This window comes from Polypterus senegalus, chromosome 14, assembly GCF_016835505.1.
Source record: "Polypterus senegalus isolate Bchr_013 chromosome 14, ASM1683550v1, whole genome shotgun sequence".
Classification (NCBI taxonomy): Eukaryota; Metazoa; Chordata; class Cladistia; order Polypteriformes; family Polypteridae; genus Polypterus; species Polypterus senegalus.
This window is the reverse complement of record NC_053167.1, coordinates 133,258,047-133,320,158: the sequence shown is the minus strand read 5'-3', so window position 1 is coordinate 133,320,158 and position 62,112 is coordinate 133,258,047. Positions and strand designations below refer to the sequence as shown.

The window sequence follows — 62,112 nt, the reverse complement described above, 5'->3', positions numbered from 1 at the left end:
TGATGTTTGCACATATTGTTCTGAGAAACGCACATACTGTTGTGCAAACGTGACAAAAAAAATTGAGAAAAACTGTTATACTGTAGGGAAAGAAATGAAATTCACTCCTGGGCAGTTATACGTTGCATTGTCACGATGAAAGTCCAAACACAGAATCAAAATTCAATGCAATCTTGAAGAAAATTTCATTTAAAAATATTTATAATGAAGTTTTACAGTAAAAGTGTAAGTTTAAAAAATATTTGCATGTTAATTTCAAAACCAAACAGAACAAAATCATATTACACAACTAATAACTCTAATGCAACATGAAACATAATTTACTTATAAATTATTGCATTTTACTCTTTTTTAGTATGGTTAATTACTCGCTGTAATGTAAAATAGTTCTATTATGCGTAGGTACAAATTACCATGAAAATAAAAATCGATTTAAATTGTCCATCCGCATCTTCATACGCAAGCGGCAGAACCGCAAAAATGCTAGCACGTAGCGCAGGCATGTGGGTTGTCAAGCAAAGTGAGCAGGGGGCAAAGCCCCCTAGTATACAAGATGTATGTGCTACAGTATTGAAGGTCCATGGAATTCACCTCTGAACAATTGTAGAAAGCTGGTTGATCGCTGGTTCAGCTAATGCCTCATGATTAAAGGTTAGCAGTCACCTGAGACCAATTACTCAATACTGTTATAAATTTCAGATATGCCAAATACATAAATAAATATGCTAGAGAGATTATGACAGCTAATTCATAATTTTTTTACAGAATGACTAAAACAATGAAATAATGAGTAGATGTTTTGACTGGAAGAACTAATTAACAGAGAATGAGTATAACGAATTTTGACTGAGATGACAAAAGCAAATAAGAACGTAAAAAACAGCAGACAACTGTACACAATCAGTTGCTTGGCTGTGCAAAGCATTTGTTATTTGTTCAAAACAATGGGAATCTGCTGTTATGATGTGCACAACTAATAAGTAGATATGGAGTTTGAACAACTAGTTTTGAGAATTTCAATTTTGATTTGAGAAATGCACCAAAGCAATTGAGAAAAACTGTAATGTTATACTCCCTAGTAGTCCTTTTTTAACTCTTTATTAACCCACTGTAGAGTTTTGTTGTTTATTTAATTTTTTTTTTTTTACTTTTCTACTAATGGCAAATTTAAGTCTATACCTCTCCTGCATGTCAGTTGTGTTTTTGACACTTTGAATTCTGCATACATGCGGAGAACGAAAATAATTTACTGATCAGTAGAGTTTTGTGATAAATCCTGTATCAGCAGTTACCACCTCATCAAACATTTTTCCACTGATGTGTGGATGTCCAGGGCAAGTGAATGTCTGCATCATATGTGTTTCTGGTAGTTTGGCGTGAACAGAGATTCTTTAGTAAACAATATCAAAACACTAACATGGACGGAGACCATTTTCATTATTTAAATTAAGTTTTTAAATAAAAAGGTAGTAGTGTGGATGTTATATCCAGGATTCCTCCCCTGACTGGGGTTCAAATGCCATTTTTGTGTATTATTGGTCATCACACAAACATTTGGAAGTTTGTTTTTTTTTTTACACAGAGAACTACAGACACATGAAATAAGTGGCCAGGTAGTGTTGGAGTTTAGGGACCTTCAGAACTTGACTTGATGTTATTTTGGAAGAATTCAGTGGTTAGGACTGGCTAGCTTTGTTCGGTTAAATTGCTTGTTCTTGTCTACATTTTTTGAATGTTTTACTTTTTGTTTTTTGAACTTTGCTTTGTTGGTCATTTAGTTTCATTTGTTTTTTTTTTTTCCTTTACGTTGTCTCCAGCAGAGGGTGCTTGCTCCCTGGGATTGTGTTTTTATTGAATTCAGGACATACTGGAACCTTTAAATCTACCCCTTTAGTAACTATGGTGGAAAGAATCAGATGAGAGAAATACAAAAAGATATATACATACATACATATATTCTCTCCGGCCTGGATATGTATGTACAGTATATATGTCTATACTACATTGTACATTGGGAGTGAAAGCTACATTTTAAAGCAAGTTAAAGATACATATAGAGAAAAAGATACATATACATATAAATATACATATATAAATACATATATACGTGTGTATATATATATACACACACATACATACATATACAGTATCTCACAAAAGTGAGTACACCACTCACATTTTGTAAATATTTTATTTTATCTTTTCATGGGACAGCATTGAAGAAATGACACTGTGACACAATGTAAAGTAGTCCGTGTACAGCTTGTATTACAGTGTAGATTTGCTGTCCCCTCAAAATAATTCAACACTAAGCCATTAATGTCTAAACCGCTGGCAACAAAAATGAGTCCACCCCTAAGTGAAAGATGTCCAAATTGTGCCCAAAGTGTCAATATCTTGTGTGGCCACCATTATTTTCCAACACTGCCTTAACTCTCTTGGGCATGGAGTTCACACGAGCTTCACAGGTTGCCACCTGAATCCTCTTCCACTCCTCCATGACGTCATCACAGAGCTGGTGGATGTTAGAGACCTTGCTCTCCTCCACCTTCCTATTGAAGATGCCCCACAGATGCTCAATAGGGTTTAGGTCTGGAGACATGCTTGGCCAATCCAGCACCTTTACCCTTAGTTTCTTTAGCAAGGTAGTGGTCATCTTGGAGGTGTGTTTGGGGTCGTTATCGTGTTGGCATACTGCCCTGTGGCCCAGTTTCCGAAGGGAGGGGATCATGCTCTGCTTCAGTATGTCACAGTACATGTTGGCATTCATGGTTTCCTCAATGAATTGTAGCTCCCCAGTGCCGGCAGCACTCATGCAGCCCCAAACCATGGCACTCCCACCACCATGCTTGACTGTAGGCGAGACACACTTGTCTTTGTACTCCTCACCTGGTTGCCGCCACACACGCTTGACTCCATCTGAACCAAATAAGTTTATCTTGGTCTCATCATGTCCTTAGTCTGCTTGGCTTTCTTGCGCATCATCTTTAGAAGAGGCTTCCTTCTGGGACGACAGCCATGCAAACCAATTTGATGCCATGTGTGGCGGGTGTATGGTCTGAACACTGACAGGCTGACCCCCCACCCCTTCAACCTCTGCAGCAATGCTGGCAGCACTCATACGTCTACTTTCAAAAGACAACCTCTGGATATGACGCTGAGCTTGCGTACTCAACTTCTTTGGTCGACCATAGCAGGGCCTGTTCTGAGTGGAACCTGTCCTGTTAAACCTGTCTCTCTATGGTCTTGGCCGCCATGCTGCAGCTCAGTTTCAGGGTGTTGGCAACCTTCTTAGAGCCGAGGCCATCTTTATGTAGAGCAACAATTTTTTTTTTTAGATCCTCGGAGAGTACTTTGCCATGAGGTGCCATGTTGAACTTCCAGTGACCAGTATGAGAGAGTGTGAGAGTGAGAACAGCAAATTTAACACACCTGAGACTTTGTAACACTAACGAGTCACATGACACTGGGGAGGGAAATGGCTAATTGGGCACAGTTTGGACATTTCTCACTTAGGGGTGGACTCACTTTTGTTGCCAGTGGTTTAGACATTAATGGCTGTGTGTTGAGTTATTCTGAGGGGACAGCAAATTTACACTGTGATGCAAACTGTACACGAACTACTTTACATTGTGTCAAAGTGTCATATCTTCAGTGCTGTCCCATGAAAAATATAATAAAATATTTAGAAAAATGTGAGGGGTGTACTCTCTTTTATGAGATACTGTATATACATACAGTACATACCTAAATAAAATTTATTATTATTATTATTATTATTATTATTATTATTACATTTGTATATATATATATGTATATATATATATATATATATATATATATATATATATATATATATATATATATATATATAAACTGCTCAAAAAAATTAAAGGAACACTTTAAGAAACACATCAGATCTTAATAGGAAAAAGAAATCCTCCTGGATATCTATACTGATATAGACTGGGTAATGTGTTCGGAACGAAAGGATGCCACATCGTTTGATGGAAATGAAAATGATCAACCTACAGAGCCCTGAATTCAAAGACGCCCCAAAAATCAGAGTGAAAAAATTATGTGGCAGGCTAGTCCATTTTGCCAAAATTGAATTGCAGCAACTCCAAATTGTACGCAGCACTTTGTATGGCCCCTGTGTTCTTGTATACATGCCTGACAACATCGGTGCATGCTTCTAATGAGATGACAGATGGTGTTGTGGGGATCTCCTCCCAGATCTGGACCAGGGCATCACTGAGCTCCTGGACAGTCTGAGGTGCAACCTGGTGGCATTGGATGGACCAAAACATAATGTCCCAGAGGTGTTCTATTGGATTTAGGTCAGGAAAGTGTGGTGGCCAGTCAATGGTATCAATTCCTTCATCCTCCAGGAACTGCCTGCATACTCTCACCACATGAGGCCAGGAATTGTCGTGCACCAGGAGCCACTGTACCAGCATAGGATCTGACAATGGGTCCAAGGATTTCATCCTGATACCTAATTGCAGCCAAGGTGCCTTTGTCAAGCCTGTAGCGGTCTGTGTGACCCTCCATGGATATGCCTCCCCAGACAATCATTAACCCACCACCAAACTGCTCATGCTGAATGATGTTACAGGCAGCATAATGTTCTCCATGGCTTCTCCAGATCCTTTCACTTCTGTCACGTGCTCAGGGTGAACCTGCTCTCATCTGTAAAAAGCACAGGGCACCAGTGGTGCATCTGCCAATTCTGGTATTCTATGGCAAATGCCAATCGAGCTGCATGCTGCTGGGCAGTGAGCTCAGGGCCCATTAGAGGACATGGGGCCCTTGGGTCACCCTCATGAAGTCTTTCTGGTTGTTTGGTCAGAGACATTCACACCAGTGGCCTGCTGGAGGTCATTTTGTAGGGCTCTGGCAGTGCTCATCCTGTTCCTCCTTGCCCAAAGGAGCAGATACTGGTCCTGCTGATGGGTTATGGACCTTCTATGGCCCTCTCCAGCTCTCCTAGAGTAACTGCTTGTCTCCTAGAATCTCCTCCATGCCCTTGAGACTGTGCAGGAGACACAGCAAACCTTCTGGCAATGACACGTATTGATGTGCCATCCTGGAGAAGTTGGACTACCTGTGCAACCTCTGTAGGGTCCAGGTATCGCCTCATGCTACCAGTAGTGACACTGACTGTAGCCAAATGCAAAACTAGTGAAGAAACAGTCAGAAAAGATGAGGAGGGCAAAATGTCAGTGGCCTCCACCTGTTAAACCATTCCTGTTTTGGGGGTCATCTCATTGTTGCCCCTCTAGTGCATCTGTTGTTAATTTCATTAACACCACAGCAGCTGAAACTGATTAACAACCCCCTCTGCTACTTAACTGACCAGGTTAATATCCCATAAGTTTCATTGACTTTATGCTATACTCTGAAAAAAAGTGTTCCTTTAATTCTTTTGAGCAGTATATATATATATATATATATATATATATATATATATATATATATATATATATATATATATATATATATATATATATTTACGTGTATATATTTATGTATGTATATTTATATGTATACGTATCTTTTTTTCCTCTATATGTATTTTTAACTTGCTTTAAAATGCAGCTTTCGCTCCCAATATACAATGTAGTATAGATATATATACTGTACATACATAATCAGGCCAGAGAGAAGCCAGTTAGAACAGTACAGTCATCATCCAGTTCTTCAGTGGGGAATGCTGATGAATGTATCTCCAGTTCTGCAAGGTGGTATTTAGACGACTTCTAGCTTCTTCATGGTCCCTGCCATTAAAAAATGCTCACATCGTGCATATTCATGCATGTTTTTTTAGGAACCTTGTCAGGTATGAGCAACTGCCATCTGAGCTGTGCTCTTCTCATATGCACATAGCACCTTTTGCAGCTGCTCTAGTCACTCATGCCTTCTGCAGACAGTGTCCCTTGGCAAGATATATTGATCATCACCAAAAAGGACACATCAGCATTTTAAATAACCTGCCTGAATCGTCTTTCATGTGTGTTTGTACATCTTCCTGTCAAGTTCTCTCTGTCAGCTTATTTGCTTGGTTTCAGCTATAAAATAATGTGTTTGGAATAAACCTCACAGATCACAATGGTGCACTTTAAAACATTGGCTACGTATGTTCCTTTTGTTTTGAAGGTGGTTCACCAAGAAGCGAGCCACCTGCCCATCACCCTCATCAGATTGCCCTCAGCCCTATAAAAGTGAAGGCAATTTAGAATCCCTTGTTGTTCATTTCGTATGTGCTTGTGGTTTGGCAAGTTTCTCTTCAATTTATTCTTCAGCCTTTGTGAATTACTGAATTTTTGACCTTAAACTCAGTTTATTTACTGGATTTGTGATTTGGACTTGTTTATTTTGGATTACCTTTGCCTTTTCAGAACACGTCTTTGCCCTAGAGCTCCTCAGATTTTTATTTAGTTACAAAGCATTCTGTGTGGATTTATGTCTTTATCTATAAAGATTCTTCATTGAATGTTATGTGACCAACCAAGGTTTTTAATTTTATTCCCCCCTCTACTGGACATTATTGGAATTTGTCAGAACTTGGTGCTTAGGAACTCGAGAGTTCATAACATAGTCTGTGTGTGCACTTGACACATATGAGAGGAAAGATCAAGATGTGGTTGTTCTGGACATTTCAGTAAGAGGTTTAATAAACAAGGGGGCTTCTTACTTATTTTACAGAACCTCTGGTGTGGCTGGCTTTTAATGTAGTATGAACAGGGCATGAGACAGATTGAACAAATGATTATCACATTATTTATGATTTTGTGTTATTTTGGAGTTTTACTGTATTTGCAATTTTTTATTGAGTGCCACATTCCATGTGCACCAGCTCTTCAGGTATTCCCAATGCAAATTGTCGTTGTTGAAATTGTGTGGTAAGTGCTGTCTACCAAGCTAGACAAAATGAAGATGTTAGATTTTGTCTAACATCCATCAAATACAGTAAGTATTGGCATTTTAATGAATAATTTATTCCATGTGTATGCGGGTTGGTTCTTTCTGGTTGCATTGGTTTGGTTTGATATCTTGTCAGGCTCTGAGGCCCGTGGACTTGGGACGTGTCCCTGGAGTAGTGGTGAACTAAAATATACAGACAGTGAAATAGCAAATGCTCTAAACTTGTTCTCACATGTGATGAAGTTGATAACCTGCCAGCAGTAGCAGGGTCTACTAAAGAGGTGCTGAGTGACTGGGAAATTGTAGAGCGAGAAGAGCTGCTGAGATTAAATTAGGTAAAAGAAGATTAAGGGGTGACATGACTGAAGTGTTTAAAATTATGAAGGGAATTAGTACAGTGGGTCGAGACTATTATTTTAAAATGAGTTTATCAACAACACGTGGACACAGTTGGAAACTTGTTAAGGGTAAATTTCGCACAAACATTAGGACAGTTTTTCTTTACACAAAGAATGACAGACACTTGGACTAACTGACCAAGTAGTATGGTGGACTGAAGGACTTTAGGGACTTTCAAAACTCGACTTGATGTTTTTTGGAAGAAATAAGTGGATAGGACTGGTTTAGTTGGTCTTGTGTTGGCTCACTCACTTCACATTTCATTTCTGTTTGGGTGCCATTTAAGGAAAGAAATTAAGTAATTCAGAGGAAAGATGAAGAAATTCAGGGAACAAATCTTAAAAAAGCAATTCAATTAAAATTAATTCACAAGAAGTTAATTAGCAGCACAAACAGGATTCTCATTAAAAAAAAAAAAAAAAAGTGTTAGAATGAAAACCTGCATCCACGGTGGTCCTCCAGGACTGGACTTGGCAACCCCTGGACTAGACAGTGGATAGGATTGTGATCAGAATGAGCAATACATCTTTTATTCTGGGAATGGTACATCTGAAGAATTGAAATTTTTGGGAGATTCGATTATCTTATAAAGAGGCTAAATTGAGTGGATGTTATGGGATATTTTTGGGTCCATGATTTTATGATATTTTGTTAACTGTATATGTTGGGAGAGGAGAGGGTGGGCGGTTTCAGAATTGGCTTATGTCCAGGGAGTTTGAGGGATTGCTTATAAATCATTAATTACATTTTTTCTCTGCAGCTTTTCTCTGGGTCATTTCTGTAAAATACGCTTTTCTTCTTCTTCTTGTTCTTCTTCTTTCGGCTGCTCCCATTAGGGGTCGCCACAGCGGATCAAATTCTTCCATATCTTCCTGTCCTCATTATTTTGCTCTGTCACACCCATCACCTGCATGTCCTCTCTCACCACCTCCATAAACCTTCTCTTAGGCCTTCCTCTTGTCCTCTTCCCTGGCAGCTCTATCTTTAGCACCCTTTTCCCAGTATACCCAGCATCTCTCCTCTGTACATGTCCAAACCAATGCAATCTCACCTCTCTGACTTTGTCTCCCAACCATTCAACTTGAGCTGACCCTCTAATGTCCTCATTTCTAACCCTGTCCATCCTCTTCACACTCAATGCAAATCTTAGCATCTTTAACTCTGCCACCTCCAGCTCTGTCTCCTGCTTTCTGGTCAGTGCCACCGTCTCCAGCCCGTATACCATAGCTGGTCTCACTACCATCCTATAGACTTTCCCTTTCACTCTTGCTGATATCTGTCTGTCATAAATCACTCCTGTCACTCTTCTTTACCCATTTCACCCTGCTTGCACTCTCTCTTTCACCTCTCTTCCACAATCCCCATTACTCTGTAAAATACACTTTTATTAGTGGATGTAATTTTCAGCGCCATGGGAAGGGGTCTGAAGACAGTTTGGGGTTGACATGCAAACCGTAGTTAATTTTTCACTATAAACTTAGTAAAGCATAGCGGTTACAATCGCTACAAACTTTAATGTACATCTCATGAGAAGATCCTGGTGGTGAACAACGAACAGAAGTCATTAAGAAAACTAATAGGATGTTAGATGACATAGCGCCCTGAAGTGTGGAGTACAATTCAAAGGAGGTAATGTTTAAGCCATTTAATGCACTAGCGAGGTCTCATCTGGAGTACTGTGTTCAGCTTAGATTTCCATATTAGGAAAAAACATTGCAGCACAAGAAAAAGGCTGGTGAGAGGTCTGAGATATAAGGAGAGCTTGAAGGAGTTGAGCCTTTTAGTTTAAGCAAATGGAGATTAAGAGGAAGAGAAAGTATTTAAAGTTCTGAAAGGACTTAGATCTGTGGACCCTGGTTGCTTAAAATAAATTCTGTAAAAAGGACATGGGGACACCAATGAAAACTCATTAAGCACACATTTCACAAAAGGAGTCACAGACACATGGAGTAAGTGATCAAGCAGTATGGAGGACAGAAAGACTTTAGGGAACTTCAAAAACTCACTTAAACATTATTTTAGAGAAATTATTTGAATAGGACTGGAGAGCATGTTGTTCAACTGCTCAGCATAACCTGAAATTTTTTTTTTTGTAAAAACAGGAGAACAATTATAATAGCTAGACCAAAAACATGTACAGATACAGGTAGAACATACAACTCCTCCTGGACAGTATCCACACCATGATTCATTTTGCTGACAACCTTGAGTAATAACATAAGAATTTCAACCCTGATTGATCCAATTCAAAGTCTTTCAAGTCTGTCATGGCAGCATTAGGTGCTAGGCAGGAACCAACACTGGATGGACTGACGGACCTTAACCGAAAGTCTTAGTACAGTACTGACTAAATAATAAAATAGATAGATATGGAAGGCATTATATAACAGATAGATAGATATGAAAGGCACTATATAATAGATAGATAGCTTTATTTGCCCCCAGGGGGAATTTTGATAGCATGTAACTGTGTGAATTTCCCCTTGGAATTAATAAAGTATCTATCTATCTATCTATCTATCTATCTATCTATCTATCTATCTATCTATCTATCTATCTATCTATCTATCTAATGAAATACGTGTCGCCAACATGTCAGGCATTGTAAACGCAGCTTTGATGGTGGAATATTAAGACTTTCATGTGAATGCGGCCAATCCGATAGCTGCACTCACATACAGAACCTTTTGAAATGGTAATGATAATGCCATGGGTGAGAGGTTCTATACAAAATAAAGAATGATGAGCTGATGCCTCCTCATAACACTTGAGCTTCCAATCAAGGTTATTATAGTTAACGAAAACTAAAATCAAAACTGAAACTATTATTAAAAAAACGTTTTCATAAACTGAAATAAAATAATTAACAAAACCAAAATTAAAAACTAAAACTAAATAAAACTATTAAAGTAACTGGAAAGACTAACTGAAATAAAATAATAATTTACTAAAATATTTTTAGTTTTCATTTTTGAATGAATATTCTTGCCGTTAGTCTTTAACCTTTGTAAGTTTAACTCTAAAACAGAATTTGTGGTGACAGAGCAAGCTGAATACGGGTATGTAAAGCGTGTGAAATAGAAAGCAATTTACGTGCTGCCTTTTTTTGCGCTTGTTGTATATCAAGATGTAATTGAAACAGCTGAAATCAGAATGTGCTGGTCAACAAAACATTTACCATATGGAGAGAAAAATCACGTGAGTAACGTTTCAGTTTATTTCTCAGGTGACTGCTTTTTGTCGACAGCAATTCACCTGCCACTTCGCACAGGAGAAATCGTGTTTACTTTTTCATATACGAGGTATAGAGAAAGTATAATAAACATGAAAACATTTGACCTCGATATTTTGATGAATCTTGACGTTATAGACCTACCAGAGTCCAAAAATACCATTTTTTGAAATGGTATGTGTGTGTAAGTGTGTCTGTGTGTATATAAACACGATAACTCAAAAAGGCAACTAGATAGATGGATGAAATTCGCCATGTGGTTGTTACACTACAATTGTAAATGTGTATTTGGGCCAAATACATCACCCAGAAGTGGTACTTTACCTGAACACATTTTTTTTACTCATGCAGCTGCAGAGTCCGATTTATTCAACTTTAATTTTATAATAATTGTTCAATATATTATTAATTTGATTTGATTTGTTGTTGATGGTTCCTTAACGTACATAATATAAAAATATAATAATTTTCTTGTGGTTTACACCTCAAACATCCATCCCCATATCCAAGTATACAAGATAGTGTAAGGGAGACCACTCCTGGTTTTTGAAAATAAAATGGCACTGATTAAGACACTAACTAGGTCATCATACAAGATCAGCATATTGTTGCTGACGAATCACTTTTGCTTTAAAAACATTGTTTAACAATGAAGCGACGACACAAACATAGGTAGGTAGGTGAAGAGAGTCTGCCAAGTGATGAAAAACTAAACATACTATTGTTTTTTTTCTATTTATTCTATATTTATTCATTTATCTTTTTTGGTTCATATTCTCAACTCAAAATACCTGATACTGTGAAAGTAATCCATTAGCAGAATTATATTTTAAAATATTTGTCTCCCTTTTTTTTATGTTTCTCTCTCTCTGTCAATATAGATAGTTGAAATATCATATTCTTTTTGTTCTTATCATCAACCTCATTGCATACCGGGGATTTTTCCTGCCTTATATCCAAACCTGCTGCGGTAGGCTCCAGGTTTCCTGCAATCCTGCTCTGGATAAACAGGTTTAGATAATGTATATATTGTTCTTACTCTCAGATACTATCTCTGTCGTTTTATGCCTATCCGTACTCCTATTACCTGCTCTTGCTCTGCTCATTATGGGTTTACTGTCCTTTATGTTGAGCTATTCAAGTCTCACTGCCCCTAACCTTCACACTACATGTTTGTTGTTCTTTGTTTCCCTCAATACTGCTAGGGGGGGTCTGCACACTGATTCAAGTCTAAGAGTCCTGTTCTTCCTAAGCCCCCATGATTTTCATGAGAAAATATTTTAAAACTTAGAAAATTGTTCATATTTACTATCTAGTTTTAATTATACTTGTTTTTATCAGACAAAATCAAAACCAGATTGTAAACCATGTATTGCAGTAAGCTTCCACTAACATTAAACTCGTATCAAAACCTTAAGTGTACAGTTCTGTCTGATAGTGACACAAAACTAAACTCCGTAGGAGCTCCATGCCATAATTACTAAAACTAAAACTGAAACTAATAGATATAAAAATAAAATAGAAATGTCTTTGTGAAATGAAAACTAAACTAAAACAAAATACACGATGAAGGAAAACTAAAACTAAACTGAATTTCCAAGTAAGGTCAGAAAAAATATAGAAATAAAAACTAAAATAAAAAGGCAAAACTATAATAACCTTGCTTCCAATGGATTATTGTTCTGAATGCCCACTGCATGGCATGTGCAAGTCATCTCACCCGCCCTCTCCACTCTGCCGGTGTTGAATTCCTCTCCCAAAACACACCGCCAGACTGACTGGTGACTTGCCTGCCATTCATGAGGGTACTATGTGGTGGACTATCGAGCCCTGCTGGGTTGCTTCCTGTTATATCTCCATTGTTGACGCTGGGCTAAAACAACAGATGAATGAATGAATGATCAGTCTATATTCCATATAGTGCCCTTCATAGAGCATACTTTCCAAAACTGGAAACAAGACTGGGAGTTATTTAAAAATATTTAAAGAAAACAAAAAGCTCTTTGGGGAAAAAAGAACTCCATGGAGTAGAATCAAAGGGTGTATTATGGTTCGATTTTTGAGACTTAGTAAGTCCATTACTAAGTTGGTCTACTCCCACACCTTAAGATTCACATAGACACAGATACACACATGTTACTCCCCAGTCAGACAACGACTCGAGTGATGCCCAGTTTTGCCAGTCACCATATGATCTTGCACACAGGATTCCTTTCTCATGAGTAGTATGCCAAATGCCTGTCACTCTTAGTACTCTACATAGGAGTAAACATTCAGGTGTCCTGACATCACATAAAGTCTCACACATTTTTGGTTTTGTGCCACTTACCAGCCAAACAATGTCTTACTTCTACCTCACTTGTTCTTCATTTTGAGGTTTGACCTCTCAGACTTGATAGTCCTGTGGGCAAGAAAGCACAAATCTTCCCATAGCAGGTGCCCTAATATTTACTTCAATCACTCAGGAGATAAAGACAGTATAGAAATGTAAAATGAACATGGTATTTATTAAAGTATACTAAATAGAGGAAGATGTAATAGAAAATAGCAAAGTCTGGATGAATATAGTCTTAGAAAAGCTTACTGAAAAATTAGCAATGTCAGAAGTGGATAGTTTCCTGAACATCTTTTTGATTTACTAATTGGCGTCATGCGTAGGTCATATTCTCTGCTGTCTAGATCAGATGGTCTCGTGCCTCAAGCTTTGACGTTGCATCTTATGACATTGTGCTTTCGTCACCTCCTGTCGTCCCTTGGGCTAGCCATATTTATGTTAATACTTCTTTTGAGGCCTCAGGACATGTGACATTGCACACATTAGATTGGCTGGCTGTACTTACGATGAATGACTCTATTTAATGTCCTTGATCAATTTATACACCTCATACTGCTTTCCTTTCCCAAGCTATAGGCTACCTGAAGCAGCTTCCATCTTTCCATTCTCGAGTTATAAACTAACTGAAACAGAAGCATTAACATTATAAAATTACTGGGGCAATGCAGGAAGAACATATTGAATTCTTTGGGCAAAATTAAAACTTAATATAAGCAGACTGCAGTTTGAAAAAAATAAAGATTTTAGATTCCAGGAAAGAAGAAAAGAAGGAAATAACAGCCGCATAGGAACTTCCAAAGAGAATGGCAAGGAAGACACAACCCTGCCCTGGATTATTGGGTTAACAAAATGAATGGACTGTACACGATATTTTGAAAACAAACCAAACTTTAGCAAAAATACATGAGGTGAGAAGAGTAAAATTACCCAAAGACAATATCAAACTATGTAAAGAATTTGTTTGGTGAAACATATCATAGAAGGATAAAGGGCAACATGATGGCATACTGGTATCAAAAAAAAGGGTGTCCTGGCTAGATTGGCTCTTGAGGTGTTTGTGTATGAGTTTGCCGGTGTCATTGCCCAGGTGTTGTTCCTGTCTTAATCCCAGTGATTGCTGGGATAGGCCCAGCCAGTGTTTAGCAGAAGAAAATAAGTAAAGAGGGGCGGCATGGTAGCACAGTGGTAGCGCTGCTGCCTCGCAGTTAGGAGACCCGGGTTCGCTTCCCGGGTCCTCCCTGCGTGGAGTTTCCATGTTCTCCCCGTGTCTGCGTGGGTTTCCACTGGGTGCTCTGGTTTCCTCCCACAGTCCAAAGACAAGCAGGTTAGGTGGATTAATGATTCTACATTGGCCTTGGTGTATGTCCAGCGGTGGGTTGGCACCCTGCCCAGGATTGGTTCCTGCCTTGTGCCCTGTGTTGTACAGCAGACCCCCGTGACCCTGTGTTCGGATTCAGCGGGTTGGAAAATGGATGGAAATAAGTAAAGAAAATAAAGTGACATGAAATGTAAATACAAGGTAATAAAAAGACCAAAATGTGTAAATAATATAAAGGTCAACACGCTTGGTAAATGCTACCTTTTATAAAGTTAAACTAAAATCGGTTCTTCAAATAATTGATATGACAGAGAAGGAAAGAAACCTGAATGAGGTTAGGTAGACATTTTAGACTGTTATTATTCCAGAGAGAAATCTGTTTTCATCTGGGAAGTACAAAACATGAGTTATTGTTACAGAGATAAAGAAAAATAAGCCAAGAAACAATATACGCCTACTATTGTTACAATCACCACAATCACTCATAAGGTTTCAATGAAAGAGAATCATGAGCTCTACCAATGCACAAGAGGAATTCCACACTCAGCAGGTTCCACACAAGTACTGCAACTCAAAATGCTTTCAGCCCAGGGGATTAAAGAGACCTGAAATCTGTTACTTTAGACCCTTGGGAATGGAAATCTGCTGCCAGCTGCCAACACGTGAAACATACGAAATGAAAGATGGCGTCTGTCTGACAGAATCAAGACAGTTTTCTTTCTGACTTGTCTATGATGCAGCTCAGTAAAAGGAAAAGTTAATTAAAAAAAGAAAGAAAGAGAGGAAAACTAATGAGATTCAAAATTTATACTGTTAATCTCAGTAAGATCCTCTTCTCATTTGCTGCCATGTGTGCTTAAAACAATGAAATTCTTACTGCATGTCTCCTGAGAACAGCTGATAATTATAAAATAACAACAAAGACACAAAAACATATAAATAACATGTAAAATATATTGTATATATTATATAAAGATACATACTGTACATACATCTTGTGATGGAGAGACCGTGTGGTTGGGCACCCCGACCAGGACTGAACTGGAATCCTTACCTGGCTAGGTGGCCATTCTAATGGAAGGACAGGGGAAGGCAGCTTATTCTTGTTGGTTCCTTAACTCTTTCACGGCTGATGTCAACTTTTGTTGAAATTCAGGGGTAGAGGACAGTAATCGGCTGTAAACTGCGACAAAACCCGTCCTTCCATTTTAGTTTGACTCTCTTTGCTAGATGGAAAGTTAAGTAGCTTTGTTGATTTGACTGAGATTCCCTGCGTGACTGGCGAAGAGCAAACAATTTCTAAATTGGCATTGACATCTGGCGAGAGACTAAAGCAGATATGCAAATTAAAATACTCCATGGACGTTTTACTTATTATCGCTGAATCGAACTCTGACTTGTGGGATTTGAAATTTGATGCAAGTAATCAGGAGATGGAGAGCAAAAACGAAAGTGAGATACTGGCATCAGCCGATCAGTCCCCAGCTGATCTTGTGGTGTTGGACACGTTTCGGTAGCTGATGTGCCATGGCAGCATTCGCCTGGGCGGACCACCACTTATGATGACGAGAGGTACAAACTATATTGTGCCACACTGTGACTGCCACCACTGCCCACCTGCTGTGCAAAGGCAGCCAAGGCAGCCAGTCCACCGTGCATTCCTGCTGGCCATCAAGGTGCCCCCGTGCAGCTACAGAGATGCCAAACATGCGCCAACAGTGGCCACAGCATGTAGCAACAGGTGTTTTAGGTTGATTTATGTGAGAAACCATTGCTTTGTGTGCTTTGCAGAAAACTGAGTTTTTTGGAAAAAATATTGAGCCCTCAAAGAGTTAACCCAAAATACTGGATGGCAGCCAACTCAGGCTGGGATCCCCACATGGATACTCTCTGAGTATACTGGGTATTGTAGTCCTGGGGTACAACCCTGTTGGGTTCCATAGGGTCCAACAGGTGGAGATGCAGGGTTTAGGTGTCCCTATTCTTTAGGGCTTCAACCTCATCTAGAAATACTTCAGAGCCACAGCTTCATACCACTGGAAACACTCCCAGGATAGGATAAAAGGAGCCATCCTGCTTCAATCTGGAAACCAGAGTCAGGAGGAAAAGGAGGAGGACGACAAAGCTTGTTGGAGGAGTGGAGGAGAGGTCTGAGAAAGAACAAAGTAAAGCTTTGCTTTGTGTATTGTAATTTTGGTTGTGGTGTGAGAAACTCTCCGGAAAGAGTTTCACACCAAATAAAAAGCCTTGGTGTTGATGAACTTGTGCCTGAGCCTTTGTGTTGGATGTTTGGAGAGCTTGAGGGCCCCATACAGGCCACTATATATGAATTTATACCCCCATACACACACATATATAATTGTATACAATATATACAGTAGAGTCAGAAAGTACTCAAACCCCCTCACTTTCTGCACACTTTATTGTGTTGAAGATTTCATTTTAAGTAAATCAGTGTAGCATTTTTGCTCATTGATCTCCACTCAATAACCCATAATGACAAACTAAAAACATTTTTAGAGAAAGATTTGCAAATTTATTAAAAATCAAAACCTGAAACCTTTCACTCATTGAAGTATTCAGATAGTTCATTCAGTATTTTGTAGAAGCCCCTTTGGTAGTGTTCTCAGATAAGTCTGTATAAGTTTTGCCCACCTGGATTTGGGCAGTTGATTCCATTCTTCCTGGCAGATCCTCTCAGGCTTTTTTAGACTGGATGAGAAGCGTCTGTATATTGCCATCTTCAGTTCTCTCCACACATGGTCTGTGGGGTCTGGACTTTGGCAGGGTCTATTCAAGGACTCTCAGAGAGTTGTTCTGAAGTCACCCAGCATTCTTTTGGCTGTATACCTTAGGCCATTAAACTGTCACCCCCATCTGAGGTGGCATGCACTTTGGAGCAGGTTTTCTTCCAGGCCCTCTCTGTATTTGGCTCCATTTATCCTGCCGTCAATTCTGGCCAGTCTCCCTGTCTTTCCACCACCATAGCATAATGCTGCCACCACCATATATCACTGTAAGGAAGGCATTAGTCAGGTGATGAGCAGTGTCTGGTCCTTGCCAGACATACTGTAGTTGTTGTATAGTCGGGCAGCTAAAGCAGGACATAGGATTCCTTTTTAAAATGGTTTTATTCAAAACTCCAACATCAACAATCCAATGAACACATTACACACTAAGTTCTCTCTCTTCACTCTCTTTTACACAACCACCCCTTAATCTCCGTGCATACTGCAATCTACTGAACACAGCAGGAACATCACAAATTCCCTCAATAGTAAGTAAGGCTTGTACCAGTTATATTTTGTAAATTAACAAAACATGAACTGAGACATCCCAAATAGTATACATGATTTTAAAGGTGAGAAACATGAAAATACATTTGCAGTCATAATAAAACAAACTATTATTGTCATACTGTATGGTAATCATTCCCCACCCCCAGGTTGTTTTCTAAGTCTTTCACTCCGGCGGGCTCTGAATGGTCAAGATTGTTTTGCAGAATAGGAACAGGTAAACGTCCTTCATCATTTTCCTCTCCAGGATCTGAACAAACAGGAGCAAGATGAACAGCATTCCATAAACCTCAATCCGACAGCTTATATGTATGCTGTCCTTTCTTTCTCAATACTCTGGTTCAGTAAGCTTAGATTTTTCCTTCTTTTGTTTTTCTGGTTTTTCACTCTCACAATAGATCCGAGCTGAAAAATCAACTTGGCCCCTTGTTTCAGGTCTTTGTAAATTTTACTTTGTCCTGTTTTTCTTTTACTGCATCCATAATACATTCCTTCTGTGTCTCAGGCTTTAGATTTTCTTTAAGCACTGTGATATATAACTTTGTATGCCTCTGCTCACCATGAAGTAGTTCTGAAGGAGACATTTTACTGTAGTTGTTGCATAGCGAGTTTCCCGATAGTTAAGAATTCAGAAATGAAGGTTTTCCTTCAAGGATGGAGGTTAGTATTGCTTCTTCGAGACGTTTGTTGAATCCCTCAATTTCGCCATTTGCTTGAGGATAGTATAGTGATGATTTCCTGTGTGTTATATGCATCTCTCTCAGGAAGGTTTCAAATTCTGCAGAGACGAGCTGAGGTCCATTACCTGAAATTAGTTCCTTTGGGTATCCTTCTCTGCTGAAAACTGATGTGAGGAATGTAATCACAGTAGCAGAGGTTACTTGAGAGGTAAAAGCCACTTCTGGCCATGTGCTGTAATAATCTATCAGACTTATTGCAAAACAGCAGTCCGGGGCTCCATCACCAAATGGTCCTACAATATCTATGGCAAGCTTCTCCCATGCAAAGTCAGGAAAAAATACTGGCTAAAGCCGAGGAGTGTATACAATAGCTGTTTTGTCATGAGGCTGACATGTTACACATGAACAAATTGTTGCTTCCACCAGGGCATCCATTCCAGGCCACCAAAACAGATCTTACAGTTTCTGGTTTGTTCAGACGACTCTTTGATGACTCTCATGTGCAATATGTACAAATCTGTCCTGTAAGGCCTGTGGCACCAGCAAGTGAGGATATCGGCGAAAGATATAGCCATCCATTAAAGACACTTCATGCCTCAGACTGTAAAACATTCAAAGATTTCGATCTAGAGTTGTTTCAGATTTTGGCCATTTTTTTTTTGTAAAAGCTCTTTTAGGTTAATATGTTCTGGGTATTTAAGAGAGGAAATTTTAAATTCCTCTGTAGAAATAATGGAAGGAAATACCATTGTTAGTGCTACCACTTCAATGTCCTCATAAAGTATTATCACAAGAACGATCCAAGTGGAGCATATGATATTATTTTTCTTGACTTTCAGAAAGCATTTGATAAGGTGCCATATGAGAGGTTGGGCATCAAACTAAAAGAAGTGGCAGTTCAGGGTGATTTTTTAGATGGGTGCAGAATTGGCTCAGACACAGGAAGCAGAGGGTGATGGTGCGAGGAACCTCATCAGAATTGGGAGATGTTAAGAGTGGTGGCCAGCAGGGGTCAGTGCTGGGGCCGTTGTTATCTATACTAATAAAAGGCAAAGCCCTCACTCACTCACTCACTCTCTCACTCATCACTAATTCTCCAACTTCCCGTGTAGGTAGAAGGCTGAAATTTGGCAGGCTCATTCCTTATAGCTTACTTACAAAAGTTGGGCAGGTTTCATTTCGAAATTCTATGCGTAATGGTCATAACTGGAACCTAATTTTTCGTCCATATACTATAATAGACTTCTGCTCGATGCCCGTGGGAGGCGGAGTTACGTCTCCCACGTAATTTAGTGCCTGCCCATATAAGGCCGTCCGTCAGCGGCAATCCAATAAAAAAAAACAGGGTGGTGTTTGGCACAAACTCAGCGAAACTGAGAGAGAAACTTTTAAGTGCCGGGTCTTAGCTAACATTAAATACAGCCGTGGGGTGAAAAAGTCAATGTCCCACTAAAGGAAGACAGTGTAAAACAAAACCCAGGCATGCAGTGTGTCACGTCTCAGATAAAGAGGAAGACGAGCTGTTTATTGATGCAGTAAGAAATGAATCGATGAATGAAACCTGTCATCTTTACAACGATTGACAAACACGGAATGTAACTTGAACACAACACATCCTACAAATACAAACCTGATTGAAAGAAATAATGATAATCAAATCCTTGATGACAGCAACACTCATAACACTCACAAAACAATTACTGTATATTGACAATCATGTTACGTTATTTTTAAAATGTTCCCTTTTCTTTTTCATAACTTCTTTAACACACTACTTCTCCGCTGCGAAGCGCGGGTATATATATATATATATGTATATATATACCCCGATCTACATACTCTCAAATAGACAAACCACATGCCGTGGCGCAATGGTAGAGGCTACGCCTCTATGTATGTGTATATATGTAGATATATATATATATATATATATATATATATATATATATATACACACTCACTCACCTATTAGGACCACCATACTAATACGGTGTTTGACCCCCTTTCGCCTTCAGAACTGCCTTAATTCTACGTGGCATTGATTCAACAAGGTGCTGAAAGCATTCTTTAGAAATGTTGGCCCATATTGATAGGATAGCATATTGATAGGATAGCATCTTGCAGTTGATGGAGATTTGTGGGATGCACATCCAGGGCACGAAGCTCCCGTTCCACCACATCCCAAAGATGCTCTATTGGGTTGAGATCTGGTGACTGTGGGGGCCATTTTAGTACAGTAAACTCATTGTCATGTTCAAGAAACCAATTTGAAATGATTCGAGCGAGGGGGTGAGTTAGGAGGAAAGATTAATAGAGCTGAGCCTTTACAGTTTAAGCAAAAGAAGATTAAGAAGTGACATGATTGAAGTGTTTAAAATTATGAAGTGAATTGGTCCAGTGGATCGAGACTGTTATTTTAAAATGAGTTCATCAAGAACACGGGGACACAGTTGAAAACTTGTGAACGGTAAATTTCGCACAAACATTAGGAATTTTTTCTTTCCAAAACAGTCCAAAACAGAACTGTAGTACATAGTCCAAATGGTGACTTTAAAGGCCAGTGTAGGAAGTGATGTCATCGGTGCCAGAAGCAGAAGTGATGTCATCAAAGGCGCCAGAACCCTGTGGGATTTCCCAAGAATGGTCTTCAAGGGATTGAAAAAGACAGTTAGAGCACCCTGCCGCCCCCTGGTCGGACATGGAATTGCCATTATTCAGGCCCTTTAGTTGACTCCTACTCGCACGTGTGTGATAGTATACTATTTTTTGTAGGTAAAGGTAGCCATGATGAACACTCATCTGTATTATTCTCTGGTTTGGTGTTCCACAAGGCTCTATCCTGGTCCGCTGTTATTCTCAATCTACATGCTTCCTTTAGGTCAGATTATCTCAGGGCACTACGTGAGCTACCACAGCTATGCTGATGACACACAGCTGTACTTATCAATAGCACCTGATGACCCCGATTCTATTGATTCACTAACACAATGTCTGACTAGTATCTCAGAATGGATGAATAGTAATTTTCTCAAGTTAAATAAAGAGAAAACTGAAATTTTAGTGATCAGCAATAATGGATACAATGAGGCTATTAGAAATAAACTGGATACATTAGGATTAAAAGTCAAGACGGAGGTAAAAAGCTTAGGGGTGATTGTTGACTGTAATCTGAATTTTAAATCACATATTAATCAGATCATTAGGACAGCATTTTTTCACTTAAGAAACATAAGTAAAGTTAGACCTCTTATATCACTGAAAGATGCTGAGAAATTAGTTCACGCGTTTGTTTTCAGTCGACTAGATTACTGAAATGCACTCCTCTCAGGACTACCCAAAAAAGATATAAATCGTTTGCAACTAGTGCAGAATGCAGCTACTAGAATCCTAACTAGGAAAAGTAAATCAGAACACATCACACCAGTCTTAGCGTCACTACACTGGTTACCATTCAGAATTGACTTTAAAATTCTGCTTATGGTTTATAAAGCCTTAAATAATCTCGCCCCATCTTATATATCGGAATGTCTGACACGTTATATTCCAAATCGTAACCTCAGATCCTCAAATGAGTGTCTCCTTAGAATTCCAAGAACAAAACTTAAAAGAAGTGGTGAGGCGGCCTTCTGCTGTTATGCACCTAAAATCTGGAATAGCCTGCCAATAGGAATTCGCCAGGCTGATACAGTAGAGCACTTTAAAACACTGCTGAAAACACATTTCTTTAACATGGCCTTTTTATAACTTCATTTTAATCGTAATTTAACTTAATCCTGATACTCTGTATATTCAATTCATCATAATAACTATTCATGGTGGCTCTAAAATCGGTACTGACCCCAACTCTCTCTTCTGTTTCTTTTTCCGGCCTGCGCCACCACCACCTACTCAAAGCTTCATGATGCTCCAACAATGATGGACGGATTAAAAGGAAGAAGTCTACGTGACCATCATCATCATCAAGCCCTTCTGTGAGAATCCTAAATCCAAAGAGGACTGTTTCATTTATGTTAGGTAGAATGCCCAGAGGGGACTGGGCGGTCTCATGGTCTGGAATCCCTACAGATTTTATTTTTTCTCCAGCCATCTGGAGTTTTTTTGTTTTTTCTGTCCCCCCTGGCCATTGAACCTTACTCTTATTTGATGTTAATGTTGATTTATTTTTTATAATTATGTCTTTCATTTTTCTATTCTTTAATATGTAAAGCACTTTGAGCTACTGTTTGTATGAAAATGTGCTATATAAATAAATGTTGTTGTTGTTGTTGTTGTTGTTTGAACTGAATGGTATAATTGAAGTTTAGAAGTCTGGCTGACCATCTAGCTATGCGGATTCCTGCTCTTCATAGTCCTTTAGTTGTCAGTAATGTAGTCAGTGGGTTATGATCTGTCTTTAAAGTGAAGTGACGTCTACTATAGGTAAGTAATCCACTTTTTTGTAGCTGATACACATGCCAGATCCTCTTTCTCTACTGTTTGCTCCATTTCGCAGGGAGTTCTGCATGTGAATGATATAGTTCTCTCTTAGTTATTTAAAGAAATCTGTTGAAGGACTGCACCTAAACCACAGCCGGAAGCATCCATAGTGAGAACAGCAGGTAATGTAGGGTCAAACAGAGTTAGCACAGGGCAGTTTACATTTAATTGTTTTACAGAATTAAAACTGTTGGGCTGCATCTGACCATGTAAGAACTGTAATGTAATGCTGTCAGTGGTCCAAGCACTAATGCGTAATTAGGTATAAATTTAGTATACCAAGAAGTGAGACACAAAAGGAGCATACAGTAATGTCTGCAAATTAGAGGGTGCAGGAGCTTGCAGAACTGCTTTCACATGTTCAGGATCTGGCTTTAAGCCTTCTTGAGAAATTATATGACCTAAGAATGACAATTTGTTTTGTCTAAACTGACATTTTGAAAAATGTAGTTGTAATCCTGCTTCATTAATGTGGTGCAAGACAACTATAAGGGTTTTTTCATCAAGTTCAGGAGTTGACCAGGTTAGGTTGGGGGGCATGCACTGGAACAGCATGTTTCTGCACTCACCACACGACAAAACAGTTTGGGATCCTGGTTGGCAACCCCCCAGGCAGACACATGGTCCAGTCCCACCCTCCAGAAATTACCTTCTATCTGCCACAGCCAGGTGTTATGTTGGCATCCGCTTGGCCTAGTCTGACCACACGGGTCCTCAACAATGATGATCCTGCAAGCCAGATCACTCTCGGGGAATCGCGCCTCATGGCCATAGTGCCATAACTGACGCTCCCTCACAATGCAGGTAATGTGCCTCATTCGGGACTCCGTGAGCAACACAAAGGCAAACCAATGGTATCCAAGGGTTCTCCGGAGAGACACAGTACCAAAGGAGTCCAGTCTTCATCTCAGGTCACTGGATAGCGTTCATGTCTCGCAATCATATAGCAAGACAGGAAGCACCAGAACTCTAAAGACTTGGACCTTCATTCTTTTGCAAAGATATCGGGAGTTTCACACACCCCTTTCCAGTGACCTCATGACCTCCCCCCTGCTCCCCCAATCAGTCTGCTGACTTAGTAGGAAGAGTCACCAGAGACATGAATGTCACAGCCAAGGTAAGTAAACCTCTCGATGAGGTCGACACTCTCTCCACACACAGACCCCCTGCTGATGGCCACGCCCAAGAGGTCATTAAAGACCTGACTCTTTGTTTTTATCCAGGACACTCAGAACCCCAGACACTCAGACTCCTCACTCAGTCTCTCGAGAGCCCCAATCAGAGCCTCCATTGACTCCGCGAAGATCATAGCATTGTCACCAAAGTCAAGATCCGTGAATCTTTCTTCACCAACAGATGCCCCAGAGCCGCTGGGCCCCACGACCTTGGCCAACACCCAGTCCATAGAAGCATTGAACAGAGTAGAAGCAGAACACACCCCTGACGAACCCCAGAATCAACTTGGAAAAACGCAGAGGTCCTGCCTCCACTCTGCACAGCACTCACAGTACCAGTGTACAGGCAGCTCATGATATTCAGCAACCTTGACAGGATATCGCGAAGTCTCAGGATGTCCCATACACAACAATATCACCCAAATAACACTGTACTCCTTGCTGATTCCTTAAAATTTACACCATCATCCCTTGAAAACAACCAGGTGCCAAAGTAGGTCCATAAGGTACACGTTTGAAACGGAATAAATCTTCATGTGTGATAAATGCAGTGAGATCTCAGCTGTCTTCATGAAGTAGTACTTGATGAAAGGCACTTTGAAGGTAGAGTGTTGAAAATACCTTTGCACCTCTTAGTTCTGCAAACATCTCCTCCATATTTGGTAATATTTTGGTAATGGATAACTGTAAATTACAACTACTTTGTTAGGTTCACACAAATCAACACGATAACGAATCCCTCCGGTTTTCTTTATTGTTACAATTGGAGAAATCCATTCAGATGACTTCACTTTTTCAATTACATCTTGTTCTACCAGCTTCTTTAAATCTTCTGAAACAGCACCTCTGATGGAGAAAGGTAAACATCGCAATTTCTGTTACACTGGCTTCACATCTGCTTGTATTTTTATTTTATGCAGTAAATCTTTTGCACAACCCAGAACACTGTTGTTAGCCGATGGTATGATTGCAGATACCGGTTGTGCTGAAATAAAGGGCAATGTAGTAATGCAGCCATCCATTAATTGCATATTAAGTGCAATTAAAAGATCTCTACACAGTATATTTGTTCATTCCTTTACTATGTAAAGCCCAGCATACTGGTACAGTCATAGGCAAGCATCCCAGAACAGGAATTTGTTCTCTTAGAGCACCAAAACTGCTACTAGTTCGTTAACTAAGAGATTCCTTTGCGAAATGAGTAGAATAATCAGATTCAGGTAAAACTGAAACAGCCAAACCTGTATTAAGTATCAGGCTAATTGGAATTACTTCAGTATTTGTTACAGTAGTAACAGAAACAGTGCACATGATTTATTAATATTATTGCTTCCTAGATGCAACACCGTAACTTCAGGAGCAGCAAAGCATTATGTACATCTAAATATCTTGTACTGCAGCAAATCTTCACAAAATGATTACGCTTTTTACATTTACAGCACCGTTCATCTTTAGCAGGGCATCCCACATAATTTACCGTGCGTTGTGTTGATCCACACCTAAAACTTATCTTTTTCTGACCATCAGTTGTCTGTCTTGTTAGTTGTACTGCTGCTCTACGTCTTACTACGCTGTTCTTGTGTAGGGAATTTGTGTTGTGTTGTGTTGTATTGCTCAGTTGACTCATCAGCCCTTTGACCACACTGCCAAGACTTGTAACATTCAGTGACAACATTAACTTTCGGTACAAAAACGTTTCCGAGTATGGTTACAGCAGTATTGTATCTATTATCTTCTGTTGGCAATGCATAAAAAAATATGTTGCTGTTCTACTCTGAGACAGTGAATAAACAAGGCACGTTTTCTCTCATCAGGTAGCTGAACCTGATTAGCAGCTAGCATGCAGTTTTCAAAGACGCATAGCCAAGCAGTGGAAGTATTTATAGGCCGCCCCGGGTGTGGAAGGAAAGCTGCAGGCTACTGCGGGGATAGTAAAGATATCCTTGTCGCTAATATGTTGTAGACCGCAATATTAAAATGGCTTTCTTCAAAACTCCATCATTAACAATCTAACAGACACATTTCATGCTAAATTCTCTTTGTTCACCCCTTAACCTCCATGCATACTTCCATCTGCTGAACACAGCAGGAACACTCAGTGGTGTAGTGATGTCTGGAGAAGTGGGTATACTGTAAATCTAGCCCCCAAATTTTTTAGCGGCCTACACAGCAAAAGAAAAAAGTGCCCCGTTATTAATAATGACAGTCTTACATATTTAGTTCCCACTAGAAAGGGATAGTACTATTTACATCTGCTGCCTGACTTCATTCACTTCAAGGATCATTATGAGATTAACAAACCAGAGATGCAGATTTTGCAGATCTGTCAGGTTCATAGATTACAGAGTGATTCATCTGCATAATGCATACATTTTCTTTGTCCATGGGGAAAGTAGATTCTTTTGTAAACAGTGTCTTAGAATATCTAATCTGCAACAGATAGTGAAGGCCAGGGAGTGACACAATTATAAATGGCCATTTATTATTGGTGTCTACAAAAAAAGCAACATCAGTCATAAAATTATTGGCGTGAAAAAGGTTACAAACACACTAACACAGTTTCAATTTTAAAATCAGCATTTCTCAGGAAGAATAGCATACCTAGCTAGAAGTGCTTTAATGTCTGGGCCGTTTGGACACCGGCTAGTGCTTGGGGAAAACAGTGTAAGTGTAACATTCTAAACTCTCCCCAACACCTGTTAATCTGTCTATACTCAAAAATAAGCACTGATGTGAAAGTCAGGTTGAAATATCTGCATTTAAAAACTGCAACCAACCAGAATTTGTTGACAGCTAGCAGATTTGATGCAAATGAAAGTCAGGGAAGCTAACTTAACACTAACCACAGCATGAGCAAATTGGAACAACAAAAAATAAATGAAACTAAATTAAAAAGCTGCTAGTTAATGCTGTAGAAACGCTGTATTAACATAATTTACAAATCTTGCTATTATAAAGTACTCACCATGGTTGACGTGTTCTTTCATTGAATTTGTAACGTCGATCGGAGATTTAGCGTCTCCACCATCACCACCTCCTATGACTGGGATTGGGGACTGAGAGGCTGTGGGCATTGGGCTGTGGCTACCTGTCCGGCTGGATAGTAGCAATAATCTCGAGGTCGTTTGTTCTGAAAGCTAATTTTTGTTTGTATGGTTCACTTCATTTTCACTATGAACTTGGTTATATTAACTTTTCATGTGAGGACATTTTTTGGTCTGTAACAATGGACCGACAGGAAGGTGGCGGCAAAGGACATTTTTCCTGGTTTAGCAAAGGAATGGCATGTCCCGCCCTACTCTGCCTCTGATTAGCATAATCCGTTTGCCCTAACCAATCATTAGTTCTCCCAAAACGTAACCAAAACAGACAACAACAGCAGAAAAAAATCGACGTGCCTGCAGCACATAAATGCGTATCAGCGTGTCAGTGTAGATGTAGACTGTCACAGTGTGTGGACTGAAAAGCGCCGTATACCCGCATATAACCTGTATTACACTGCAGCGTATACCCATAACAGGGGGATTTAGAAGTGGGTATACGCTGTGATGACCTAATAAGAAGTGGGTATACGCTGTATACCTGCATATACCTTGGATTACATTACTGGGAACACTACAATAATGCTTGGTGTTCTGCCAAAAGTGTTCAATTTTTGTCTCATCAGACCACACAATCTTATTCTTCATGCTCTGAGTTTTTTAAATGCCATTAGCCAAACTCCACACAGGCATTCACATGTCTTTCGTTCAAGTGTGGCTTCCTTCTAATTGATGGAGTGCTGCTTCTCCCACCTTAGCAGAGCACTTCTGGAGCTCGGTTAAATTATCATGGGGCTCTTAACCACCTTCCTGACCAAGGCCCTTATTGCCCAAATGGAGTCCAGCTGCAGGCGAGACAGTCTGAAGCCTCAGACTAATTCAGCAACTTGAGACATTCTGAGGCCCATAAGATGACACCCCTGTCAACGACATCTCTTTGACACCGGTCGCTTTCCAGGAGCAACTCCCCATGTTGCGCCAGGGTACTTTTGCCTAAATTGATTTCCCATAATATTGATTTCAATTCCTTTTAGATCCCGCTTTCAAACCTGTGGAGTAGGTAGTGTTTTGTCTTGGTAGAGTAATATATTACTCTACTTTCCCCTTTTGTATTATTAATATATAGCCTTTGTCAGAATGCCTGAAATCTCACAGACTTACCACTGTTTCTAAGGTATTGTACCATGTAACTTCTCCCCACCTTCCCTTCTACATTTATAACCTCAGGTAATTAGGTGTAGTAAAAGACAAGCAGGAGTTAAATTACAATTTAAATACAGGTACAATTCTATTACAATGAATATCTTTACAACAAAATTTTCATTACAACAAAGTATTTTTGTGGTCCTGACAGTTTCCCTATATGACACGAGTCTATAGAAATCTCGTTACTACGAAATACATTCAGCAGATCCTTTCATTACAATGAAGTGCCCAAAAGACCTGGAAATGCCTGAATGAATCATCCACAGTTAGTTCTGTGGCCGCAGCTCAGTTGTGCACAACAATCCTCCAAACAGAAATATTGTATATTTTATTTTCTTTCTTCAAACTTTTTTTTTTTTTTTGCTGTTTATGTTTCCTGCGGTTTTCAGTGATACCTTTTGCTTATTGCTTGTCAACATCTGAAAAACATCCACTGGAATTTAACTCAATGTCACCCTTCTATAGAAATGGCAGACACAAAAAACAATAACAGTTCATATTAGAAAAGAAAAAAAACTTTTAATTTTTGGCAGCAAAAAGAAAAAAGACGTTACCAGTGAATTCAGAATTTCGATCTTGACACTGTCAACTTTCTTGAAAGGCCGAGCAAATAATGAATAAAAATCTCGGGTTGCGAACATATGCAAACTGCTGCATTTGAAGACGTTGAAAAAGTCATTTTTATGTGGTTCAGTGATGCTCATTCAAGAAACATTCCTATTAATGTGGCACTCATTCAAGAAAATAGGACCTCCCTCAACTCGACAACATGCGATCACTGCGTCTGTGGAAGACTGTTTATCTGTTTATATTACTGGGGCAACAGCAGTGTCACCACTCTGCTGCGGCTCACCACCTAAGCAAACAGAAAAGATCTCGATGAGTGATGCAAGAAACATTATAAATACGCAGGGCACAGTATTACTTGGCCACTAACCTGGCCACAACCCTGCCTGATTGTTGTGTCTTTGTATAGGAAAGTGGCAGATCACACTACAATAAATAACCGCGGTGTTCCTGTTTCAAGCTGAATAAAGCTGGTTTTGCTAAAGTACTGGGACTCAGCCTCATGTTTTGGGGTGTAAGACAGGGACTTATAGCGCGACCACGAACTTTTAGGATTTGCTTCTGTGGTGCCTCACCGCACCGCTGTGAGCCTGCTATTGCGCTGTCCTGGCAACGGACAAACAATCTTCCACAGACCCGAGAATCGCGCTTCGGGGTGCACTTCAGTATGTCATTCCCGTTGGGTGGGGGCTGGAGGGATCCCAAAAAAGTTCAGAAATCTCACAATATGAAGAAGAAGAAAAGGATGATTCGGCTTCTGATTGATAACTGTGCTGCCCACAACATGCTTCCACATTTAGATAATGTTCGTGTTGAATTCCTCCCACCCAGTTGCACAGCAGTGCTTCAGCCATTGGATTTGGGCATCATTCGCACCCTGAAAGTGTATTATCACAAGGAAATGCTGAGAAAAATTCTCGTCAGCATAACTTGTAGGAAGGAGGAGATTAAAAGTAATGCAAAAGAAGCTATTGAAATGATTGTAAATGCCTGGACGCAAGTTAAAGAAGCACTATAGTCACAAATATAGAATCTCGCTACAACGAAGTTTTCATTACAACAAAATATTTTTTAGGCTGTTCGTTGTAACGGAAGTTTACCTGTAATGTATTATTTATAATATTCATAAATAATAACAATAAGCAAAGTACAAGTGAACACTGGCAACCATACAACCTGATGAATGCTGATGTGTAGTTTCAGGCGGTACACAGACTTGTCTGTTAGTTATAATGTCTCTAATTAAGTCTTCGTTTTTTTCAGCTTTCTTCAAAACAGGCCGCATGCCTGTCTTAATATGGCCGCTGAGCTGTGCTCTTCATTGTGTTGTTCTTTTTAGTTCATGGTGTGTGAGAGGCTCTTTCATCAGATGTTTGTAAGAGAGAGAGAGAGGGAGGGGTAAAGCCAGCAAATTTATAAATTCTCTGTCCACACCCTACAGCCAATAGAGCATCGTGGTACTTAAAGGCTTCTGATACAAGCCAGTTGCAAACAGCCATACTTCAGACCAATGGGACACAGAATAACTTGACTGAGAGAGTCCTGCAGAGAATCACTGGCCAAACTTGTTTTGAGGCACTTCCCCTGACCCTGTCATGAAATTACAAAGACTCAGTCCTAAAAAGGGTTAGGGGTACTTAACCATTCAAATGAAGACATAGAAAATATTTATCAAATTATATGCAAAATTTCACACCACAACAGGTAGTTTGGAGGCCTGTGTATTGAGCATTTATTAAGTTTACTTTATTATTTAAACTAGGGGGCTCCGCCCCCTGCTCACTTCGCTCACCTACCCACGGGTTTGGTTAACTGGATATACAATTCAAAGAGATTGTTATTTTCATGGGAATTGTTACATACTCTTTTGATTCAATGTTGCATCGCTTCTCCGTGATCATAAACATTCACCTGACCGAATTGTGGTTTCTTTGAAATTAAATTTGTAGTATCTTTAATTGTTGCAGAAACACAGATAGTCATAGTGTATGGTCCATGATTGTTTAAATCTAAGTTTTGTGCATTGTATGATGCAAAAGCGAAAAGATTATTGTAGACTCAGATATTTTGCCTGTAGTATTTGTGGATTTCACTTTTACCAAACAATACATTTTTTAATTCTCGCAAATACGCCCTTTTCCCTGATGGCAACACAAATTAGCCGATCTACAAGTCTCCGACTCAAACTTTAAAACCTTACAATATCTACATACTTCTGACATATCACTTACATATATTCGATCTCTTTTTGCTGTTTCATTATTTCACTGTTTACTAATTTCCATTTGGCTGTGCTAATGCAATCTTTATTATCTTTTTTTGATACTTTCAAATTTTCCTACTTTCATAATCTCTATCCTGCTCTGCATGTATTTTGCGCCAATGATTTTGATCGTCTTTATGAAGTCTTTTATTTCTGACCTCGATTGGACCTATGAGCTTTTCAGGTCCAGGCTGAATATTATTTTCCTAATTTTATGAATTTTCACATAGATTATTATTGTTCTCTTGTGCATTCTTTTTTGCCTTCTTTTCTCTCCCTCGCTTTTGTGTCTCTTTTCGATGCGCTGCTCTTTCTTCTTTGCTTAATCATTGACGTGCCATCTAGAATATATAATATTTTTAAGAGCTGGGAGCACATGAAGTATGTCTGCCAAAAGCATTCCAGCAACTAAGAGGTTAGATGTCTGTGATCTTGTTTTAAATTGTTTGTAAGTAGGCCGTGACGTGCAAAAGTCACCGTCTCATGGGTCTTGCTTCCAAAGGTTGTAAAGTTAAAGTGTCTTTCCGAGAAGATCACGTCTCAACCCGAGATTTTTTTATTATAATAGAGAGATGTATTAAATTATTATTTATTAATATTATTTATTTGAATGCATTAAATGTATTAACTATTGAGGTCTCTCAGTTCTGCATCAGAAGCAAAACCATAAAATGGATATCCATCCATCTATTATCCAACCCTGCTGGAGCCAATCCCAGCCAAAACATGGCACAAGGCAGGAACAAACCCCAGGCAGGGTGCCCACCCACCACAGGGCACACACCCACACACCAAGCACACACTTGGGACAATTTAGTACCGCCAATGCACCTAACCTCCATGTCTTTGGACTGTGGGAGGAAACTGGGGGAGAACATGCAAACTCCACACAAGGAAGACCCTGGAAGCAAACCCGGGTTCAGAAAGGATATGTCTTTTGTTATTGGTTTTATATACATGGGAAGCAAAGGTGCATACACCTGATAAGTCCCAACTGGGGTGAAACACATATTGTGTACTCTTTGTATTATTTGGCAGACACTGTATCACATATCTGTGATCTGATTCTCACAACTGAGAGGATGGGGCAGATGTTTGCTGACTGGCCGACCAACCACATGTATTACCTGGTAGGTAACATCATCCAAATAATCAGATTTCAATCCAGAAGTAAGAATGTAATACTTTAATCTGATCTTCACCCTGTCAAACAAACAAGTTAACCAGCCGCCATGGCGTAAGGTCTGAGGCTTCATCTCAGGTGCTGACATCCGAGGTTCGATCCCCACATTGGGAAGTTAAGGTGTGCACTTAAGTCAACATAACTTTTTTTGTGTGAAAAAACTAAAAGAATCGATTTTCTAGGTAATGCAACACACCGCATTAAAAATGTCTGCTGAATCCTGTTAGTAAATTATTTCATTGTTCAGTTATACAAGAAGTAAAAACAAATGTCATATTTTTCATATGAATACAAAGAGGTCTCATGATGTCTGGAGTGCTCATATCTGTCTGAAGGCCTAAAACTGTCCTGACTGCAGCTGGATACTTCTCTATCACCCAATTACTCAGTTTGGACAGCTGACCCTGGTGTTTCCAAACCTCTTCCATTTCATAAGTCTTGAGGTCACTGTGCTCTTGGGAACACTCAACCTTTTACAAATGATTTTATCCTCTTGCTCTGATTTATGCCTCACCACAGTTTGATCATGGAGGTCTCCAGATAGTTCATTGGACTTCATGGCTTGGTTTTCATCCTGACATGCACTTTATTTAGAAGGGCTGTGACGAATGGCCGGGTACCTTGCCCAGCTGCCTCGATGCTGAAAGGACCAGGGGAGGAAGGGTGGCCAGAGCTTTATCTCCCCGGGAGGTGGCAGACCCTCTGGATTACAGTGGTGCCTCGGACTTCCACAGAGCTCAATGGGAGTAGGAGTTGGATACAGCCCTGTGTGGATCCGTGGGCGGCGCCAGGGGGTGCTGAGTCCTGGAGAGCAGCTCTTCCACCATACCTGGAAGTGCTGCCAGAAGTAGGTCAGCAAGCACCTGGAACACCTCTGGGTGCCTTATAAAAGGAACCAGAGTCAGGAGGAGGGAGATAAAGCTTACCTGGAGGAGTGGAGGAGAAAAAAGGGAGAAAAGGTAAACAATTGTGTATTGTGCTGTGCTTGGGATTGTGTTATACTTATGGGGTACAGGGAAGGAGTTTCCCAAAAGAAAAAAGAAAAATAAAAGCCCTGTGTGCTTTGAAGTTGTGCCTCTGAGTCTGTCTGTGCCGGGTTGGAGTGGCAATGCCCACCTTGGAGATCCATGGGGCAAATGTGTACCTGTGTATAAAAGGTCCGATAATTCAATGTCCAGTCAATTAAATTTTCTACAGTTGGACTCCAGTCAAGTTCTAGAAACATCTCAAGGAAAATAAAAGCAAACAAGAGGCACCAGAACACAATTTGGAGTGCCACAACAAAGGATTAAATTACTTCTAGGAATGAGAGATTTCAGTTTTTGTGCCTGTCCAGCCCCTGTGGCATCTACACACTGTATGTTCAAGTATTCATCATATGCACACAAAGACACTATTTGTAATCCTTCACACCATGAACTTTGTCTTGTGTATTTAATAAAAATCTGAAACACAACAGAATAATAATTACATTTTAAAATTTTTTTAGTCACTGAACACATAAGGTTCCAGGTAAGGTGTTTGTTCTACTCGCTCATCATGGTTCTGTTGAGTGGCGACCTGTTGCATGATGATTAGCATGTGCTAGTAAGAATTTCACTGGAAATGTATACATGAAAATAAGGACCCTGTAAACTTACGTGTGTATACACTCACTTAAGTTACAATATTTGTTACGAAGACTGGATGTTCAGTAACTTTACATACTGTGGATGCAAACTCCCTTTAAATCTACTAGCATAAGTGCCATTGGCCCTGTGCCATTTGCTCAACATCAGGTCAGGTTGTGGAGTATGCACTGGTAGGAAGTGTTGCCACACCCAACACATAACGAAACAGCTCAGGATCCTGGTTGGCAACTTGCCTGGTTGCCAGTCCCACCCTCCAGAAATGACCGTCTATATGCCGCAGCCAGGTGTTACATGGGCATCCCCTTGGCCTGGTCCAATGATCCACTGAGGTTCCATTGTCGGTAAAGTCAAGATCAGTAAATCTTTCTTAACCAACAGACGCCCCACAGCTCCAACACCCCACGACCCTGCCCAACACCCAGTCCATGCAAGCATCGGAAGGAGCCGATCAGCCACAGCAACAGCTACTCACTGAGTATGACAGCCATCAGAGTGACAAGAACAATAAAAGGTGTACCAGCCTACAGAGATCTGACCAGTCCCAGGTTTGAGCACCTCAGAGAGAGCCACTACTAAAATGCAGTTTACAAAGCTCCTCCGACAACAGAGTAAGATGATGATCATGCCAAAGAAACAAGACATTCCACGCACCTACCTTGACGGGCCACCTCAAATTGGGACCCGAGTACTGCTGTGCACCTCAGCACCACACCAGTTCCAATCCCCAACAAGCCTGACCCCATTAGCTTTCCAACAGTTTTGACCCTTTCTGGGATGAGGCTCCCAAGGGCTTTCCCCCATCCCCTTCATATTGTGAGCAGCCATAGCAGAGCTACTCCCACAGAGAGCAGAAAGGAGTACTGTGTGCCGTTTCGGAGATGCGTGAAGTTTTTTTTTTTATGGTGGCTGGGGTGCTAACCTTTCCAGCAACCCTCAAAATCTCCCACCAAGTTGAAGGACTGCTTGCAGGACCAGATGCAGTTTAACAATAATAATAATAATATTAATACATTTTATTTATTTGTAGGCGCCTTTCTAAACACTCAAGGACACCGAACAATAGATAAAAAAAACAGATTATAAAGAAAAGTAAAATACAAAAGTTAAAATCAGACAGAGCAATTGTAATCAAAGAGAAAAAGCAGTCTTGAACAAATGAGTTTTAAGTTTAGATATGAAAAGTGAAAATGATTCAATATTTCTAAGCTCAGATGGTAGCGAGTTCCAGAGCTGGAGAGCAGAGCAACTGAATACTCTGCTCCCCATAGTGGTAAGACGGACGAAGGGGACAGTCAAGTGGATGGAGGAAGAGGGTCTAAGGGTGCGGGAGGGAATGGCAACATGGAGGAGGTCAGACAGATATGGAGGGGAAATGCTGTGGAGAGCAATAAAAGTTAGCAGGAGAATTTTGAATTGAATTCAGAACTGAACTGGAAGCCAATGAAGCTGCTACAAAACAGGAGTGATATGGTGAATAGAGGGGGCTCTGGTAATGATGCGGGCAGCTGAATTCTGGACCAGCTGAAGCTTATAAAGAGATTTGCAAGAAAGACCAAAGAAAAGTGAATTGCAATAATCCAGACCAGAAGTGACAAGGCTATGAACGAGGATAGCAGTGGTGTGTGGAGTGAGGGAGAGAAGAATACGATTAATGTTACGCAGGTGGAAATATGCAGACCGGGAGATGTTATTGATGTCGGACTGAAAAGATAAAGTACTGTCAAAGATGACAGCCAGACTCTTAACTGTGGGGAAGGGGAGACAGAGGAATTATCAATAACAAATGAAAAGTGATCAGTTTTGGATCAGATGTTGATTTTGTACCAATGAGGTGAACCTCACTTTTGCCACTTGTTATTTAATTTAAGAAAATTTTAAGAAAACCAGGATTTTATTTCTGCTATGAAATCAATAAGGGAGGAGGGTGAAAATGAAGCAGTAGGTTTGCTAGTAAGGTAGAGCTGGGGGTCATCAGCATAACAGTGGAAGCTAATGTTATATTTACGAAAGATATTTCCAAGGGGAAGGGGGTAAATAATGAAAAGTAGAGTCCCCAGGACAGCGCCCACCTGAAGTAACAGTGGTGGGTTGAGATGTGAAAGTTTTAAGCTGAACAAACTGAGTGCGGCCTGAGAGGTAGGATCTGAACCCGTCTAGTGGTGTGTGGGTAACGCCAATCAAAGATAATCTACTGAGAAGAGTAGTGTGACAAATAGTGTCAAAGTCTGCACTCGGATCAAGGAGGATGAGAATAGGAATTAAACCAGAATCAGCTGCCATAAGGAGGTCATTAGTAATTTTTATAAGTGCCATGTCTGTACTGTGGAAGGAACGAAAATCAGACTGGAACTGTTCATACAGATTGTTTTGAGATAAATGAGAATGATGTTGAATAGCCACTATTTTTTCAAGAATTTTGGAAATGAAGGGTAGATTAGAAATAGGATGAAAAATACTGCAATTAGTAGGATCAGCACCAGGTTTCTTCAGTACTGGGGTTATTGCAGCAGGAAGGAACAGTACCAGTAGTGAGAGAAGAGTGGATTATAGCAGAAATAAGAAGGACCAGAGAGGAGAGGCAGGCTTTGACCAGATTTGTAGGGAGGGAGTCCTGTTGACAGGTGGATGGCTTAGATTTACAAACAAGATCTGAGAATTCTGAGAAAGTAGGAAGCTGAAAAGACGAAAATAAGTGAGTTGGTGGGTGAAATTCAAATGAAGTACTGGAGGAATCCGTACAGAGAGACTAATGAATCGTCTAGATTTTTTCATTAAAAAAGGACATAAGAGAATTGCAAAATTCAGTTAAGGTGAAAAGGTAAAGAATCCGGGGGTTGTGTGATATTGTTAAGTAGTGAAAACAATGACTTAACGTCACACCCTGATCAAATATGATGCTCAATATGAGAAAATAAAACTATTGACGACTTGATACAAACTTTAAAGAGAACAGTGAAGTAAATTGCAAACAATGCCAGCTGAAAATACCAGCTCTTCTGTGCTGGGGGTTTACTCATCTGGTATTCTCTTCTGCCAAGAACTGTTACAAGTGAAAAGGGCTTAAGGAGTCATATCATGTATTCTAATGTTTTAGTAATGGCGTTTTGGTAACACTACCAGAACAAGCACTAGGCAGCCCGGTGCTCTCAACGTTGTTTGACAGCCGTCTGGAGGTTTTTTTTTTTTTTTTTCTGTCCACCCTGGCCATAGGACCTTACTTATTCTATGTTAATTAATGTTGGCTTATTTTATTTTCTTACTGAGTCTTTTATTTTTCTATTCTTCATTTTGTAAAGCACTAATAGCTACATTTTTTGTATGAAAATGTACTATAAATGTTGTTGTTGTCCTCCTATTCAAGATCATTTCCTCACTAGCGTTGCTCCAATTCACTATTCTAAACTTATAGCTTTGTGGCCGCCTTTCCCGCTCCCACGATTCTGTTTGTATGTCTTTGTTCAGGGGAAAGTTTACACGCAGCTTTTTAGAGCGTATTAGCCCTCAATTGAAAGGATTAAAGTCCGACAGCGCATTGCGCTCACATAAAGCGTCTCGCACGCGACTTCTATAAACCGCTCAAAGTGGTGGGGGAGGTCTACAATAATAAGGAAAGCGGTGTCGCTGGATCCTTGTATTGTCTCTCTTCCGTCCACATTTGATTTTTTAAACGACATTCTTCCGCAAATGGAGGGGTTAGTGTTGTGCGGCCAGGCACCTGAATCGCGGAATGTGTGAGTGACTCCGTCTGCACTTATACTTCTGTTCCTTTGGCAGCTTCCAGGATCGCAGCAGAGTGAGCTCCTCTTCTGCGCGCTCTGTGAATCCATCATTTGTCCAGTGATATTTATACCCTGGGACTGTGGCAACGTATAGCTGCGACGGCGGACGGGATGCGGACGAAGTTTACAGGATAAAGAGTTTCCGCCGAAATCAATTCGAGACACAACAGAAGCGCCTCCTTCACTTAGCACTTGCTAAAGGCTGAGCGTCCGCAACCTGTCGAGAATAGCGACGAACTGGGTGACGCGTCTCCTCCGCAAAAGGTGAGTGCGTGCTCGGATCGCCGTGACCGTCATCCGAAACCGTTCCGTCCTCAGGTACTGGTTTAAGATTGCGGAACACTGGATCTTGCCAGGAGACAGCGGTGTTGAGTTATAGCGCAGCGATCTTTTGATCAGGTCAAAGCGACCACCGTTTCCTTACTTCTTTCCTTCTAACACACGAGTTCAAGATCCCTAGTAAACTGAAAACATGCGCAGTGACCCGTCTCGACGTTTAATTGGTGCCAGATAAGTCTAACTGGGATGTAGTGAGACAGGACCGCTCCTCGGCCGTCCATCAAAAACAATAAGAGAATGGGATCGCCATCTTCGGTTCATCCCACTCGTGACAGCGTAGCTTTTTCGTTCAAACAGTGAAACGAGTGCAGTAGCCGCCGCCGCTGATTGCATTGTCCCGCCGTGGCGCTCCCCAGTGCGCTCTTTTCTTAAAGAACAAAAGGAGGTGCCTGCGTTTGCTTATTAAAAAAGGTACGCGATTTGAAGCACTGAAGAACCAAAGAAAACTCCTGCACAGCACAATGTAATTCATGCACCTGAACGTCACAGGTGTGTTTTAGCTACACACAACCAAGCCCAAACAGTCTGGCAGACGACGGCAGAAGCAGCCAAGATGGGAGTCGGTAGCGTGAGGACTGCAGCGGCAAATATCTCTCCAGCTGAGCGAGCCTTGGGTGAAATGGAGAGACAGGGAAGGAGATGTGCTTGGCTGCTGTGGCCCCAATGACAGCTGCAGTTTTTTTAATTCTCATTTTTAGTCTGCTTTTAAACATTTGGATTTTTCAATGGTTTTTATGAATCATTTATTGGAACATTTTGGAGCGCTGGACACTGTTTTGTTTGGATTTGTTTTTAATAAAAGCACTTGCACCTTTTCCACCATCCCTTTTCTCAGTTTGATTTGTCACCATCAGACCAGCTCATCCTCTTACATTACCGATGGTGTTGGGTTCAAGAGGCTCTCAGAAGAGAGGTGGGAGCATGGAGCAGGACCCACAACATCACAATAACCTCCATTGATTTGTGCTTTATAACCTGACACCCTAATAACTCTTTGGTAGTTTCTGCACACTGTTGTAATCAGTCCACTGTAACCCTCAGGTCCTTCTCTTAAGGGGTTATTTTAAGTTTCAGACCTCCCATTGTGTATTCATTTCATACATTTGTATTTTAACTTGGAATACTTCACATTTACTTACTTTAGAACATAATACATTTGACAAAAGATAGAAGACCATTCAGTCTATCATGCTTGCTTGTTTAGCTAACAGCTAAGTTGCCCCCATATAGATAGATAGATAGATACTTTATTAATCCCAAGGGGAAATTCCCATACTCCAGCAGCAGCATACTGATAAAAAACAATATTAAATTAAAAAGTGATTAAAATGCAGGTATAACAGACAATAACTTTGTATAATGTTAACGTTTACCCCCCGGGTGGAATTGAAGAGTCGCATAGTGTGGGGTCTCCTCAGTCTGTCAGTGGAGCAGGATGGTGACAGCAGTCTGTCTCTGAAGCTGCTCCTCTGTCTGGAGATGATCCTGTTCAGTGGATTCTCCATGATTGGCAGCAGTCTGCTCAGCGCCTGTCGATCTGCCACCGATGTCAAACTGTTCAGCTCCGTGCCTACAATAGAGCCTGCCTTCCTCACCAATTTGTCCAGGCGTGAGGCGTCCCTCTTTATTATGCTGCCTCCCCAGCACACCACCGCGTAGAAGAGGACACTCACCACAACCGTCTGATTGAACATCTGCAGCATCTTAGTGCAGATGTTGAAAGATGCCAGCCTTCTAAGGAAGTATAGATGGCTCTGTCCTTTCTTACACAGAGCATCAGTATTGGCAGTCCAGTCCAATTTATCATCCAGCTGCACTCCCAGGTATTTATAGGTCTTCACCCTCTGCACAGTCACCTCCAATGATCACGGGGTCCATGAGGGACCTGGTCCTCCTAAAGTCCACCACCAGCTCCTTGGTTTTGCTGGTGTTCAGGTGTAAGTGGTTTGAGTCGCACCATTTAACAAAGTCCTTGATTAGGTTCCTATACTGCTCCTCCTGCCCACTCTTGGTGCAGCCCACGATAGCAGTGTCGTCAGCGAACTTTTGCACGTGGCAGGACTCCGAGTTATATTGGCAGTCTGATGTATGTTGGCTGAACAGGACCGGAGAAAGTCCAGTCCCCTGCAGTGCTCCTGTGTTGCTGACCACAATGTCAGACCTGCAGTTCCCGAGACGCACATACTGAGGTCTGTCTGTAAGATAGTCCACGATCCATGCCACCAGGTATGAATCTACTCCCATCTCTGTCAGCTTGTCCCTAAGGAGCAGAGGTTGGATGGTGTTGAAGGCGCTAGAGAAGTCCAGAAACATGATTCTTACAGCACCACTGCCTCTGTCCAAGTGGGAGATGGATTAGTGTAGCATATAGATGATGGCATCTTCCGCTCCCACCTTCTCCTGGTATGCAAACTGCAGAGGGTCGAGGGTGTGGCGGACCTGTGGCCTCAGGTGGTGAAGCAGCAGCTGCTCCATGGTCTTTATCACATGTGACATCAGAGCGACAGGCCGGAAGTCATTCAGCTCACTAGGACGTGATACCTTTGGGACTGGGGTGATGCAAGATGTTTTCCAAAGCATCAGGACTCTCCCCTGTTCCAGGCTCAGGTTGAAGATGCTGTAGAAGACTCTCCAGCTCCAGCGCACAGGCCAGCAGTCGTGGTGATACTCCATCTAGACCCACTGCTTTGCTGGCACAAAGTCTCCTCAGCTCTCTGCTTACCAGGGCTGCTGTAATTGTGGGTGGGGGAAACTCTGTCCTATGCTGGTATCAGCAGAAGGATGGGTGGAGGGTGCAGTACTCTGAGGTGAGAGTGGGTTAGGGTGGTCAAACCTGTTAAAGAAGTTGTTCATCTGGTTTGCTCTCTCCACGTCTTTCTTGATGGTGGCACCCCACTTTGAGCTGCAGCCAGTGATGATCTTCATCCCATCCCACACTTCCTTCATGCCGTTATTCTGCACCTTCTGCTCCAGCTTTCTCCTGTACTGCTCCTTCGCCGCCCTGAGCTGGACTCGAGTTCCTTCTGCATGCTTGAGCTCATGCCGATCACCGCCTTTAAAAGCCCTTTTCTTCTGGTTCAAAAGGCCCTTGATGTCACTTGTAATCCATGGCTTGTTGTTAGCATAGCAGCGTACTGTTCTTACTGGAACTACAATGTCCATACAGAAGTTGATGTAGTCAGTAGTGCAGTCAACAACCTCCTCAATGTTCTCACTATGTGATCCCTGCAGGATATCCCAGTCCGTAGTCCAAAAGCAGTTTCTCAGAGCCTGCTCTGCCTCAGGGGACCACTTCCTGAATGAGCGTGTGGTTGTAGGTAGCTCCCTCACTCTTGGTTTGTAGTGAGGCTGAAGCAGAACCAGGTAATGATCTGCTTTCCCAAGCGCAGGCAGCGAGGTGGCACTGTATGCGTCTTTAACGTTTGCATACAGTAAGTCAATAGTCCTATTTCCCCGGGTGTTACAATCCACATACTGGTAGAAGGCAGGTAATGTTTTGTCCAGCATCACATGGTTAAAATCTCCAGAGATTGGCACAAGCACCTCGGAGTGCTGTGTTTGTAATTTAGTAACAGCGGAATGGATGACGTCACCCGCTATTTCCACATTCCGCCCGAGTAGGGATGTAAACAATAACAATAATGACATGTCCAAACTCTCTGGGCAAGTAATATGGACGCAGACTTCCAGCCAACAGATCGATGTCCCTGCAACAAGTGTAGATTTTGATGTTTATGTGTCCAGAGTTGCAACACCTTGTATTCACATAGAGAGCGAGCCCTCCTTTTTGCTTCCCGCAGATGCTTGCGTCTCTGTCCGCTCTAACTATGTTAAACCCGGGTAGCTCCACGTTAGCATCTGGGATGTTAGTTGTTAGCCACGTTTCACAAAAACACAGCAAACTGCATTTTTTGTAGATCCTGACCCCATTTCCTCCAGAATGAGATAGTGACTTTTATGTGCCACAAATATGCCCAAGCCTGTATGCTGTCTAAATCCCTATGTAAGAATATAGTATTCTGCATTATTTGTATTCCCACCTAGTTTGACATTTAGGTAGTTAACATAACATAACATAAATACAGTTTATTGACTGTATTCTTGTATATATAATCAAGACATTGAGCTTTTTAGGGTTCCCCCTATTTTTCTCTCTCTAGCCTTAGAACAACCCTAACCCTTTATTGGATCATTTTATATGTAGGAAACGACACAGCAATAGGAGTAAAATCATTTTATCAGTTTTCCTAATTTAGGAATCTGCTCCTATGTTCACTAGGACTAAGGAGAGGTAGGGAGCTGTCCTATCACGGTAGGAACTGCCAGAAGATTGTGTTCAGGTAGAAATCGACATGCACATACCGAGGAAAGGCAGCATGTTTTAGAAATATGAACTTGTAAAAAGTTATAGATTTGACTGAGGTGGAATAATATTTTTAACAAAATCTTATACATTACATGATCCCTCTACTTAAGCGAAGAAACTACTTTCTGTCAGCAAAAACGAAAGCATTGGTAACGTTACTTGTTCCGTGCAGCTTTACAATAACAATGATTTAGGTATGTGGCAATCAAGCATTTCTCGAATTTTTTACCAAACTTTGAACACCCTTACAATGCTTGAGGCAATACACAGATGCATACATTTGGTCCAACATTCAGTTTATTGTAAAGTAATGTTAAGGCAAGCTGCATTCTTGAAAATCTTCACGCACATAAAAGATCACTGCCCTAGGTATGGCTGAGCACACATACAAGTTTGCTCATAAGTTTAGATACCTTGGCAGAATTTATAAGATGTGTATCATACTTTAAAGAAAAGATGATTGGTCAGGCAAAAGACATTTCATTTGCTTTTAATGGAATCCAAAATAAACTATAAGGCATCACAGAACAGCACAATCATTAAACAAAACATAGTAATAAAGAAAATAGTGAGATAATCCTTATTCAAAAGTTTGCATACCCTTTGTTCTTCCTACTGTTTATTGCCCCATTTAACATTAATGATGGCATACAGTCTTTTGTGATAGTTGTGGATGAGGCCCTTGATTTCATCCGGTGGTAGAGCATCCCATTCTTCTTGGCGAGAAGCCCCCAGGTCCCATTAACTATTGGGTTGCCTTGCATGAATTGCACATTTGAGATCTGATCTGATTTGAGGACTGTTTGATTTATGTTAGGTAGATTGCCCAGAGGGGACTGGGCGGTCTCGTGGTCTGAACCCCTACAGATTTTTTTTTTTTCTCCAGTCTTTGGAGTTTTTTTTTGTTTTTTCTGTCCACCCTGGCCATCGGACCTTACTTATTCTATGTTAATTAATGTTGGCTTATGTTTATTTTTTATTGTGTCTTCTATTTTTCTATTCATTTTGTAAAGCACTTTGAGCTACATTTTTTTGTATGAATATGTGCTATATAAATAAATGTTGATTGATTGATTGATTGATCTCCCCAAAGTGGCTCAGTGATACTGAGATGAGGAGACTGTGATGGTCACTCCAGCATCTTTACTGAAAGGTCAACTTGGCCTTGTGTTTTGGATCATTGTCATGTCGGACAATCCAAGTGCATCCCATGCGCAGCTTCTGGACTGATGAATGCAAGTTGTTCTTCAATATTTTTCATTAACATGCTAATTTGTGAATTTCCCCTTAGGATTAATAAAGTATCTATCTATCTATCTATCTATCTATCTATCTATCTATCTATCTATCTATCTATCTATCTATCTATCTATCTATCTATCTATCTATCTATCTATCTATCTATCTATCTATCCATTCATCTTGCCATCAATTTTCACTAAGTTACCTGTGTCGCTGTAGCTCACAAACCCCCAGAGCATCAGATATCCACCTCCATGCTTCACAGTAAGGATGCTGTACTTTTCGTCATGGGCCTTGTTGCATCCTCTCCAAAGATAGAGTTTTATGGTTCTGACCATGAAGTTCAATTTTGATCTTATAACTCCGAAAGACTTTGTCCCAGAAGTTTTGAGTATTGTCAAGATACTGTTTGGCATATTGTAAGTGGGCTGTTTTGTGGCATTGGTACCATAAAGGCTTTTTTTTCTGGCAACTGGACCGTGAAGTCCATTTTTGTTCAAGTACCTCCTTATTGCGCATTTTGACTCAGCCACATCACTTGTTTGCAGAGCAGCCTGTTATCTCAGCTGAAGTGCCTTGAGGGATTTTCTAGGCAACTTGACAAATGATTCTGGTAGTTGTGGCTGAAATCTCAGTTGGTCTACCTGACTTTGGCTTGGTAACTACAGAACCCTTAACTTTCCACATTTTTATCAGAGTCTGAAAAATACTGACAGACATTTTCAGATATCGGGATATCTTTTCATATTGTTTTAACTGATTTTTCCAAAATCAGCAACGTTTTCTTGCAGGTCTTTTGGCAGTTCTTTTGCTTTCCCCATGGCTTGGAATCGAGCAATGTCAGAACAGCTCTGCAAATAAATTTTAATTGACTATTTATACATAGACACTGATTACAATCATAGAGGTTACAGGTGTGGACACTTTCCCTGAATCATACATAAATTGCACCTGTGTGTGTCAGCTTGTGCAATACAATACAATACAATTAATTTTTTTATAGTCCAAAATCACACAGGAAGTGCTGCAATAGGCTTTAACAGGCCCTGCCTCTTGACAGCCCCCCAGCCTTGACTCTCTAAGAAGACAAGGAAAAACTCCCAAAAAATCCTTGTACGGAAAAAATGGAAGAAACCTTGGGAAAGGCAGTTTAAAGAGAAACCCCTTTTCCAGGTGGGTTGGGCATGTAGTGGGTGTCAAAAAACAAAGGGGGGGGGGTCAATACAATACAATACAATACACAGAACAGAACAGAACAAATCCTCAACACAGTATAAAAATAAAAATTTTAGAAGTACGGAGTAGAATTTAACAGTAGTTGATATCACAGAATATGATTTGGATTTGTTTAGAGTCCTGGAGACCTCATCCATCAAACTGCCTCCCCACTTTGGCCATTCCATAGCTGAGACAGCGCTGGGCTAGCCAGTCCAATGAAAGGACCCCTCTACTGACGATTCCTGCGATCCTCCATCAGGGATGACTTACCTTAGGCAGGCAAAACAACTTGGCATGTGGGCTGTGGCACCAAGTGCCACATTTGAGTACTGAGAAGAGAAACAGAATAGGTGAGGGTTAGTAACAAATTATAACTATCCTGTTACTTATATTTTAGTGCTAATGACTAACAACAGAGGTGTAGTCTGTACAGTTAATCAGCAGCTCTAGTCAGGGTGTGCTAAACTGAAGTCGTGAGTCTTCAGCTGGGATTTAAAAGCTGAGACCGAAGGGGCATCTCTTATAGTAGCAGGCAGACCACTCCATAGTTTAGGGACCCTGTAACTAAAAGCTCGACCTCCCATTGTTATTTTATTAATCCTTGGGATCATAAACTGACCGGCATCTTGAGATTTTAATATGCGCTATGGCTTGTGTGTGTATTATTAGCCCCAACATTCAAGGGTATGTAAACTTTTGATCAGGCCCATTTGGGTGATTTCTGTTATCATTATGATTTAAAAAGGGCACACACAATTATGTGATAATACATTGCCTCATCTGAGCACACTCCCCAATTAAAAGGTAAGTTTTCTGCATGATTACTTATATTTTCCAAACAATGACCAATATTTCATAAATTCTTCCAGGGTGTGTGAACTTGAAGGTTGTAATTGTAAGGGAACTGTCAATTTTAAGTGGTATCACAGTATCAACACACAGGTGCTCATGGATGTAAGCAGTACTATAGCAGCGGACATTTTCCTTGGAAATAAACAGGGCTGGATGAATGGGTGATTGACAGCAAAATGTCGCATAGGTACACTGATCTCTGTATTTGCATTGCAGATGTTCTCCTGGTGTCTGAGTGGGTTTCCTTTCGGCCCGTGGGTGTGTGTGTGTGTGTATTCACCCTGGAACAGATTGTTGTCCTGTCCAGGGATTGTTCTTGCTTTGCACTCGATGCTTGCTGATGTGCTAAGGTGGATGACTTGAAGCGGGGCCACATAAATGTTGCTTATAGTCTTTGCACCCAGTCACGTCTCGTCACAGCACCCCATCTAAAGTAATACGTGTTTGTTTAAATGTCGTCCCCGTAATGAGAAACGGGAAGGATGTTGCGGGGAGGTAGCGACCACTGGTAACGTCAGAACTGGAGTTTTGCCAGTTACGTCCAGCTCGTTATTATTTAAATGGTAAAGAGGGACAGAAGAGAAGTGAGGAGAGAGACAGAGATTTCACCTACCAACAACTGATCGTCATTTTTCTACCTTTATTTACATTGCGCCTTTTTTCCCAGTTTGCTTCTCATTCAGCCGGATTCACTACAACACAGTCATCGCCAGAAACCCCGGAGTTGGACATTATTTTCCACCATCGCCAAGAAACCACGGTGAGATTGTTCTGAATCTATTCGGGAGAATCAAACACAATCATTTTAAACAGCCATCAGTATTTTGGACAGTTATTTACCCGGACTCATTTCAAGTTCATTAACATTTCAGTAATCATCCATTGGCATTATTTGTATTGTGTGTTTGTTACACGTATGCAGGGGCAATGGAGGTTTCATTATTGTATATGTGGTGTTTTCACTTTGCTGGTATGGTGGAGGAATATATATATAGATATATTTTATGTCTGGGATTTGTATTATTGTACTTGTCATTGTGTTCTACTTAATATATTACTGCACTTGTTTTACATATGTGATTTTGTTTGCTTGTGTTTAACCGTCAGTTGGTTTTTTTATTATTTGTCAGAGGTATAAGTAGGTTCTCCTCAGCGATTTTTCCAGGCGATGGGTCGTGGTAGTGTGGCTGCCGGCTGGGTAGTGGGTCAGCCGTTACAGACTGGTTGGATTTTGTAATTGGATTTGTTGTTTGGGCTTCTTTAGCTTTTGGGCAGTATTTGAAGCTTGCTTTTGAATTTCTGTTCATTTTGAAGCCACACTAGCACACTTTAATGAAAAGAATATTTTCAAATGAAAATAATCCCTGTCCACACTAGCATTTTCACATTTTTTATGAAAGTACAGTATTTCCTTCCACGCTAAAAGATCAATGACATAGACATTCGCCTACACGGGGCATGCCTCCATCAGGAATGCTATACATGATAGAGATTCATTTACAGATTGTGTTTATACAAGCAGTCTTATCATTCTTCAGTAACCGCAACTTCCTTTGCCAAATTGTCCTACCAAACATTGTCCAGGTCTTGCCCTAAACTGGTGATACTTGAAAAGGTGGTTATGTTGTCAGCCTTAGGATTTATTGCAAAACTGTAGCGACCTGTAAATAATTTACCTTTGGCACATATATGCAGCCAAGCAACATAACAAGAGCCACGGAAAGCAACTCTTCTGTTCCCACTATGTTGGAATTTGGATTTCTTCTGTGAAGGGTGACTGATCAGTGCACGAGACATTATCATGATCAGAATCCAGTCAGGGAAGGGCTACATAATAAGCACAAACCAAATAAGAGCACAATAAGAGTCCAAAGCTTTAACTGCTATGTCACTCAGCTTGCCTAAAATACAGAACTTAATTTTACCTAATTGTAAACACAAATCCCCACCCACAGGCATGCATGTTAGGTTTATTGTTTATTCTAAACTGAGCCAGAGCGTGTGGCAGTGAGCCTGAACTGAATCAAGTGCATTCAAGTGTGTTACAAAGTGAATTTCCTTATTTACTATGAGTCCTCCTCTGAGAACATCATGTTACGCAATCAGTGTATTATTATTATCAAGCCGAGTGTCTTGACATTCAAGTGCTGCATGTACGAAGTGCACTAAGTTGGCAGTCCAGGCGTCTATCTGCAACGAGCTGGGGTTGTGGTGATGCACGTCTTGTGTGACACTAGCACAGGTATCTTGTGTCTTAGCTTCTCAGCACTGCCAACTTTCTAATGTCTCTCCTGTACTGATTCCAACTTTGTAGAGTCATCAGCTGCTAATGGAGCTGGGCATATCTTTGCAGAGCAGACCTTCTTATCAACATCCCGTGTGAGTTTACGTGAGACCATGTGTACAGGAGATATGAGGAGCTTCTGGACTGTAGTGACATGCAGGGAAAATGGGAAAAGGTAAGAGCCATGTGACCGTTTGGCTTGAGGATCCGTTTGGAATTGAAGTGGTGGCTTGGTGGAACTCCAATATTAGCAATTTACATTGGGCTCATCATTTAGTTAACACTTGGCAGTGCTCAGTGATGTCTCTCCTTGACTTCACTCACCGCAGCCTCATGTCAACGTGGCTCGCTAGAAAAAGGTGCTTAAATGATCACACGGTTAATTCACTGGTCTTCAAAAGATATTTTTTGTTTGCTACTGGGAACTTCATAGCAGCTCATTATTAAGTTTTTTACACTGATTTTATATATGAAATCAGAATTAAGCTAGCATGTCAGGTTTTTGAAATACACATTTTGACACTTTTGAATATCAATATAATATACACTGCTCACAAAAATTAAAGGAACACTTTAAAGAAACACATTAGATACCTCAGATCTCATTATGAAGTTGGATATCTATACAAATAACGACAGGACAATGTCTTAGGAACAAAAGGATGCCAAGTCTTTTAATGGAAATAAAAGTTTTCTGCTTACAGAGGGCTCAATTGTGTAGGCACCCTAAAATCAGAGTGAAATGAAGATGTGGCAGGCTAGTCCATTTTTTCAAAAACTTAATTTCTGCTACTCAAAATGCTTTTCAGTATCTTGTGTGGCCCCCACGAGCTTGTATGCATGCTTGACAACGTCGGGGCATGCTCCTAATGAGACGACGGATGGTGTCTTGTGGCATTTCCTCCCAGATCTGTATGAGGGCATCCCTGAGCTGTTGTACAGTCTGAGGAGCAACCTGGCGGCGCCTAATGGACCGAAACATAATGTCCCACAGATGTCCTGCTAGGTTTAAGTCAGGGGATCGTGAAGGCCATTCAATTGTTTCAATTCCTTCATCCTCCAGGTACTGCCTGCATACTCTTGCCACATGAGGCCGGGCAATGTCGTGCATTAGGAGGAATCCAGGACCTACTGCACCAGCGTAGGGTCTGACAATGGGTCCAAGGATTTCATCCTGATACCTAATGGCAGTCAAGATGCCGTTGTCTAGCCTGTAGAGGTCTGTGAGTCGCTCCATGGATATGCCTCCAAGATCATCACTGACCCACCACCAAACCAGTCATGCTAAACGATGTTACAGGCAGCATAATATTCTCCACGGCTTCTCCTGACACTTTCACGTCTTTCACATATACTCAGGGTGAACCTGCTCTCATCTGTGAAAAGCACAGGACGCCAGTGGTGGACCTGCCAATTCTGATATTCTATGGCAAATGCCAATTGAGCTCCCCGGTGCTGTGCAGTGAGCACAGGACGCAGTAGACATTTGGGCCCTCAGGCAACCCTCATGAAGTCTGTTTCTGATTGTTTGGTCAGAGACATTCACACCAGTGGCCTGCTGGAGGTCATTTTGTAGGGCTCTGGCAGTGCTCATCCTGTTCCTCCTTGCCCAAAGGAGCAGATACTGGTCCTGCTGATGGGTTATGGACCTTCTATGGCCTCTCCAGCTCTCCTAGAGTAACTGCTTGTCTCCTAGAATCTCCTCCATGCCCTTGAGACTGTGCAGGGAGACACAGCAAACCTTCTGGCAATGACACGTATTGATGTGCCATCCTGGAGAAGTTGGACTACCTGTGCAACCTCTGTAGGGTCCAGGTATCGCCTCATGCTACCAGTAGTGACACTGACTGTAGCCAAATGCAAAACTAGTGAAGAAACAGTCAGAAAAGATGAGGAGGGAAAAATGTCAGTGGCCTCCACCTGTTAAACCATTCCTGTTTTGGGGGTCATCTCATTGTTGCCCCTCTAGTGCATCTGTTGTTAATTTCATTAACACCACAGCAGCTGAAACTGATTAACAACCCCCTCTGCTACTTAACTGACCAAATTAATATCCCAGAAGTTTCATTGACTTGATGCTATACTCTGATTAAAAAGTGTTCCTTTAATTCTTTTGAGCAGTATATCTATACAATATCTGGAGTTTGGACTATGTCCCACCAAAATGGTTTTGATGTGCTTATTCTGAAAACAAACCAGAAAACAATACCAGAGACACATTAAAGCATATGTAATGTCAATTTACCTCAATATAAAAGTGAGGCCAGCGTGCCCAAAAATGTCTGAGGCACTCGCTTTTGCACTTGTACTGCACATTCGATTCTCTTTGTAAGAACCAACAGTAGTCACCCATCATGCTCAGAGTGAATTTTCCCACAATATCAGTTTTCCATTACCTTTATATCTTGATGAAATCTTTCCCTATACTCATCGCTGACATCGCCCAGATTCGGTGGAAAAAAGTCGAGATGAGAATGTAAAAAATGCATCTTCAGTGACATTCTGGCTCCCATAAGCTGATACACTTCAGCAGGTTCTCCACCAGCTCAGCATTATTCTCTGCTCTGTGACTGCCAAGAAAATTCTGGACAACCCGCACAAATGCTTCCCATGCTGCTGATTCAGTGGGCATCAGTTTCCTTTTGAACTCATCGTCAAGCAACAGTTCATAGAAAATCAGGAACAACAAAAACACCTTCCTTAATTTTGGCTTCACTTTTCTCGAGACAAAACTTATTTCTTAAATGCTGAAAATCATCACCGTTTCTGTCTATCGCCTTGACAAAATTTTTAACAATAAAATAACCTCTACCTACTGCACTGTTATGTCTGAGTTGTGTCATTATCCTTTAGAGTCATATAAGACCTGGTTATCAGTAACAAATATATTTTCTGCTAATTAAAAATTAATAATTTTTAAATAAAATTAATAATGACAAGGTAAACAACTCACAGTTGTTAGTAACATATGGCAAATTCTTTTGTCTCAATGGCATCCCTAGTGGAATTACTGGTATTTATAAAAATGGTTATCTGCCTTTACTTTCCAGTCACCCTAGTTGTCCAAGACCTGGAACATCAGAACTAAAAAACGGGACGTGTTGCTGGATGAAAACGGTTTTCATATTTGGAGTCAGCAAGTAAAACCTGTTAAAGTAAAGGTGAAAAACTCCCAGTAGCAAAATGCTTGTTGACCAGTGTATTGATTAGTTTTACCTAGCAATTAATTAAAACAATTGATAAAACACCCACCTAATGGAAGCCAAAGTAATGTAGGTTGAGTGAGGGATCTCTGGGATGATGGAAATATGAAAAGGTCTGTGTTTTTTAAGAAGAAGGCTTATAAACAGACCAAATTCTACATTAAGCACTTTTACTTTCTCTGTTATGATTTGAACGTGGCCATAAACTTACTTTCAACAAATGCCTCAAACACACTTGTTGCAATAAAGAAAATAGTACAATTTATTGCATAGATATAGAAGATGGATATATGCAAGTATATGTATAGATATACAGTATGTGTGTGTGTGAGATATATATATATATATATATATATATATATATATATATATACTAGCAAAATACCCGCGCTTCAGCAGTGGAAGTAGTGTGTTAAAGAAGTAATGAAAAGAAAAGGAAACATTTTAATAATAACGTAACATGATTGACAATGTAATTGTGTTGTCATTGTCATGAGTGTTGCTGGCATATATATATATATATATATATATATATATATACATATACATACACATACAAATATATACATATATATATACACATATATATATACACACACACACATATATACATATACATATCTACATATATACTGTATATACACATATATATATATATATACAAATCTACATATATATATTAGGGTGGGACTCGATTAAAAATTAATCTAATTAATTAGAGGCTGTGTAATAATTAATCTTGATTAATCATATGTAATCACACATGAAAATTTGTCCCAAATCGCAAATGTTTTTTAATTTAAAAGGGTTTTAGTGGGCGACAGAATCAAATAATAGACATGGACATGAATATTGTAAACTGAAGCTGTTTTAATTTCTGAAAAAAAGCCTTTAAACTGCATTTGAATTCAAAACAGAAACAAAAATATCATCCCTGGTTAAAATTGGGCAGACTTAAAAATAAAGTGGTAGTTTAAGTACTTTAAGTAGATTTTCAGAATAGTATTGTCTTTAAATAATAATAACCAAAATTTCAACATAAAGTACAGTTTTTCTTCTTAAAAATAAGGCAGAAACATAAAAGGTAATTTGACCAGCTTCACCTTTAAACTCTGAGTAACCTTAGCCAAAATTATTTTGTACATTAGGCTAAAACAGTGTGATCATTGAACATTTTGTAATTAGATGTAATTAGAATTACTAACGGTCACGGAAGTCCAATGATCCCCAGTAAGAGCCACAAAGTCCGCTTTCTGTAATGCATCCAGTTTTGCTTGCTTTTCAGTGTGCACAAAACCATGCTTTTATCAAGGCTTCCGTCGGGTAGTTTTTTGAAATGAAATTTTCCTCCGATCAGTCGTAGGAACACGCTTTCTTCCAACTCTAACGTTTTTGTAGCTCTGATGTGTGCATCAATGTAATCGGTGTACCAGGTAATCATGCATTGCCAGAAGTTCCCCTTTGCTTGGAATGCAAAGTGTGATTAAATGCGTTATTTTTTTAACGCGTTATGGAGTACATGCATCAAAGCTTCTCAGCTGTGCTTGTACTAAGAAAAGGGAACATTTTAAAAATAACGTAACATGATTGTGAATGTAATAGTTTTGTGACCGTTATGAGTGTTGCTGTCATCAAGGATATGATTATAATTTCTTTCAATCAGGTTTGTATTTGGACAGTTTGCACAAAACCACGCTTTTATCAAGGCTTCCGTCGGGTAGTCTTTTGAAATGAAATTTGCCTCTGATCAGTCTTAGGAACGCGCTTTGTATCCATTATTCATAAAGCTTCAATTGGTGATCTGTCTTTCTGCATTAACCGCATATTTTTTCATACGTCTCAAACCAAGGGGATGGAGGGTAAAATGAATCAGGAAGCGCGCGTACATACTCAGTGCACCCCCCCTCCAGAATCAAACCTTGGACATCAGCGATAGAGGTGAAGCCTCTACCATTGCGCCACGGCATGTGGTTTGTCTATTTGAAAGTATGTAGATCGGGGTATATATATACATATATATATATATATATATATATATATATATATATATATATATATATATACCCGTGCTTCGCAGCGGAGAAGTAGTGTGTTAAAGAAGTTATGAAAAAGAAAAGGGAACATTTTAAAAATAACATAACATGACTGTCAATATACAGTATTTGTTTTGTGAGTGTTACTGAGTGTTGCTGTCATCAAGGATTTGATTATCATTATTTCTTTCAATCAGGTTCGTATTTGTAGGATGTGTTGTGTTCAAGTTACATTCCGTGTTTGTCAATCGTTGTAAAGATGACAGGTTTCTTTCATCGATTCGTTTCTTACTGCATCAATAAACAGCTCGTCTTCCTCTTTATCTGAGACCTGACACACTGCATGCACGGTTTTTTTTTTACACTGTCTACCTTTAGCGGGACATTGACTTTTTCCACCATGTGCTTTGTTTCCACAGTAGCTGCACTTATGAATATGCTTGTATGTATCACACACTTCATATTTTTTTGCTGCCTTCTCAATTGTGTAATTCGGTTTTTGTTCAGCACTCTTTGGAACTGTTGCTTTTTATATATATGCAGAGAGACAGAGAATAACAAACAACACAACACATAAGTTCTCAAAAGCTTAGTTGAACGTATTTTTACTATAGATAAGGCACTTAACTTATGAATTCTGATTGCTGGATTCTTGTGCTTAAGATCAATAGGTGTTTACCTTGTTATCAAGCTTTTGTTGCCTGCACTGTTGTGTTGATTTACTCAGAGCTAGTCTAAACTGGATTACTTTTCCACACATAGGGTTTCTGTGTGTATGAGATACTGCTGTGCACTTTCCTACTGGATTAAGGAAAAATCTCATAACAACCAGAACTTCTCTTTCACAAGGTTATTACATTTCAATTACAGTGATACCAATACTGTAATACATTAGTTGCCTTTTTCCTAACTACTAAGTTACAATTAATAGTATTTAGAATCAAAGAAGGTGTAATTAAGGTTCTAGTAATGGTGATGCTTCATCCCTTTTCTGGTCACCTTTCATTATTTGTTTTAATCCCATTTACTGGTTGCAAGCAATCCTTCAGTTTTCTCTTTCGTGGCTTTTACACACAGTGTTCCTGGTTGCTAGCAACATTACGCCAGCTGGTTGAGCTTATGATCAGTTTTTAGCAAAGGCAACACATGGCTCTTACATACTGTCTTCCTCTGCTCTGAAATTTGTATCTTGGGAAAGTTTGGACTCTTTTACAGAGGGTCATCCATTTTTCCAGTTCAGCACCAGTCACCCTTTGACGCAGAAGGGATTGCTCTACCCTTTGTTATGGCCACACCGTATAAGCACTGGCTCTCTGCTGTTGTTCAGACGTTGCGGCCATGCTGATCACACATTTGGGGTTTGTTAGGGTTTTTTAAAAGGAAAGAGCAGACATCTTACCATTGGTTTCTAAGGCACAAATAATCACATCCTTTTTGGTTAACCATTGGAGCGAAGTGTTGTCCATTACGGTTGCCACTCATTAAATTTATTGCTCTTTGTTCTAACATGGATGTTCAGATGGTGCTTTGAAGAGCTGTCTCTGAGTGTTACTTGGTCTGCAATCAGTAATCTTATTACATAAGGCACAGAGGCTGCATTCCAAACTGGGACTCCGCCATGGAAACAGACTTTTTAGGTAACATTAAGAGTGTCTGGGCCTGGCATTTTAATCCATGCAAGTGTGTTCAGACAGATCAGTATGGATAATGCCAGTCTGTTCTTCACCTCCAAGCTTTTGAATATGAGCATTATGCTTTAAATCCACACTCCTCTGTTGTCTTTCTCAGCAGAGTGTGACCTGTCCTGTCTGTCTTCCCTGTGTCCCTGTGCATCTCCACACTGTGGTCTCGCTTGGCAGCAAGACATCTGACTATTGGAAGTAAAAAAGATATCCTTGTGTGCACGCAGGTGAGTCTTTAATGTGAGAGTGTTGACCTCCACACAATTTTTGGTTTTTATTTAAGACAGCTACTGAAGCACTTTACCAGACTAAAGAGCCAGAGCAACAAAATCAAGCTGATAATAATGATCTAATATTTGACATAGTGCATTTAATAAGTTGCCTTATTATAGTGTCAAAGGGCCGGACAGTGCTAGGAGTCCTGGCACCTCATGTAGGCCTTTCCCAGGTGGGCATGGGGTACTGTGAAGCTCCCAGCAGCTTGATATTACAGACTGCAGTTTAGCTGAGTCATATATGGACAGAGCTGTGTGCCATCAGCACTGACTGAGGTCCTTACCTTTATATCTTTTTCAATTTCCATGAGTAGTTCACATCAATAACTTGGTCCAAATGCTGAAACCAGGGGAAAGCAGACACAGTAGGGCAGCAGTGCTACAGATCATACACATAAAAGGGACTAGCTGCCACCTTAGAAAAGCAAAAAGTGTCATTTATGGACAATGTCAAAATAAATGTACAATTAATTAAAGATTAAGACCAACCACACACAAAATGGTGGTTTGGAGGTGATTTGCCTTTCTAGTGTAAAGCAGTGGTTGCAACAGAAAATATTCAGAGTGGGTACTGAATGGCCATTTGTCCACTGTGTGGCATGCCTGTTGGAGTGCTCATGCCTACTGTGAGACTAACAATAGTTGCCAGTTTCTTGGAGTTATGGTAGTGTACAGTGCTGTAAGAACGAGTATTTGCCCCCTATCCGGGGATCCTGTATTTTTGCATATTTGTCACACTGAATGCTTTCAGATCTTTCATATTAGAGAAAATAAACCTGAGTGAACATATAGTGAATTCAGAAACTATTGAGACCACTTCACTTTACCGTGTTGTAGTTTTAACTTTAAATGGATACACATGCCATTTTTGCCCATCAATCTACCCTCAATAACTGATAATGACAAAATGAAAGCATGTGTTCAAAAAGATTTGCACTTTTATTAAAAATCAAAACCTGAAATCTCTCATTTATAAAAGTGGTCTGTCCCAGAATTTGTTTTTTTAGAAGCTTCTTTAGCAGCAATTCCAGCCTTGAGTCTTCTTGGTAAGTCCCTACAAGCTTGGCCCATCTGGATGGCCCATCTGGATTTCTTGCAGGTCCCCTCAAGCTCCAGTAGATTGGATGGGAAATGTCTGTAAACCGCCATGTTGAGGTCTCTCCCTGCATGTTCTATGGAGGTTATATCTGAGCTTTGGATGGGCCACCCAAAGACACTCAGAGACTTGACCTGAAGCCTCTCCACAGTTGTCTTAGCTGTGTGCCTCGGGTCATTGTTGTGGCAAAAATTTAACAGTCTGAGATGATGTGCACTCTGAAGCAGGTTTTCTTCAAGGACCTCTCTGTATTTGGCTGTAGCCACCCTTCCATCAATTCTGAGCAGTGTCCCTGTCCCCTGCACCCCCATAGTATTATGCTGCCATCACCATAGACAGATTGGGAGACCATAGGGGGGTCATGAAGTCGCTGGAAAGGGGTGTGTGGTGCTCCCGATATCTATGTAAAAGGACAAAATTCTTTAGAGTCCTGGTGCTTCCAGTCTGGCTATATGGTTGCGAGACATGGACGGTATCCAGTGACCTGAGACAAAGACTGGACACCTTTGGTACTGTGTCTTTCCAGAAATTCCTTGGGTACCGTTGGTTTGATTTTGAGTCCCAAATGAGGCACATTACCTGCATTGTGAGGGAGCGTCAGTTACTGCACCACAGCCATGTGGCTCATTTCCTCGAGGTGATCCGGCTCGTAAGATCCTTATTGTTGGGAACCCGAGTGGCTGGTCCAGGCCAAGGGGTCGCCCATGTAACACCTGGCTATGGCAGATAGAGGGTCATTTCTGGAAGGTGGGACTGGACCGTGTGTCTGCCTGAGGGATTGCAAACCAGGATCCCGAGTTGTTTCGTCGTGTAGTGGGTGCGGCACCGCACTGTACCAGTGCATGCTCTCCAGCTTGACTTGACTTGACCACTTTCACCATACAGATGGTATTAGGCAGGTGATGAGCAGAGCCTGACTACTGCTTTGCATATTTGACTCAAAGAATGGCCTCAGACTTTTAAACAGTGCAAGGTGTCTGACAACTTTCTGAATCCACTCTAGTAAATGGATTTATTTTATATAGCATTCTTGGGTGAAAGCACTTTATCAGATATACAAACAGCAGAACATTTGATTGATATGTTTGAAATCAAGATTGATAGATCCATTCACTCATTTTCTACATCTGCAGACTCAGACCCAAGGTACAAATCAAACCTGGGTGGCATGCCAGTCCATTGCAGGGCACATTGTTGTACGCTGTGACGGTTCAGAGGCAACAGTTAAGAAACCTTCCCATCTTAGAGATGTGAAAGGAAAACAAGAGTGCCCAAAGAATATCCCACACAGGTGTAGGGAGAGCATGTCAACATCACACAGATGTCATCCAGGCCAGATTTGAACCTGGGCTCTCAAAACTGTGAGGGAGCAGCATTCACCACTATACCACTTATGTTGTGTATCGTGCCTTGAAATCCATCAAAAAATAAATGAAAAGGGTTGACATTAAAGATGGTAAATGAATAAAAAGCACTAAATGACCCAAAGATGGATTGCATGAAAGTTGCTTTGGATCTTTGAAAAAGTCATCAGCCCCCAAGCCTTTTATCACAACTTTGTCTTCAAGGTTCTTTTGTCTTCAAAAGAGATGTAGGGGTGGTGGGCATTGAGAGAAGAGAATACACCAAATGGAGATCACCAACATACTGGGGCTGTCAGTCAGGTGAGACATAGCACTGAGCAGAGGGGCCCGAGATTGAAGGCTTTTGAAGTGTCGTCATTTGGATTTTTCTGTTTGAGCTGAATGTTGACAGATTCCCTATTTCTCCCTTTGTATTTGCTTTGATATTCACTATTTCATAAATCGGCTGGAAACATTCTTACATGAGTAAAGTATACAATCTGAGAGAATCAAGTGCGTAAAAGAATTTGTAAGCCTGAGAATCTGAACCTTTTGTAAGGGACTGTATAAAAGAAGACTTATGAGCAACTGTAAACTGGCTGCTGTGTGGGTGGGAATGAGTGCACGTCTCCTTGGTGGCTGCTCACGTTTTGACAACCTCTACCAGAATCAATCCCAACTCCAGATGACCTTAACCTGTAGAGGCTGGTTTAGGGGACAGGTGGGAGGCAAGACTGTGTCTGTATCCCATGCCTGTGCAGGTGGCCTTGTGGGCTTTCAGTCACAGGCTACATGGTGGTGTTTCATTTGTTCATGGAATTGGTACCTCCTCCTGGATGTGTTTGCTCATGTGCTGGGTAAGCTGAAAGATGAATTGACTAAGAAATATATATTTTTTTTATTTTGATTTGATACACTTTGTTAAGAGGTAACGCTGCTGCCTCGCAGTTAGGAGGCCCGGGTTCGCCTCCCGGGTCCTCCCTGCGTGGAGTTTGCATGTTCTCCCCGTGTCTACGAGGGTTTCCCCCGGGTGCTCCGGTTTCCTCCCACAGTCCAAAGACATGCAGGTTAGGTGCACTGCCAATCCTAAATTGTCCCTAGTGTGTGTGTGGGCTGGCACCCTCCTGGGGTTTGTTCCTGTGTTGGCTGGGATTGGCTCCAGCCAACCCATGTGACCCTGTGTTAGGATATAGTGGTTTGGATAATGACTGACTGACACTTTGTTAATCCTTGAAGGGAAATTGTCTTTTTGCATGACCTTTGGGTGATGAGATGGCCAGGCAGCTTGTTTAACAAAATTAAACAAAATTAAAAGATGCCAATGCATATACAGACCGACTACTTTATATCTTTCCCTGTGGGATTCCACAAACTTTCACACAATGCTGAGTCCAGCTGCCTGGTCAGTATAGCACGTTTTGGGGGTGCTTCTTTTTTTTGAACATTGCGGAAATCCATACTGGTACGTGCAAAATGTGGGCAGTGGGTGAGCAGGCTCTGTCCATGGCATTACTATGTAGCCCTTCAGCCAGACACGAGAAGCCTCTGGGGTGGCAGTGTCACAGATCAGGATTCTCACTAGCTATGGCTTCTCTTTCAGACCTATAGTTATGAGCCCCAGGAGCTGCCCACAGGTGATGCACAGGAGGAGCTATGCAGATGGAGGCTACGGATGGGTTGTGGTGGCCTCATGCTTTACAGTGACGGGCCTCACAGCAGCTATGATCAAGTCTTTTGGGATTTTCTTCATCAACTTCCAGGATTACTTCAATGAGCTGGCCACCAGTATCTCTTGGGTCAGCTCTATTTGTGTAGCTGTCTTTCACTTGGCAAGTAAGTAGGTCCTCCCTGCACCTGTGTGCCACCTCATTATGAACTGCTAACTCTTGTTGCTCTTCTATAACAGGCCCCATTGCCAGTGCATTGAGCAGCTGCCTCTCCCACAGGGCTGTCATCATGCTGGGCGGTTTACTGGTCATGCTGGGAGCTTCATTGGGATCTTTGGCATGGAGCCTTCTGTGGATGTATGCCACCACTGGGGTGGTACTGGGTAAGCCATTCTGCTTGTTTGAGGTCAAAAGCCACTAACCGTTAAGACCCAGGCAGACCAACATGGTAGTTTCCTAAAAGTGTGACACTGCCTAGGTGGGAGGAGTTGGTAGTGCAAGTCACCTGTCGATGTGGTGGTTGAGCTGCAGTGAATGTCCTCGGGTGCTGTGGCTCTGGCCTGACCCGCCACTCTGAGCTCTGTCCACCATTCTATTCACTAGCTCTTTGGTTGCTGTTTGCAGGTCTTGGCATCTCCCTGGCATGGGTCCCAGCACAGAGCATGGTAAACCAGTATTTCAGCGAGCGGAGGGCTCTGGCTAATGCCCTGGCCAGCAGTGGCGAGTGTGTGTTCATCTTCAGCCTCACTCCAGTATTCCAATGGTTCCTTACTGTCATGAGCTGGCGGGGTGCCATGCTCATCATTGCTGGCATCCAGCTGAATGTGTGTGTGTGTGGCGCCCTCATGAGGCCCTATAAACGTGTGGACTCCAGAGCTGGCACTAAAGGCCCTCTCCTTGACCTGTCTCTTCTTCGGCTGCCAGAGTTCATCTGTACTGCCATGTTTGGGCTGTTTACAGTCTTAGCTTTCTTTGTGCCCTCCATCTACCTGATTCCATTTGCCCAGAGTAATGGAGTGGATCAGCTGAGTGCCACATTCCTTGTGTGTTACTGGGCCATTACGGATTTTACTGGGCGCCTTAGCTGTGGCTGGTTGGCAAACTTGGCATTGGTCAAGAATATCCATCTGCTGGCGGTGATGGTGGCTATACTGACTGTGGGTTTGCTTCTCATGCCCTCTGCCACCAGCTATACACCCATGGTGGCTCTCAGCTGCTTCTGTGGCTTCTTCTTTGGAGCCATGATGTCTCTCCTCATCACCGTCCTCATTGATGTCGTTGGAGTCTCTAAAGTAGACAGCGCTCTTGGCATCTCCATGTTGCTCAGGGGATTTGGGTGCCTGTGTGGGCCACCACTTTCTGGTAAGTGTGAGCAGACAGGGGTGGCATAACATTGTTAAACTGCTTAACCCAATTGGTTTGTGCCCATAGGTCTCTTGGTGGACTCCACAACAGACTTTGGCAGCAGCTTCTATCTGACTGGAGGTACCCTCTTTATCTCTTTGGTGTTTCTGCTGTTGGCTGATTTTTTCATGAAGAGGAATCATAAGAAATCATCAGAGAGAACATCACCGACAGAGAACTAGATGTGAGGGCTAGTGGACTCTGGATATATAAGAAGTGCATGGGAGAGGCGCTATATAAATACATTTTATTATTATTAAGAAGTGCAGGGATGACTCAGAGTGAGTAAATGTAAAGCCCAGTTCCACTTGAAGAACTCGTCATCAGGTGTTCAGGTTAAAGATGTGTTGCCGGTGAGAGGTGCAGTTGTATTTTTCCCAGCAGGATACAGTCTCGATCTTCTTGGTAACATTCAGTAGAAATACATTGTGACTGTTTGTGCTTCCACCACCATCTTTTTTCAGATAGCTCTACCTAGGTCATGTGCTGCCCTCTTGTGGGGACAAGCTGCCACTGCACTTCACAGACGTGTAACCTAATATTATTTCACTTGTGTCTGTCTATGCTCAATATAAACAATGGTTGCCACAACTATTATATCCCTCCACAACAATAGCAAGGAATCTGTGTTCCTGGCAGGGTTTTGGTCTTAGGCTTATCGTCAGTTCTTCAATGTGACCAATTATCGACTTTGGTATTTGACTGTTTATTCGGTGCATACTTTGTTACTGACCGAAACCGCATTATGACACTACCATTTTACACCTCCTCTTTCTCTCACTTCAACGTAAGCCTCCCGATAAAATGAAAAGACACATACAGCCCACCTGCGACCAGCAGAAATGGTCTCACTGGCCTACATACTCAGACCAACGCACAGAATCAGAAACATCGACATCACGCCAGACCAACCAGCACAGGCAAGATGCCTTAGAACAGGGGTCACCAGCTCTGGTCTTGGAGGACCACCGTGACTGCAGGTTTTCATTCTAACCCTTTTCTTAATGAGTGATCTGTTTTTGCTGCTAATTAACGTCTTTTGAACTAATTTTAATTGACTTGTTCTTGAAGACTCAGACCCCTTAATTGTCTCTGAGAAAGATACAAAATGAGCCAAAACAACTTGTGTCCATCATACAATATCTAAAAATAAAGAAAGATGAAGGTCTCAGGAATGTTGATCTCTGTCCCCATAACATTGTAAGAGTGCTCTTAGAAAAGAGAAAATCAACAATTTCGGAAATGTCTGCTAATGCACCACAAGAGCAGCAACAAGCCACGAAATTAAAGAACGAGTTTAATTAATGACAAAAATTGGCACCTTATTAACCAGCTTGTTGGAGTGAAATTGGTTGGAGTTTGAGGCCCGCACTTAATTGGTCTTCTGTTGGCTCCCTCACTTCACATTTCATTTCTGTTTGGGTGCCATTAAAGGAAGGAAATGAAGCAATTCAGAGTAACATCTTAAAAAACCAATTCAATTAAACTGAATTCACAAAAAGTTAATCAGCAGCACAAACAGGGCACTCATTAAAAAGAAGGGTTACAATGAAAACCAGCAGCCACAGCGGTCCTCCAAGACCGGACTTGGCAACTCCTG

General features: G+C 40.9%; 1 protein-coding gene across 8 annotated transcripts; it reads left to right on the top strand.

Annotated features, from left to right (window-relative positions):
* Positions 1-37,048: 37,048 nt before the first annotated feature.
* On the top strand, positions 37,049-61,497 carry LOC120514625 (monocarboxylate transporter 7-like). Of its 8 annotated transcripts, XM_039735116.1 has the most exons (7): positions 37,053-37,772; positions 47,840-47,984; positions 54,834-54,954; positions 59,042-59,274; positions 59,348-59,491; positions 59,733-60,470; positions 60,540-61,497. In XM_039735116.1, the coding sequence occupies exons 4-7, from the start codon at positions 59,052-59,054 to the stop codon at positions 60,692-60,694; spliced, it is 1,260 nt and encodes a 419-aa protein (XP_039591050.1). In that variant the 5' UTR covers positions 37,053-37,772; positions 47,840-47,984; positions 54,834-54,954; positions 59,042-59,051; the 3' UTR covers positions 60,695-61,497. The 8 variants fall into 8 exon arrangements, with proteins under 8 accessions (XP_039591049.1, XP_039591048.1, XP_039591054.1 ...); XM_039735115.1 differs by lacking the exon at positions 54,834-54,954 and having other exon boundaries at positions 37,049-37,772; positions 47,879-47,984; XM_039735114.1 differs by lacking the exon at positions 54,834-54,954 and having other exon boundaries at positions 37,050-37,772.
* Positions 61,498-62,112: the final 615 nt, after the last annotated feature.

Excerpts from the sequence above, each read along its gene's own strand:
- LOC120514625 (XM_039735112.1), top strand. The coding sequence starts at position 47,740 with ATGCACGTCTTGTGTGACACTAGCACAG. Across the intron at positions 59,492-59,732 it reads CACCACTGGGGTGGTACTGG|GTCTTGGCATCTCCCTGGCA; the intron begins GTAAGCCATTCT and ends TGCTGTTTGCAG. Across the intron at positions 60,471-60,539 it reads GTGTGGGCCACCACTTTCTG|GTCTCTTGGTGGACTCCACA; the intron begins GTAAGTGTGAGC and ends TTGTGCCCATAG.